General features: G+C 39.6%; 5 protein-coding genes across 5 annotated transcripts in view; 2 read left to right on the top strand and 3 right to left on the bottom strand.

The window, feature by feature from the left end:
- The window catches only part of LOC141617745 (protein ALTERED PHOSPHATE STARVATION RESPONSE 1-like), a 6390-nt gene extending 110 nt beyond the window's left edge, over nt 1-6280 (top strand). Inside the window, exons 1-6 of the mRNA XM_074434906.1 lie at nt 1-542; nt 1744-2623; nt 3524-3699; nt 4056-4279; nt 5120-5450; nt 5651-6280. The exon at nt 1-542 is cut by the window's left edge and continues 110 nt beyond it. Coding sequence (XP_074291007.1) covers nt 1855-2623; nt 3524-3699; nt 4056-4279; nt 5120-5450; nt 5651-6097 — 1947 coding nt within the window. The 5' untranslated portion in view covers nt 1-542; nt 1744-1854 and the 3' untranslated portion in view covers nt 6098-6280. The remainder of the gene's footprint in view (nt 543-1743; nt 2624-3523; nt 3700-4055; nt 4280-5119; nt 5451-5650) is intronic.
- A 25277-nt stretch (nt 6281-31557) lies between these two features.
- On the top strand, nt 31558-38776 carry LOC141617731 (uncharacterized). The gene is made up of 3 exons (XM_074434894.1): nt 31558-32196; nt 35350-36317; nt 37440-38776. Exons 1-3 carry the CDS (start codon nt 31964-31966, stop codon nt 38429-38431), a joined length of 2193 nt encoding a protein of 730 aa, XP_074290995.1. The 5' UTR covers nt 31558-31963; the 3' UTR covers nt 38432-38776.
- Nucleotides 38777-42514: 3738 nt separating this feature from the next.
- On the bottom strand, nt 42515-43726 carry LOC141621987 (uncharacterized). The gene is made up of 3 exons (XM_074438082.1): nt 43515-43726; nt 43181-43386; nt 42515-43021 (listed from the first exon to the last, which is right to left on the bottom strand). Exons 1-3 carry the CDS (start codon nt 43608-43610, stop codon nt 42745-42747), a joined length of 579 nt encoding a protein of 192 aa, XP_074294183.1. The 5' UTR covers nt 43611-43726; the 3' UTR covers nt 42515-42744.
- Nucleotides 43727-48843: 5117 nt separating this feature from the next.
- Nucleotides 48844-50038, bottom strand: LOC141621988 (uncharacterized). Its single transcript, XM_074438083.1, has 3 exons — nt 49740-50038; nt 49386-49591; nt 48844-49281 (listed from the first exon to the last, which is right to left on the bottom strand). The coding sequence occupies exons 1-3, from the start codon at nt 49833-49835 to the stop codon at nt 49002-49004; spliced, it is 582 nt and encodes a 193-aa protein (XP_074294184.1). The 5' UTR covers nt 49836-50038; the 3' UTR covers nt 48844-49001.
- A 1084-nt stretch (nt 50039-51122) lies between these two features.
- LOC141617733 (uncharacterized) lies at nt 51123-52474 on the bottom strand. Its single transcript, XM_074434895.1, has 4 exons — nt 52454-52474; nt 52092-52196; nt 51676-51881; nt 51123-51580 (listed from the first exon to the last, which is right to left on the bottom strand). Exons 1-4 carry the CDS (start codon nt 52457-52459, stop codon nt 51304-51306), a joined length of 594 nt encoding a protein of 197 aa, XP_074290996.1. The 5' UTR covers nt 52460-52474; the 3' UTR covers nt 51123-51303.
- Between the last annotated feature and the right edge of the window lie 19615 nt (nt 52475-72089).

Below are 72089 nucleotides of genomic sequence, written 5' to 3' on the forward strand. Positions count from 1 at the left end.
CACACAAAGCAAACCACATTCCCAATGTGCACATAGATGTTCTACCAAATAAACAAACTCTTAACCATGAAGAATTAGACTAAGCAAAACTTTTTGGGTTGTTATCAAGTCTTAAAAAGACAACTTAAAAGCAACATAAAAAAGAGAAAGAAACATGAACACGTAAACGAGTTAGGATCGTCTCCATTACCTCAAAAGAAAATCATAGTCCATTATCTCTAATAAATTCATTTTTATATATTATTCTCCTATACATTATCATCCATTACTTAATTGGAATAATATCCTAGAAAAAATAAAGTGGATCCAAATTGCAAATACACAAGGTTGAAGTATAAAGTTATCAATAATCTGGACAAAAAAAAGGCAGTCTCTTTACAAAAAGAGGTAAAGTTAACAGTACAAGTTAAAAGTTGGTCCAACCCCAAGATTATAAAAATGTAATAAATTCATATAGTACTCCGTATAATGTAATTACATGCACCCCAACAGTTGGAATTCAAAGCTTTCCCTTCCTTTTCAAAACCCCAAGAAAATCTCTGGTATGCCTTCTTGTCTCAAACTTATGTAATGTTGTTTTACTAAATCTGTTGTTGGGCATTGGAAAAAGTTTATGTATTTTTCGCTGTAACTGCAAATCCTGGCTCCCTCACTACTTATGAATTGGGTGCTTCATATGTTTTTCTTTAGTTCTAAGCTGGTCTGTCCCTAATTTATGGCTTCTATTATCTGACATTCTCTGGAAAACTTCCTTGTTTTTTTTCTCTTTTTATTTTTTTGGTTGTTTTTTTAGTGTGTTTGTTAATATTTGTTTAATGATATTGGAGATACAACATTCTTGGCAGGGGTGTCAAATCTGTCAATGTCAGTGTTATTGTCTTTTACAAGGACTGAAGATTCATTTTAAATTCAAATACTAAGGAAAGTTTAGAATATTCATCATTTAATTCCCCTAATATATTCAATCCTGATTATTTTCCTACTTAATTCTTTTTTTTTTTTTTTTGTTCTTTAGGCTAATTAAAAGAAAGATCTTTGTTGGTATTTTAAGATAAAAACTCAGGAGAATTAGTAGGAAAAAAAAAATAAAAAATCATCAAGTAGCTTGTTTAAACATGAGATATAAAAAACAAAGAAATGGTCTTTGTTGGTATTCCTGCACCAGGTGATATTTGAGGTATTCTACAGTTCTGGCTTTTGTTTTGGTTTGTACTGAAATTGGGCATCATTTGGGTTCTCCTTCCTACACTTCCGTAGTTCATTTCGTGTTAGACGGCCCCAATTCTTTTGGGATTAAGGCTGTGTTGTATGGCAGGGTGGGGATTGTTAAATTATGAGTTTGAAGTTGATAACATATAAGTACTTATTTACCTTTACTGCATGATGAAAAACGACTACAGAGTCCGCCGATTTATGTCCCTAAGAATGCTGTTCATTCTTGATGGTTAAAAGTCGAAAAAGAAGTTTAAGCTGTAAGTTGGGAAGGTTGAGATTTTGTGATAATCATTTTTTAGGTCGAGTATATCGGGGAAATTGTGTTAAAACTCCCCATTTTGAACAAGTTAACACTTTTTGCATCCAAATATTTAACCTTGGCATTTTTTTTCTATACTTTTTAATCTTTTATTTACTGTAGCTATAATTAAAGTGTGATTGGTGAAAGTTTGTCAATTGAGTTGTTGTCTTGCAGCTTGCCTGTCACTTCATCATTCCCGTCATCTCTCATTGTACTTTCCTTTGCAGTAATATGCGTGACTGGCCATTCACTTCTTGGGTCGGAGTGGCATACAGAATAATCAAGACATAATGAACTGAAATCCTTATAACATTCACCCGACTTTGGGATTTCGCAAAATGGGTTGTGTGGTGTCAAGAGTAGACAGGGAAGAGAGGGTGGTCATATGTAAGGAAAGAAAAAGGGTAATGAAACAGCTTTTGGGATTAAGAGCAGAATTTGCCAATGCCATATTATCGTACTTAAGGGCGCTAAAAAACACTGGTGGGACCCTTAAACAGTTTACTGAATCTGAGTTACTAGAGCTTGACAGTATATTGCCTCCTTCCCCACCACTTCCTCTCCCACCTTCACCTCCACTGCCACCTCCAATCGACAGTCCTGATCTCCGGAAGATTAAAGGTAAACAACACGTCAGGGAAGCCGAGGAAGATATAATCGAGGTTAATGAGGAAAATTGTTGTACGCCACCACCGCCGCCACTGGAAACGGCATGGGATCTTTGCGATTTGCTGGATACATCTTCAATTCAGCATGAATTGGATGGTATCATGGTTGAAGATGGGGACGAAGAAAATTGGGCTGAGACGAAATCTCAGTTTGAGGAAGAAGCCCAAGAGCATACAATACCTGATAATGCTCGGGAAACAAAGTCGTTGAATGTGGATACTGTGGAAAATGATTTGGCAATGAGGGGTAGTGGGCAGACCAAAGAGACGGTAAATACAGCTATGGTGGTGTGGAGGAGAAAGAAGACATTGCCAAGCATAGTTAAGGAGCTTGATGATTACTTCTTGAAAGCTTCCACAGGCGCCAAGGAAATTGCTGTTTTGGTTGATTTGGGATCAAGGAATGCTTCCCTGCATCGGGACATTCGAGAAACCAGGGGTAATATAGTTATCATTTCTGCACTAATATGTGTTTCATGTTTTGCTTCTTTTTGTGAATGAACTTTGATCCCTTTATTAATTATCTGATACAGAATATCTTTCTTCTGTTAAAACTCCCTATCCTTTGGTTCTAGATTTTGATGGAAAAAGCATTATCACCCACTAAACCGTCTATGCTTCTATAGATTATGAAGTAGCAGTCTTTTGATGCAATTTATGGCATAATTTTTTATTTTGGGTCATCCGGAAACAACCTCACACATGCTTAAGGTTGTGTACATCTAAACTCCTATATCTTTACCATTTGTGGGAGACTTTGACGCATCGTTGTTGTCATTGTCGTTCAGAATTTCCTTGACGAGTGTATGCGCATTTCAAATTAGCTTTGTTTACCTCGCCAAACTTCAGTGCTTATCAGCGGTTCATGCACGACGTAGTATAATGTCTTTGTTTCAAGAGACTTTCTTGCTTCGGCTGTGGACTTTGTTCTCAACCACTACTGTACCATGTCGTATTGTTGACATTGCTGCAGATGATTTATATGAAAGAAGCTACTCCCGCTGTGGGGGTTTTTTCACATAAAAAAATTAAAAAATTCATCAAGTAATCAATTGATTGTCCTCAGCCAAGCCTACTGGTTACATCTTTTTAATTTTTAGTTGCTGGTTTTACTTTTTCATGCAAACTTCACTCCATGGCTTTCTCAACTAAAACATGATATACCCATTAATCTAGCTGTTTGAGATAATGTTATGTCTATTTATCTGTCTAACTGAGAATATTGTCTGTTCTTTAAGGGAGACAAAAGCAGTATATTATGATAAACCCTTGTTCTTGTGATTTGTTGGAGTACTCCTGCATCCTTACAATTCATTAATATTTTCCCAACTTCATTCAGGGAAGGGGAACAACTCTACAAGGTCATTAAATTCATTGTCGTGGAACTGGTCATCCAAAACGCCACATTTGACACAGGATGAGCAAGCCCTTATTGAACCTTGCAAAGCTGGAGCGCACTGCATCACTCTTGAAAAGCTATATGCTGAAGAACAGATACTGTATAAGGCTGTAAGGGTAATGCTCTATATATACAGTTTCACATCTTATGTCTGTGGTTGCTTGAGATATATTATGTTTTACTTTGAAATTTCTTTGTCATGAATCTGAAGATTACTTATAAGCAAGCTGAGACTAGCCAGTCTTAACAGCTTTGCGTGCAATTCTGTGTGAATTGAACTGATTATATTTTATCATTGACATACAAGGATAAATAAAAATAATAGCCGCAGCACTTTCTGATATTTACCTACACTTTCCGTTAGTACTTAGTAATTGTAAATTAAGCTTTCTAGACTACTGAGTTGGTTAAATTGTGGTTAAAATCCTGAAAAACGCCACTTACATGATTGTTACTGCAACATCATCGACAGGATGAGGAGGTGGCGAAATTGGATCACAGAAGGAAATCATTGTCATTGCAAAAGTACGAAAATGAGAATGCAGATTTGAACAAGATTGACAAAACTCAATCTGCAGTTGAAAGTTTACAGTCTGATATCGTACGGTTGCAAGAGCTCGAAAGAAGGACTTGTTCTTCTATTTTGACACTCAGAGACGAGCAGCTTCACCCTCAGCTCGTTTCTTTGCTCTCGGGGTAAGTATCATTTGATTTACGATAAGAAACTCCCTTATCAATTATCATGCAGCTTTTCAGTTATATCAAAAATATATTTTTGGTTGTATAATATATTCTTTTGGCTTGCTGGCCAGATTATTCGGTTTATTTAACTTGAAGAAATATAATTCAATTTAAAAAGAAAAGATCTGAATTGTGAAAACATATCAGGTTTTGGGCCTGAAGTGGAATTATATATTGTTATGTCGTAGTGTAGACATGCAGCCAAACTGCCAAAGTGAAGTCAAAATTTCATCTATATGAATGTGAAAAACCCTGAGTTTGTTTTCTGTACTCTGTAGTCGCTTCCCACAATTCCCGTAATTCATCCTTTGTACGTTGTGCTTTTGTACTCCCTCCATAAACCTGTTTTCTTCCCATTTCAATAAAATACTCCTCACATATATTAAGAGAAATGGGAAGAAAACAGGTTTCTGGAAGGAGTACCTAAAAGTGTGATAATGTGCAACAAGTTTCGACTATGTCTTGGGTCACCAAAATGCAAAATTTCTCAACAGTGTGGAATTTGCAATACCTCGGACAACAAAGTGAAAAATTTCTTCCAGTAATGCATTAATTCTGTCATCGTTACTTCCACTGACGAGTTCATATCCATTTGAGATTGACAAACATTCAAAAGTTACAATGACAGCATTTGACTATTTGAGGATGTTTTTCTGTTTATTTGCATTTGTTAAGAAAATAATTGAATGATTTACACATTAATTTCCACAAAAGGTAAATACTGAACAGCCTGTCGCGTCGCACCTGCTTATGTTGATTTTTGATTGACGAAGTAGGTTATACGATTTACTGCAGGGTGATTCACATGTGGAGGACAATGTTTGAGTGCCATCAAGTTCAAAGTCACATCTGCCAGCAAATTCAGCATCTAAGCAGTAACCAGAGCATGGAACCAACTACTGAATATCATCGTGAAGCCACAGTGCAGCTTGAAAGTGAGGTCAAGTTCTGGTTCAATAGTTTCTGCAGACTTGCCAAATCCCAGCGAGATTACGTGAACGCCCTCTTCAGGTGGGTTCAGCTTACAGACTGCCTTGTGGATGACAATAGTCGGAATCGTCATTCATCTATGGTCCGTGATCTCTGCCAGAGGTGGCTAACTGCTCTAGATAGACTTCCAGAAAAGGTACTGTACTAGTGTACTTCGAGTGCCATACCCGTGTCCAATTGTCAAGTGTTAGACACGTGTTTGTAAAGTACTAAATACTCCAGGTGAAGTAACATAAGAGGGTCTTACGTCAGCTTTTGCCTTTAAAGCGTACATGATTTATCGTGTTAATTTATCTGATCTTGAATCCTTATAGTTCGCCTCCAAATGAATAACAGGTAGTATCAGACGCCATCAAAAGCTTTCTTTCAGTCATACGCTCAATAATCCTACAGCAAGAAGAAGAATGCATCATGAAGAAAAAATCCGACAGGCTGGAGAAGAGATTGCACAAGGAGATAAACTCTCTACTCGAAATGGAAAAGAAACATGAAGAAAGTGTCGGCTTGGGAGATGCGGACTCTAGTCTATACCCAAAGCATCCGTTGTATATCAAACGAGCAAAAACTGAAGCCTTGAGAAACCGATACGAGAATGAGAAGGGCAAGTATGTAGGCTCCATTCAGGTAAGCCGGGCCATGACCTTGAAGAACCTGCAAACATGCCTTCCTCACGTATTCAAGGCGCTAATGGTGTTTTCTAGTGCTTGTACTGAAGCATTTGAGACTGCTCTTAACCCAGTTCAGCAAATCTCTAATGTTGAACAATCAAATGGTGAATGCTGAAATTTTGTAGAGAAGGTTTGCCACTTTAATTTAGGTGTAGATACTTGTGAATTAATCATGTTCTAAAAATTTGTTCCGGTGAATGGATTACCGCGATTCTTGGGAATTATCTTGTACGCTGTGAACTTGTGTTAACGAAACAACGATAATTTAAAAAGTAAGAAGAAACGGAGCCTTAATCAATTTGCTTTTCCGGTTTGAATTCTTTGAATCGAATGATTCTAAGTTAACAAAATAACAATAATTAAACGTTAGCATTGATTCGAAAAAAAGGTTATTGACGCTAATAAGCGATATGCTAATCAAACAATTGTGAATTGTAGATCGAAAAGGTGATGAGTTGAGGTTTCTCCAAGTGTACGCTCGGGTAGCCATGTTCCAGAGGTGAAGGGATTTAAATTTTGTTGCCCAGTTTAGGTTAGAATTCGAGCACTGTCAACTGGAGCATCGAGGGCGCTCATCGTCATATGAATGGAGTAATAGGTCTCGTATAAACTAAGCGCTTGTTTTTCAGGCTTTTTTTTCACCACTTGATTCAAATTTCATTATTATTCGATCTGGGGTTTTGATTATTCGATTGATTCGAGTTCGATTCAATTTGACTCGGCTCCATTCATTTCATTTCACTCACTTCATTAAAGCTCCACTAAATTCAGCCAATTTCAATTTTGCGAATCTTAAACTTAATAGTTTTTATTAATATTATATTAATATTAATATTAATATTAATATTATTATTATTATTTTATTATTATTATTTTATTATTTTTATTTATTTATTTATTTATTTGTTGTTGTTATTATTATTATTATTATTATTATTATTATTATTATTATTATTATTATTATTATTATTATTATTATCATCATCATCATCATTAATTTATTATTAATTAATCATCCTCATTATTGTTATTATTATGAATATTATGGTTATTAAAAATATTCATATTAATATAATTAATACTATTACTATTATTATTATTATTATTAATATGAATATGAATATTAATTAATAATAATATTATTAATAACATTGTTAATTTTAATATTACTATTATTAATACCTAATTATTTTTTCATATACAAACTTTACTCTTTCACACGCACTTTTTCATAACGTTCTATTTTGTACCCTTTTCACCTCAAACTGAACCAAGTGAACTCTTAAATCAATATTTTTCCCTAAAACTTAATTTAATTGCTCAAATGACTTAAAACTTACAAGATGAATTCTAATTTTTAAAATAATTAATTAATTTACTTGTTATCAATTATTAATATTATTTGTTGAGTTTTAATTAATCAACCAAATTTTATTTATTTGTTAAAGAAAAAATTAGGGTCTGTCGATTTTTATTTATCTAATTAATTAAATTAGGATTGTTGGTGCTTTGTGGTGGTTACCTAATCTGTCAAATTAGGATGATAAACGGCTAGACTTTGAACATCAATCTAGCAAATTGGTGCTCCATTATTTCACCTAATTAGATTGATGGCGAACCGTGGTTCATGGTGGCTACCTAGTTAATCACTCAAATCAGTTTAATTACTACTACTACTACTCAAATTAGTTTAATTACTACTACTACTATTATTACTACTACTACTACTACTATTATTATTATTATTAATGTTAATCTTCTTCTTCTTCTTCTTCTTCTTCTTCTAATAATAATAATAATTATTATTATAATAATAATAATAATAATAATAATAATAATTATTATTATTATTATTATTATTATTATTATTATTATAGGTATAATAATAATAATAATATTACTATTATAATTATAATTATAATTATTATAATTATTACTATTATAATAATAATTATTATTATTATTTATTATATTTAGTATTAATATTAATATTAATATTAATATTATTTCAGTTCAATTCAGCTCTAATCAGCTTAGTTTAGTTCAAATTTCACTCGGCTCCATTCGATTCAAATTTCGGCTCCATTCGATTCGATTCGATTCGATTCGATTCAGCTCGGCTCCATTCGATTCGATTGATTGATTGGCTCCATTCATTCGATTGGATTGATTCGGCTCTAAAAAGCCAGAAAGAACAGGGCCTAAGTATGACTTCTCTTCTTTTTCAATGTGTGACTTGGGTTGCTACTTGCTACCGCAACAAGTGGTATCAGAGCCTTTGGTTCGACTGGGTCCAGTGTATGGTGGAAACCGAGGTAATAAACTGCCTTAGCCAATGTGGATGAGCGCCCTCTATGTAACCTCACGATTGGAGATATGTGTAAGAGTGATTGGTGTAAATGTGTGTAAGATTGGATGTGAATGCATAACCATGACAGATTTTGGTATGGACATGATTTTGGACGTGTGATTTGTCTCGGTGAGGTTGTACTTTGGTTGCTTCGTTTGATCAAAATTTAGAATTTAAAGAGTGATTAAAGTTCATTATACAATGAGCATTTACATTAATGGGTAAGGAATTGTTCTAATTTAATACTCCTAAAAGGCTTCATGTTCGATTCATGGAATGTAGCAATGTTAAATCTCATGAGCGAGAGATTTACCGTTGTAATGATCCTATATTCCTACGCGGCTTAAATCCAGACTAAATCGGATGGTCAACACGAAAACAAAAGTTCATTGTTATATTTCTCATTATCAATCAATACTATATATTAAATCCAGAAACCAAGGGACTTCAATGTAATTAAATAAAGTTATACAAATTAATTATACTATATAGTTTTAAATCAATAGCACCGTGTGATGGACCGAATTAAGGGACCTCAATGCAAATATTATATAGTTTGGGCTAAAATTAAATTATATAAAAGCTTGGTAATTTTCCTAAACATTTGTAAGAGAATAAACCATGGTCAATTTCTTTAAAATAAAATAATTAAATCAATAACGTACTGCGATGAGTCAAATGTCATCATATCAATACTATATATTAAATCCAGAAACCAAGGGACTTCAATGTAATTAAATAAAGTTATACAAATTAATTATACTATATAGTTTTAAATCAATAGTACCGTGTGATAGACCCGATTAAGGGATCTCAATGCAAATATTATATAGTTTTGGTTAAAATTAAATTATATAGAAGCTTGGTAATTTTCCTAAACATTTGTAAGAGACTAAACCATGGTCAATTTCTTTAAAATAAAATAATTAATTAAGATGGTCAATTTCCTTAAAATAAAATAATTAATTAAGATAGTCATTTTCAAAGAGACTAAAAGAAAGAAGATGCTTGGTAATTTTCCTAAATATTTATAGAAGACTAGAAGATGGTCAATTTTCTTAAAATAAAATAATTAATTAGTATAAACATGCACACTTATGGTATTAATTATTATCATCATAAAATTATATATTAAATTTAAAATCTATGCAATTTTATTAAACTTTATAGTTTATTAGATGTATAGAGATGTTAATTATTTAATATATAAAAATATAATAAGTAGGTTATAAATAATTCAAGTTAGATTCCATAATATATAATATTGCATAAGTCTTTCGATTTGATTTAATGCATACATGTAATATATTTATATAAATATATAATCCTCTTAAAATTGCATGCCTAAGTAGTAAAAGTAATTTCGTCAGAGTAGTAAAAGAATTTCGTCATAGTGAAAGTAACAATAATTACGGACAGGTAGTGAAATGTCATTACTGTTGTTTCATTAATAAGAGTAAAATATTAATAGCGAAAGTAGTGAATTAGTCTCAAAATTTATTTCATCGTAATTTTAGAATATGTTATATAAAAATATATTAATGATAAATTTATGGGTTATGCAATTTTAAATAATTTAATTTAATAAAAAAAAATTTAATGGTAAGTAGAAGTAGCTCGGGCGAAGCTAAGGTGAATGGTGTGGGTTGTTTTATGGTGGAATCAACTTGTTTAAGTGGTTAGATGGGCGGGCATATGTGCTCCTTTTTTCGCGGTATGTAAAGGTTGTACAGAACCAACTGAAAATGCAAATGAATAGCGACTATGCTAGTTTCAGCCTTCAGGCTCACTTTGATAGCGACTACAATCTATATCTATCTATCTATATTATTAAAGGAAGTTTTTTTTGAGCGATTATAGAGACTCCAACCTATGATAAAAACTTTCGACCAATAAAAAATAAATAAAATAATGCAGAGGAGATAAAAATATAAATCGCGTAAAACTCTACCCCAAATAAACCATACACAATCCTATTTGCATAGCAAAATTACGTTTTTTGTTTGTACTCCCTAGATTTAATGCCTGGGCAATTCCCGAGCCAACCTGTAATAATCTATGATTATGATGTATTAATACTCTAAGGCTCCCTTCTTTTGCACTTACTGAACTGAACATATAGAAGTTGGGTTGAATTTATAAGAGCTTACTTTCTCTGAATCGAACTTATAGAGGCTGGATTGAACTTATAGCTTAACTTATAGAAAAATGAGTATAAATTGAGCTAACGTTTTTAAACTGAATTTATAGGAGTTGAACTAAACTTCTAGGAGCTTAACTTTTCTGAACCGAGTTTATAGGAGCTTAACTTTTCTCAACTTAACTGAACTTATTATAATGTAATAATACTCCTAATTAGGCCGTGTGACTGAACTTTTCTCAATTTTTACATCTTCATAATCATCTATGACGTTTTAACCAAGTGGATAAGATGAAGCACAAAAACTTAAGAAAAACAGTATCCACAAAAGAGTGTTTTTATAAGAAAATAAATATTTTTAGTTTAGGTCAATTGGTTCAGTTCTTGTCTGTTTGAATACATTCAGGTTATGGTATCACTAGATTTTGATTGAATTCAGTGCAATAATTTGATTCGTATTGAGTCGTGTTTTGGGTGCTATTCAGATCACTATAGGGTGTTCTATCAAGGAAAAATTGATGGGAATAATCCCACCTTTTAGTCATCTTTCGGGAATAATCTCACCTTTCAATAATCCGAAAACAGTCTCATCTTTTAACCCCATCTTCTTTAAACAACCCCTCCACATTATACAAATTAATTATACTATATAGTTTTAAATCAATAGCACCGTGTGATGGACCGATTAAGGGATCTCAATGCAAATATTATATAGTTTGGGTTAAAATTAAATTATATAGAAGCTTGGTAATTTTCCTAAATATGGTCAATTTCCTTAAAATAAAATAATTAATTAAGATGGTCAATTTCCTTAAAATAAAATAATTAATTAAGATGGTCAATTTCAAGGAGACTAAAAGAAAGAAGATGCCTGGTAATTTTATTAAATATTTATAGAAGACTAGAAGATGGTCAATTTCCTTAAAATAAAATAATTAATTAGTATAAACATGCACACTTATGGTATTAATTATTATCATCATAAAATTATATATTAAATTCAAAATCTATGCAATTTTATTAAACTTTATAGTTTATTAGATGTATAGAGATGTTATTTAACATACAAAAATATAATAAGTAGGTTATAAATAATTCAAGTTAGATTCCCTAATATATATTGCATAATTCTTTCGATTTGATTTAATGCATATATGTTATATATTTATATAAATATATAGTCCTCTTAAAATTGCATGCCTAAGTAGTAAAAGTAATTTCGTCAGTAAAGAAAAGAATTGTAGTAACATTGGATATAGTTATATGATACTCCGTAGTAATCACTCATTTGAATAGTAAAAGTAACAATATTATCAACGAGATTAGTGAGAGTGGTAGAAACAACGACGGGAGTAGTGAAATAATCAATATTAATGCGGCAATAGTGAAAGTAACAATAATTCCGGCGCGAGTAGTGAAATTATCAATATTAATGTGGCAGTAGTGACGGTAACAATAATTACGGCGGGAATAGTGAAAGTAACAATGATTACGGGCAAGTAGTGAAATGTTATTACTATTGTTTCATTAATGACGGTAAAATATTAATAGCGGGAGTAGTAAATTTGTCTCAAAATTTATTTCATCGTAATTTTAGGATATATTATAAAAAATATATTAATGATAAATTTATGGGTTATGCAATTTTAAGTAATTTTATTTAATGAAAAAAAAATAATGGTAAGTAGAGGTAGCCCGGGCGAAATCGGACACCAATACTAGTAATATCCCTAAACTAAGAGATCATATATTGACATCCAATTTGAGTCGTTGGAGGCAAAATATTATGGGTTCGATTTTGGGCTTAACTTTTGGGTTAATTCGTGGAAAGGGAAGTAAATAGGGGGTTTTACTAATCTAAAATCACATGAATTGTAAGTTATGAGAAGTATTAAAGTAGTGTTATGGTTGGCAAAAAAACTTTTTTTTTGGCAATTGGTTGGTTAAAAAACATTAAACATAGAAATTCCCGAGGATTGTAGTTCCTCTAAAATAGAGGAGGTTGCTTAGCTATCAGTGTAATTCAGTATCACTCCCCGAAATTCTATTTCTTAGAAGGTGAAATTTCAGCATATTCAAGTCTTTTAGCATGTTTGACTCAACAATCTACTAAATTACGTGTTTGGTAAATGACATATTGAAACAGTAGATTGAGCTCCAATCTACTGTTTTCCTTATTCACTTTAGTAAATTGTAAAAATGAATCTGTCTATAATTTACACATGTATACAACAATCTATTAACCTAAACCCGCTAATTATCAAACGCGTCTACTAAATCTGCTAATTGTAATAATTTACTAGTCAAACATGTCAATCAAATCTGTCATTTGAAATATGTTTGATCAATCTGCTTCTGCTAATTATAATCTGCTGAGTACCAAACGCAAACAGGGCCTTGATTTTTTTAAGGTCATGTTCTTTTGAACTTAACTTTTCTGAAATAAACTTACAGGATCTTAACTTTCCGAACTGAACTTATATGATCTAAACATTTTTAAACTGAACTTATAAGACTTGAATTTATAGGAAAGTGGGTATAAATTGAACTGAACTTATATAAGCTAAACAGAACTCATAGGATCGACTTTTCTAATATGAATTGAACTTAATGGCTGACTTTAAATTTAAAAGAACATGACCTAATTCATGTGAAATGCAAATTCATGAATAAAGTTACTTCCGAGGCATTAGAAATTCATATGACAAACCAAACAACTTTTATGTAGTCTTGATTCAAATTCTCAAATGGCCTATTATTCTTGATTGGTTAAACTCATTTGTATAATTTTCGTCATTAAACCTTTGGTAGAATTAAACTTGCTAACTAAATTTTAGAGAACATTATGAGGTGTTACACTACAAGCAACCAAGGTTATACATTAGGATGTTAATATGTTATTTGTGTTGGGAAACAAGCTTAATGAAAAGTTCATTCATTACATAGTGAAATGAGAGGGGGCGTATTAAGGTAGAACTTTTAATTAAGTCGATGAGAATGAAGAAAGGGCTCTCAGGATTTGATGAAGGACATCATAATATAATCATCATCAATTCATCATCAAGATGAGTAAAAGCTTATAATTGGACGTTTGGAGTCCAATCAATGAACTTGTGTCCTAATAGTTTGTCTAAAGATTGATATCATCTAGCCAAAAAGGCTATGTTGTAACCTATCTATTGTTTGTTGTCAAAAAAAAAAAGAGTGATATAAAAGCCATTGATCATAAAGTATGCAAAGAACATTGTGAGGTTGCTATCAAGCTAATGAGGTTAAAATGTCTACTATTTTATTAACAAACTAGTTGGAATGCCCATGCTTCGCACGGGGCAGATTGTAATTTTTTTTTTCTCTAATTCCTCATCTATACTTATTATGTTTTCCACGGCACATTTAACGTTCATTGTTTTCTCTCTTAGTCATATTATACCTGCTACCAACATTCCACTTTAGAGATGAGGAGTGGTGAGATTTGAACTTGTGACTTTTTTTGTCACACTGGCTAGACTACGAAATTAAGAAACCATTTCAACCAAAAACTTAAACTAATGGTTTGAGTCCTAAGATTGGTTTTATACTCTAGCAACATGTAAATGAAACAGGAGGCATCCCCATATTATACCTGCTACCAACTTTCTCTTCGAGCTGGGCTAATGCTCAAATGTCTTTGGTCCCGCCTGATCCCAACACTAAAAAAAATACCTGCTACTTAGTAGGCTAGGCTCGGGGTGAAAGAAGTTATTCATGTCCCAAGTTCGGGCTGTGTTAGGCTTGCAACCTCTCAACTTGGCCCGCATCCAACCCGGCCCACTGAACAACCCTAATAGGTCCCTAACTTTTCAACGGGCTTAAACAAATAAATCGAGATGCCTTCATTTCAAAGTCAATGTGATAACCTATGTTAACTTCTTCATATGAAAAATAGTATATACACAGTCACAAATTTTCATTTAAGACGGAAATTCCATCTCAAGCTTAAAACAGAAATAAAGGCATAATGCATAGAAAATTCCTCAATATGTGAAATGAATAAGACAAAGGCATAATGCATAGGTAAAAACAGAATATTTGTTTCATCCACACAAATAGTGTATTATTTAACTCGTTTTATTTTTCAGATGGATATATTGGTCTTAAGATAAATCTTTTTTATCTACACAATAATTAATTAAAATATCTACATCTCAAGTAGTTATTTTTATCTGATTTTAAATTGTTGATGTATGGTAATGATCTCAATTTGTTAATGTATGTCACGTGTACTCCTATGTTGGTGTATTTCTTTATTGTTTGTTGTTAATCATCTCAATTCGAGTGTAGCCCGTCTTCTGGCCTTAATTTGTTATTCTCTCCAACACATTTGTGTTTTGCTATCCTCGTTTCCTTTTTATTCGAGTCGGCGGTGCCACGCTAATGCACATACTTATTTGGTTCAAAATAAACAGGGAGGGTATGTTATTAGCTTAGGTTAAAGCGAAAAACGGGCTATCGTGACGTTATGTCATTTTTTTTTTGTTAGATACAATATTTAATCAAATGGCTCAATCAAAATACTTTGTTTAATGATTTTGTCATCATTAATATAAAGGGATATCATAGTTCAAGTGAAATGGTGTGACTCTAACAATTTAGTTAATATTTAATATTTTAAAGATGAACTCTTGGATAGAAATTCAGTAGCTTAATAAAATATTGTAGGTAGTTTAAAAAAGTCGGACTCTCTCATTGTTATATACGATATTTAATCAAATGGCTCAATCAGAATACTTTGTTTAATGATTTTGTCATCATTAATATAAAGGGATATCATAGTTCAAGTGAAATGGTGTGACTCTAACAATTTAGTTAATATTTAATATTTTAAAGATCAACTCTTGGATAGAAATTCAGTAGCTTAATAAATTATTATAGGTAGTTTAAAAAAATCGGGCTCTCTCACATCACTCGAAATCCCAACTTTTAATGTGAGAGCTTGAAAGTCATTGATAGTTGGTGGAGTCTCTGTAATAGCTCGAATACTTCCTGTTTTAATTATATATAATGACTTTTTCGCCTTTTACTAAGATATCTGGATTCCTTATTCAAATTATGAATTACCTTGGATATATATATAATGTTATTACTCGTAATTTGATGTCTTTTATTTTTTTGCTTCTTTTGATGTTGCTCAAATTTTATGGAGTAAAGATTATTTGTACAAAATTCTAACCTTTATAATTACCGTGTAACGACTCCAAAACTTGAACAACCTCACCAAAACCAGTGACAAATACAAACACTTTAGTTGAGGATCTAATAAACAATAATAAGAAATGAATAAGATAAGATGCACATTCTCTACTTTACCCGAGAATAATTTACTCATCATACTCCCTTAATCGTAAAATAAATAGATACATCTAATTATCTAAAATCTAAAACACACCTAAAAGTGATATGCTCCTTGTGTAAATACTAAATAATACTTTATCTATTTCATTTAATTCTATATATTTTCTTTATACACGTATATCAATGTTCGTTTTCTTTTATTCATATCTTTAGTTATATATTAATAAAAAATATAAAGAATTGATATTCACAATATATTCGGTAAAGAAAATTTAAACAAATCTCACATAAGTAACTTTTATGCAATTATTAGAAATTGTATCCACTTATTGTAAGATCATCTCATACAAAAATTGATATTCACAATGGAGGAAGTAGCAGATACTAGGGCTTGCTTGAATTGAGGGTAAAAAGGAGGGGAATGAATATGAAAGTAATAGGTAAAGTCCATTTTCCATGTTTGGCATGAGAGTAATTATTCACCTCTTGAATCTATTACCCTCATGAAAAGGTAATACATTACCCACCCTACCCCCCGGGGTAATGATTAAGGGAGTAAAACATCTGAATTTTTTTTTCCAAAATAGGGTTCAAAGACAAAGAAATTAACGAAATAGGTCGACTTTGAAAGATATTACCCAAAATGGGTCCACGTAGGATAGATATACACGAAGCTGTCCCACGGAATAAGTCGCTTAGCGACCGAGCGACTTGGGGTCAAAACGCTCTCCCACTCAGCGACCAGTCGCTCACGTGCTGAGCGACTATAATAGTTTTCCAAAAAAAAAAAAAAAAAAAACTGATGTAGGTGGGGAGAATCGAACACACGATCTCACGCATTAATCAATGCATACTCTAACCACCAGGCGTAGTTAACTCTTGTTAATTAAACCTACAATTAATAAATAATAGTCAATAAAAACCGTGCAGCGTGTATTAGATAAGGTTTAATTAACGTATGCATTTCTTATATCTTATACTATAAAAAGAGAATAGGGGGTTTTGCTATTTTGCCACAACCTATACCCTTTGACTCCATTCATATTTACAGACAAGCCACTGCTTGCCTTCCTCTCTGATTTTTTGTGCCTGTTTTGTTTATCTCTTCCCTCCAATGTCAATGGAAGCGGTGATCTTTATCGCATCTTCGCCTACCTCATCTTCCAGATTGACACACACACATAATCTATTCTTTGCGGTAATTTGACCTGAGTCAAATTCTTATTAATTCTCAATTATTGCTGCCTTTTTATTCCTCGAATTCTTTTTTTTTTTTTTTGCGGTTAATTGTCTTCTTTGCTCTATTTATTCTTTAGAGTAACCAAGACCTTGCCTTTGATTGTCTTATTTCTCTAACTCAGTACCACCGATGTCGACATCGTGCACTAATTATGCTCATCGATTAATTTCATTACAAGTCCATAGTTGTTGCGTTGTGTGACCTTCGGTGATGGAAGACTGTCATGTTTTATGTGTATTTGTCGGTGGACATCACATATACGAGGTAACCCATTTGCGTTTTTCTTATTTACATTCCAAGCTGCAGTTCAAACACGATATAGTTGTAGTTTAGCATGCTGCCCTAAATATAGTACTTTTAGTTATAGTCATACCAAGTGTTTGCTGAAATGTCCCAAAGAAATGTGTTTATTATTACTTTCAAATTGTTGTAATTTGTTTCCTTCAGTATATTGTGGGAAATGTTGGATGATAGCTCTTACATTTGAACTTCCTAATTACACGACTACCTTTGTGTATAAGTTATGTGTTGTCTTACATCAAGCCTTGCCATTCTGCTTTCCTCTTTTAAACATCTTTCTTTACTCGCCATTATACCTTCATCCACTTCGATCTATATGCACCTCCTATTTGCTGCCTCTCGTGGCTTAGATCATCGCAAGGACCGCTTTATTATCTTTGTTACATGTATATCCAATATCCCTATCAACCCGATTATCTGATTCTCGAATTTCGTTTTCTTCGACTACATTTTGTTTTGTAATAGTACTATAATTTAAGTTTATTGAACATAGCTCAATATTTAGGCATAATGAATAGGGTGATTAGTTTATTCAATCAAGTTGAGTTTTTTGCCTTCTGGCTTTGATATTTGCGATTGTTTGTAATTTGATTAAGTGTAGGCAATATAAGTTTTGATGGGTTTGGGAAATATGTAAAAGATATTTTATGAGCGGAAATTGATTTGCGCTGAATTTGCAAATGTCGTTTACTTCAGTGAAATCATGTATTGTGGTTAGTTGCTACTCTGCTTCTCTTTGACAAAAGTCATGTTGTTCTGTGAACCAAGTTTTATTTTTCTTTTGTAATGATCTACGTTTATAACTGGAGAATTACTTTGAGAATGATGCAATTTATATTTTTGAGGATAGCTAACGAGAGGTATACTAACCATTAATCATGAAAAAGCTTTAAATTAATAACCTCTAATTACCATCTAATTTCCTACAGTCATATAAGTGTTGTCACCACCTCTTGAACATAAATTTATTTATCTTACTTATTTAAGGGTTCTTTGGTTTCATGATTTGGAGGGAAAGGAAGAAACGGAGAAAAAACGGATACATAATCCTTTACTTGGACATGGAATAGGTATTCTCAAAGGGGGTGATATCTATAATTTTTAGCGTCATAGCGTGTATCTATTTTTGCTTATCCGTCTTTTCTTTTTACTTTGACTTTTCTTTTTACTTTGATGCTTATGATTGAGGACATTATATCTACTCCGTAAAATTTATACAATAGTACGTTTGGGTGTTTATTAGCAGTATTATTCTCTGAAGTTTAGATTTGGGTTAAAGTTTTGGCGTAGTATTATTCTCTTTCCGATGAATGTTTGTCGGTGGTTGAAGGTAAGGCGATAAGCGACCAACGATAGAAAAATGCTCCCATTACATTATGCAACGGTTTTACTGTTATTCCTTTACACAACCAAGGGTACTTTTCTGGAACATGTATAATGGCTGTTTTTCGTTGCGCACACATGTACAAAAACTTGAATCGGCAAAATTTGTATGTATTGGTGAAAAGACCAATCATAGGAAGGAGAAGATAGAGTATATACTGATGGGGCATATTCTGCACCCGCTGACCAAGTCAACACATTGAGCAAGGTCAAAGATATCCACAGCAAGTCAATGGCTTAGACAGCCTAACCGACGAGGCATGTCGGCCTGTCAGATGGGTCCCGGCCGGGGCAACCAGCCAGCCGGGGCATACATCCGCGAACTCATATCCAAGACCCCTTGGCGGTGAGTCAACAGGGCCCGCCGGCCTGCCATAGGTTCCTCGGCCGAGGGGTAGATCAGTCTTTCCACCTGCTAGCCACTTGGCCACTACGTGACAAAAGGTGAAAGTCTATAAATACTCCTCAACTATCATTGAGGAAAGGATCCAGAATTTAACCTAAGAATCACTATTCATCTGGTAATATCTTCCTTATCTCTCTACAATACGTACTTTGCCAAGTAACAACCACTTACCTCTCTAAGTTACTGACTTGAGCGTCGGAGTGAGTTCGCTCGGTCCAAAGCCGAGCCCTCAGTTTGTTCATCGTTTCAGGAGACCGCAAGGAGGATTCAACTAAAGACGTCATTCTACAAGCACGGGTGGTAACATATAACTGCTCTGGAATTACACTCGGAATAATTGGCGCCGTCTGTGGGGAAGATACTAGAAGCTAGTCACATTCATTCCCAAAAAAAAAAAAAAAAAAAAAAAAAAAAAAAAAAACCCCACCCAAAAAGCTAAGAAGATGTTGAAACAACCAGAGAAGGTGTTGGTGGAAAACAAATTCTACCAAGACGACACATTCCACAACTCAGAAATCGGGCGGTCCCACCGGCCGTATCACCGATACGACGAACGGACGCCAAAGGAACAAGATATGCCGCTGCCCGCCGACCAAGTCACCGTCCTGGGACATGTGGTTGATGCAGCAAAGCTAAAGCTACTCCTGGACATAATTGCTAGTACGCCGGCTCACACTGTCACACCGACAAGAGCGGCGGAACCTGTCCAGGAGACCAGGGCCCAAAATGTGACTCCAAGAGACTTGAATGGAGCACTGGAAGAGGCCGGCCCTGTCAAGACGCCGGGGAGCCCAAAGCGCTAGTGGTAGACCTTAGTCCTTCCCGCACTCACGGGAGGATGGCGTCGCCAGCCGGCCGACGAGGCACCCCCGGAGGAGTGAAGAAGTCCGACTCACCGAGTCGGAGAAGAAGCCCGACTCACCGTAGTCGGAGAAGAAGCCCCTCCCTCCACCGGGAGAGGAGCCGGACTAGGGATGCGAGGAGCCGATCGCCGCGTGGCATTCGACACGTGGGTCGCCCCTCGGCGCCACGTCCTAGATACCCGGTGCCGACTAAGTCAAGTTTCCACCTATAGCATACAAAGGAGAAGGCGACCCAACTGACCACGTCGAGGCTTACGAGTCTCACATGTCAGTATGGGAGCAACCCGATGAAGTTTGGTGCCGAATCTTCCCAACGACACTGCATGGGATGGCACAAAGTTGGTACAAGGGGCTACCCGACGGGTCGGTATCTTTGTTACGCCGACCGAAGGACACGTTCCTAGCCCAAGTATTCCTGCAACAAGAGGAGGGCCGTGGAGACCTCGGACCTCCTGACTATCAGACAGGAAGGAGGCGAATCTCTCCGAAGTTATGTGAAGAGGTTCGACGCCAAGGTTCAGCAGATTCGTGAGCTGAACAGCGAACTGGCAGCCTTCGCGCTGATGAAAGGCCTCCCGAGAGGAGACCTATAGAATGAGCTCATCAAGTGCGGCGGCCAAAGATTAGACTCACGCCGGGAAAATGGCCGATCAAGCCATTAAGGTGGAGGACTACCACAAAACACGGGCGGGCCCGGCCGAGGCCGAGCACTCGAAAGAAAAAGCCGCGGGAGGACAACCCGGATGAAAGACGCCGTGACAATAATAGGTCACGGTCGACAGTCCACCAGGGAGAACTCGGCGGACGGCGGGGAGTTCGGAACGAACCGCCGAGGCGGTACAATGATCACCCCCCCGGCCGTGTCCGCGCCGAGGTTTTCGCCCGAGCAAGAGCGAGGGTCGGAAGTGGGAGAGGCCTCCCAAGCCGAGGAGTGACGGTGACACGAGTCGATCGTGAGTACCACGGCACACCGGTCACCTTATCGACAAGCGTCGGCATCGAAGAATGCCATTGAAGAGCCGATCCGGAAAGGAGCCTCGGCAAATATGTTGCCAAAGGCCAAAAGGCGATGCGACGGTTCGGATAAGAAATCCGTCTTCGAACGGATAGGAGTAATCCATGTCGTCATCGGGGGCAACGAGAGCGGTGGGTCCGCTCATGGGCACAAACGGCACCTGAACGAGCTGTATCAGGCCATCAACTTTGTGCCCAACACAGCGACTCCCGCTTCCAACATCCCCGATATAACTATTGGGAAGAAGGATTACGAGGGAGTCATCGCCCCTCACAGCGACCCACTCGTAGTCCACTTGGACATAGCCAACCACCTGGTGAAGAGGTGCCTGATTGACACAGGCGCCTACACAAACGTTATGTACAGCGAATGCTTTCTCAACCTCGGTCTGAAAGTTGAAGACTTGAGCCCCTGCACCAACCCGTTGTACAGCTTTTATGGAGCTACCGGTACCCCTTGGGTCAATCAGGCTGTCGGTGAGATTCGGCGAGGGAAGTGCGGCCAAAAACGTTATGTCTGAGTTCGTGGTCATTGACGGCTCGTCCGCCTACAACGTTCTGATAGGCCGAGTCACCCTGAGCGAGGTCGATGCAGTAATGTCCATCCGGGCTCTGACATTGATGTATGTCTCGGACATGGGGGAAGCGCATAAGCTCGTTTCAAAGAACGAAAAGGACGAAGTGGTCAATATCCAAGTGTCCGCCCGAGGGTGCAACATGCAATCCTTCAAAGTGGCGAAGAAGTCAGAAAGGGGGAAGAGCCCGTCCTTGCGACAGGAGGGCGAGCGCATGGATACCACCGTCGGCATGGTCGAAGGAGCGGAGACCGAAGAGGTAGAGATTGACCCAGGCCGCACCGTAACTATCGGTGTTAACACGGGAGCCAAAATTGAGCCGCACTCCTAGATCTGCTGAGAAAGAACAAAGACGTCTTCGCCTACTCAGCGGCCGAGATGCCAGGCGTGAGCCGGGAGGTAATTGTTCACAAGCTGAACGTACTCCCCACCGCTCGCCCTGTCAAGCAAAGGATGAGGAACTCCTCAGCCGAGAAGGATGAGGCCATCAAAGCCGAGGTAGATAAATTCTTTGGCGGCGGGTTTCATCATGCCTTGTACCTATCCCGAGTGGTTAGCTAATGTTGTAATGGTGAGGAAATCATCGGGGGCATGGAGGATGTGCGTAGATTTTACCAATCTTAATAAAGCATGCCCCAAAGATTGCTATCCCTTGCCTCGAATAGATAGTTTAATCGACGCGACGGCGGGCTACACTATCTTTGAGCCTGCGGACGCCTTCTCGGGTACCATCGGTGTTCATGGCCGAGGAAGACATGCCCAAATGCGCATTCATCATCTTTGTTAACGGCACATACATGTACAAAATGATGCCGTTTGGTTTAAAGAACGCCGGTGCAACTTACACAAGACTGGTGGACAAAGTGTTCCAAAATCAAAAAGGGCGAAACATTGAGGCTTACGTCGACGATGCTATTGTAAAAAGCAAGTCCGACAAATGAGCACTTAGCCGATTTGCACGAGACATTTTGTTCACTAAGGAAGTACAAGATGAAGCTCAACCCAATGAAATGCAACCGGTGTCCGAAGCGGGTAAGTTCCTCGGCGTACTTGTCGGCGCCGGGGAATTGACGCCAATCCGGACAAAGTCCAGGCGATCCTAGACCTGCCGGAGCCGAGGAATCGAAAAGAGGTCATGATGTTTGACCAGGGAGGATGGCGGCTCTAGCCCGTTTCATCTCTCGGTCGGCCGACAAGAGCACCCCATTCTTCAAGGTGTTGAAGGGGAATAAAGACTTCGGGCTGGGGGAGGAGCAGAGCGCATCTTTCAAACAATCGAAAGCTCATCTTCGACTCTCCCAACCCTGTCCGGGCCGATCGGGGGAAACACTATATCGTACATAGCGATTACCTCGGCCACGGTCAGTGCCGTGATCGTCGAGAGAAGAGGACAAGCAACAAAGACACCAATCTACTTTGTCACCATACATTGTTGCCCGCCGAGAGAAATTACCCGCCTGATTGAAAAAGCGCCTTTCTTTGTCGTCGTCGCCGCAAGGAAATCGAAACCCTACTTCGACGCACATCCCGTGACGGTCCTAACCGACCAGCCGTTGGAGAAAGCATTGGAAAAATTTGAGCAATCCGGAGCTCATCAAATGGGCAAGTAGAGCTATCCGGCCGGCATTCGGTACAAGCCGAGGCCCTCGATAAAAGGACAGCACGCGGCAGATTTCTGGCCGAATGCACATACCAAGAAGAGCAAAACCCCGGAGTATGGGAGGTATACACCGACGGGTCCTCCACGACGAACGCTCGGGAGCCAAGCATACTTATCATCACCCCAAACGGGGACGAGTTCGAGTACGCCTTGAAATTTACCTTCTCGGCCTCAAACAACGAATCCGAATACGAGGCGGTGGTAACCGGAGTCGAGCTAGCTAGGGCCGCAGGGGCGGAGCACATCATTTTGAAAAGGACTCACTTTTGGTGGCTAATCAAATCGAGGAGAGTACGAGACTCGAGACGACGGAATGGTAAGATACCCGGAAAGGGTAAAAGGCGACACCTCAAAGTTAAAATCTTTTCGGATACAATGCATTCCAGTGCGAGAACAACCGAGCCGATGCTCTCTCAAAACTCGTCAGCTCAACCATCAAGAATGTCACCGAACCGTCTTTGGTGGACATCGGGAATGCCAAGAGCATTGCGAGGCCGTCGGCATGGTGGGTAACATAGAGACCGAGACAACGTGGATGACTCCGATAATGAAATACAAATTGACAAGTGAACTACCGGAGGACCGCAGTCTCTCGCAAAAAATAAAGAGGATCGCAGCAAGGTACTTGGTGTTTGAAGGGAATTGTACGGGAGGTCCGTGACGAGGCCACTCTTAAAATGCGTCGGTCAGGCCGACGCGAGCTATCGACGAGAGATCCACGAAGGCATCTGCGGCCATCACATGGGGGCAAGAACACTAGCCCACAAAGCTTTCCGAGCCGGCTACTACGGCCCACCATGCTTGCGGATTCCGAGCCAAGACCAAAAAATGCAACAACTGTCAAATGCATGCTCCGGTGATACATGCGCCTTCCCGAGACCTGCAACCGGTACTTAATCCCCTTCCTTTCGCAAAGTGGGGGATGGATCTACTAGGGCCATTTCCAACGGCATCCGGCGGAAGAAAGTTCTTGATTGTCGCCGTTGACTACTTCACCAAATGGGTTGAAGCGTGAGCAAGACTCGCAAAGACGACGGCACGGTAGTAAGAAAGGTAATGGGAAAATGTCATAACTCGTTTTGGGCTACCCCAAGTCATGGTATTCGACCACGGCCGAGAGTTTTGGAGTGACACAATAATAATGAGCCGTGGAAGAACTCGGTATCAAATTTGCATACTCCTCCGTCTGTCACCCACGAGCAACGACGGACGGGCGGAGAGGCGCCAATAAAACAATCCTCAATGGTTTGAAGAAGACAGTTGAAGATCTAAAGGGAAGATGGGCCGATGAACTACCCGGCGTCCTATGGTCCCTGCGAACCACGGAGAAGGAAGCAACGGGGTACAGTCCGTTCCACTTAGTCTACGGGTCCGGCGATCCGCCGATTGAAGCAACGGTCGACATTCGAACGGCCACCTTTAACCCGGTTGAAAATGAGGAAGGCTTAAGAACCTCCCTAGACCTAGTTGAAGAAAGCCGAGATACAGCACGCCTCAACTTGGCGGTATACCAAAACCGAATGAGAAGAGCTTACAACCGAAGAGTCCACAAAAGGGACTTGAAAGTAGGGGATCTAGTCCTAAGAAAGTCGGCCGCCACCAACAAGGGAAACGTTCATGGTAAACTAACGGCCAACTGGGAGGGACCCTACAAAGTGGTTGAAGAGATGAGGCCGGATACATACCGGCTGACCGATATGGAGGGTATGCCTCTGATGAGCCATTGGAACACTGACAATCTCAGGAAATACTTTGTGTAGCGGCAGCGGTGTCCAAAACAATTGTTGGCACCCCAACGCATGTTTACATCTAATGAAGAATCACCCAATCTTTCCATCAAAGTGTCTACCCCCCCCCCCTGCGGTCATATCGAGGTAGACGCCCCGGCCCAAGCCGGGCAATCACCCCAAGAATGCTGTCGCGTCGTAACCCCTAGTCACCTCGGTCCGCCGAAGGCCTGGCAGGGGACACAACGATCGATACGCCAACTTACGCTGTCGCGTCGTAACCCCTAGTCGCCTCGGTCCGCCGAAGGCCTGGCAGGGGACACAACGATCGATACGCCAACTTACGCTGTCGCGTCGTAACCCCTAGTCGCCTCGGTCCGCCGAAGGCCTGGCAGGGGACACAACGATCGATACGCCGGAAACTACTATTTGTCGCGTCGTAACCCCTAGTCACCTCGGTCCGCCGAAGGCCTGGCAGGGGACACAACGATCGATACGCTAACATGTTCACAACGGCGGTTGGGAAGCACAAATCCGACGCCTCGGTCAGACCGAGAGTGAAAGAGGAAGCGGCCAACGCGCTAACATGTTCAAAGAAAAAGACGTTAAACGCAGTTGAGATACGCATTCTAGCCGCCTCGGCCAGTGAAGGTAAAAATGAAAAAGCGCTCAATTAATAACGCAAAAAGACAAGAAAAGACCTCGGCCAAGCCAGAGGCAAAACAAGCAAACTTTCATTAATGACAACGGATTACAAACGAGAAGAATGACGACGGTAGTCCCCATAGGGATAAGCCAAAACGCAACCTACCAAAGTCTTACATAAACAAGGAAAAGAAAAGCAAAAGATTACAGACATGATATTTGAAGCGCCAAAAGATGGCAGGGAGGAAAGGCTCAGTAGTTGGCCCCCGAACAGCTAAAGCTATCCGAGATGTCGGGTGAGTCCGTGACGACCGCCCGTCTCCCTACGCTTGATGTCGCCCACCATCGGCGCAGCTAGCGTCAACCGGTGGCCTGCCCGGAGGAAAGCTTGCCATCTCCACATGCCTTGACCTTTCGGCCTCCTCTTCGGTCTCCTTCACCTTTGCATCATAGGCCGCCTTGGCCTCGGCTATCTGAGCCGCCTTCGCCGCCTCCTCTTTTTCCGCAACCGCCTTTTCCGCGAGATCGCCATCTCGTCCGTAAGTCGTTCAAATTTCTCCCACGGAAAGGAGTCTTCGGGAATGAGCCTCTTGATTGCCTCCCTGGTCGCTTCCTCGGCCCGATCCCGGAATTGAGCGCACGGGTCGGGGAGGATCTTATCTTGAAGCACCTCAATGTCCTTCTCCCTTTGGGCAAGAATGACCCTAGTGTCCGCGAGAGCCTCCGACCGAGCCTCATACATCCCCCTCCATTCTTCCCTTTTGGCAACAACGGCGTCGTAGCCACCCTTATACTTGTCCCGCTCCTCCAAAGAATCGGGCAGAGGTGGCATCAGCGGCCTCAACTTTGGCCTTCTCGGCCGATGGCGCTTCTCAACTTCCTCCGCACGCTCCGAGCAGCGGGGAGGTCAAGCTTAGCCTTCCGCTTCTCCTTTGCAGCGGAGAGATCAAGCTTGAGCCGTTGGATCGTGGCCCACTGGGCCATGGCCATTCTTGCTCCATAATGTAGGAGCGGCCGATTGAGTCCACTTCGCCAGCCTCTTGGATATTTTTGTACCCTCCGCCATAAGCTCGGCGGGGGAACCTTCTCGAGTGCGGAGTCAACGGTGACATTCCTATCACCCGCCTTCTCGTTTCGCTTCTCTAATTGCCGCTCGGTAAGAAGAACGGGTCCGACGACGGCGGATCTACAAAAAATTTACACAGCGATCCATGTCAACATTCATCGACACATCGAGAGTCTGTCATCGGGAATGCATAATGAACCACTAAGTGTGAACCACGGAGTTAGGTCCGTACTAGTCTGGACCCTCTTAGTTGGAGGACCGGGTGAATCGTCTTTTACCCTAAGCAGCGGCAGGCGGCAATGGCTCTTTTCTCTTCTTGGGAGAAGGAGGGCCCTTCGCAACGGTCACCATCTCCTCGGAGACATCGATGACCTCCACATGCTCCTTCTGGACCGTTGGGGTTGAAGAGGAGCCAGGATCGACAACGTCGCAGACACGGACCTTGCCTTTGATGTTCTCTTCAAGCACACCCCGAGAACCCGTGCTTGAGCCGCCGCTCGATCCGGCGCCTTGTTTGCTTGTCCATAAGTTCGTTGGGAGCCAATCTACGATCACGCGTGTCACCGAGGGTCCGCTCAACGACGTTCCCGTCCTTATCAAGCCCCAACCTCTTCAAGGTCTCCTCGCACAGATCCTGGCCAAACCGGTGCGAGAAACCAGGCAAGAGTTACATAAAAGAAGTAAAATAAAGCTCTAAAAACAGGAGCGTAATAGGCAAAGATGGGCCTCACACCGACCCTACTCACCCTGGTTGAGGGCCGTATGAGGCCGACGCGCAGCGGCTCATCCCGAAGAATAATCCGAGTCGGGGCACCCATCCCTTTCTCAAAGCATCAAACATTGCATCGCCCGCTCCTCGTCGCACTAAGAGCAACCCCGCGGCATCCATCTTGTGCTTACTCGGGAGACCCATTTTTCACGCTCCCTTTTACTCTCGCACCGTAAGTTGACTTGGTCTTTGGAAGGACCAGGGGCAACGGATAGTCATCCCAAGACTTTGACATACAACCACCGCCCCTTCCGGTCCTTGCAAGAAGAAAGCTTATCAACGGAGAGGACGCCCGGCTCCATCTCGCACGCCGTACCACCCCACCCACGGGGGTCGATGCCCGAAGATGATGAAGCGGCGGAATAAATTAACCGTAGGTACCCCCCCTTGAAAAGACAGAGCCACACGAAGCCAACTATCGTCCTAATGTACCCAACGGATGCGGTGAGCCACGCAACGTTCATAGCTTTGACGATGGCCGCGACGTATTTATTCAAAGGAAACCGGAGGCCATACTCCGGATGCCCGATATATACGCCGATATGCCCGGAGGGGGCAACATACCGCGACCCTTCCTGGGGATAACAATTTTGTACCCCTCACCGAAGTAGAAATGACCCTCGAATAGAGTTCCACCGAACAATCGGGCGAATTTATTGGTCCAGGCACGGTCGGGACCGCCGCGCACGCCTCGCCGTGGTCCAGGATATGCGGCCTCTCCTCACCAGAAGGAATCCCTTCCTCACAGCCATCATCAACATCATCATCCTCCCCACCCTCCGGAGCTTTTGGATCGACTTCAGGAGACGGAGACCTAGGGCCCTCAAACCTTATCGGGATGGCGTTTAGTATCTCCTCCTCATCAAGACGCGACGGGGAACCCCCCGGCGCAGGCTTACTAGGTCCAGCACCAGCAGAAGACATGTTACAACAAAACTTACGAGTTAAAGAGAGAATTTATTTGTTTACCTTGAAGAAAACTGCCAAGCCGGAGTAAGGATTCTGAAAGCTAGAAAGAGGTTTCGTCACAAGGGCTAGAAAGAAGAAAATTTTTGAGAAAATGAAATTGGTGGCCAATTTGGGGACTAAGTACCCTATTTATAGAGGAAAGCCCATGAAGAGGGACCAATCAGGGCACGGCCCATGAAACGTCGCCCAATCAACAAACAGACACGTGTCGAACATGCAACCACGGAATGTCAATCGTTGCAACGGTTGAATGTCATCAATGCAAAGTGACCAAGCGTCTTCAACACGCCCCTTCATGTCTCTCTGCTGTTCATCTTCCTCAACAAATTCCTAAGTACCCGTTTCTCCGCCGGCCACATGATCAACCAAGCCGTAAAGCACCGGCCGGGGGGCAATCGAAACAACCAAGACTCTCAACCCCGGGTCTCGGCCAGCGTCATTGCCTTTTCCACATCGGATGTCCATTGCACAACCATGTGGAGGGGGGATATGGTACGGCCTAAGCAGAGCCACGCCGAGATAGAAGAAGCGGGGCGAAAAATTTTCACTTGCGCGAGAATATACGCTCAAAGATACATCGGAGCCCATACCACGGCATAGACTACTACGCTGGGGCAAATTGATGGGGCATATTCTCGCACCGCCGACCAAGTCAACACATTGAGCAAGGTCAAAGATATCCACATCAAGTCAACGGCTTAGACAACCTAAAGCGACGAGGCTGTCGGCTGTCGGATGGGTCCCGGCCAGGGCAACCCGACCACCGGGCATACATCCGCGAACTCATATCCAAGACCCCTCGGCGGTGAGTCAACAGGGCCCGCCGACCTGCCATAGGTTCCTCGACCGAGGGGTAGATCAGTCTTTCCACCTGCTAGCCACTTGGCCACTTGGCCACTACGTGACAAAAGGTGAAAGTCTATAAATACTCCTCAACTATCATTGAGGAAAGGATCCAGAATTTAACCTAAGAATCACTATTCATCTGGTAATATCTTCCTTATCTCTCTACAATACGTACTTTGCCAAGTAACAACCACTTACCTCTCTAAGTTACTGACTTGAGCGTCGGAGTGAGTTCGCTCGGTCCAAAGCCGAGCCCTCAGTTTGTTCATCGTTTCAGGAGACCGCAAGGAGGATTCAACTAAAGACGTCATTCTACAAGCACGGGTGGTAACATATAACTGCTCTGGAATTACACCCGGAACATATACATTGGAAATCAACTCAAATTTTAGATCCTAGGAAAACGATGATTAATCAGATCTTTGCTACTGTATATTTGTATGTGTATGGGTAGACTTTTTTTGGTTTACGGACTTACGGATGAAGATAGAGGACAAACTTGGCTAGAGGATAAATAAATGGGATCCTTTGTCCCATTTGGTGTCCCAATGTGTGTGTCACTCCAATCACCTCCTAACACATCATCAAATTAATATAATTATTGCAATATTTTATTTTACAACAAATGATGTGTCAAGAGGTGAGTAGAGTGGCACACATAATGGTACACAAAAGTGGGACAGAGGATCCTTACTGTAAATAAAGAGTTCATTTTCCCTACTTAAATACAGAGTATTTTGCAAGAGTCTGTATTTCCTCTACTTTTTTGGTGTTTTTATTCTTGATATTTTCTTAGGTGTAAACATTAAAAAGAAAAGAGATGTGTTAGGAAAAGAAGAAGTTGTGTTAGCAGGAAAAGAAAAGATATTGTCGCCATTACTTTGTAAAACCATTTTATCTAATTTTTTGTCAAAAAACAAAAGAAAAAATAATTAAAGTTGGTGCATATTTTGAAATAGCAGCTTGACTCCTGCCTGACAAACATTTTTTTTCCTTTTCCTTTTCTTTGTGCTTCAAGGACTCATTATCCATCCGATAAAAAATATTTTGCTCTAATAATCTAATGCAATTCCTTGCATCCATCATCGTCATACTCTACACAGTCAATTAACTCCAGCGATCATTGGTACATTCACGACTCAACAACTTAATAATTCGTAATCGATAATTTACTTCACTCTTACCCTTTTCTTGACTAGAATCAAACAAGGACTTAATAGTTTCAAGCATCAACTAGAATTCGATAGTGTAACACGACAATAATTTGGTTGAGTTGTGTACATAACACCTACCTAATATATTTTAAAATAAACTTTATCATCATTAGTTTTTGTTAATGAGGTATACAAGTTACGGAGTATTTAGGTAAATAATTTAATGGACTAACAGTTTAAAAATAAATGGTTTAAACAAGTTAGATTTATGACTAAAATAAATAACGAGTTAGGATTGGGATGAGAGAATATTTACCCTTTAAATGTCCAGAGGAAAACAAATTTGACACGGCCCGGTTCATTTGAAGATGGTGAACTATTTCGAGCGATGGCGTTAATGAACTTAATCGATAGAATACATTACACACAAAAAACGTTGGGTAAATAGAGACATGTATAATATATAATGTGCAACACATGTTACTTTGTATAGTATATCTTTATAAAGCATGCGTTTATTGTATATGACGTATTTAAATGATTTTCTCATTGCGCAAAAATATCAAAAGGTGAATGCCACGTGCGAAGCCGCGGCCTTCTAACTAGTATAATAGACATAGAAATGCGGTATCTTTTGGTGGTTAGAGTAAAAGGTTTACTAAATAACAACGCGGGTTCGATTCCCCTTTAATGTTTTTTTTTTTTTTTAAAAAAAAAAAAATCTGGTCGCTGACCCTCTAAGCGACTCTGTCCCAAGTCGCTCGCCCCCTAAGCGACTTGATTCAAAATCGCATAGCCTTAATATCAACTCTATTATACTTGTCACCCAGGATATGGTCGTTTAGGGGGAGAGCGACTTGAATTCGAGCCTAGCTTCGGTGGTGACGTGGACCCATTTTAGGTAATAAGTTTGAAACTAACCCCATTTTGTTAATTTGTTTCGTTTTGAGCCTCATTTTAAGAAAAAATTCAAAACATCTACTAAGTACCTATCATCAATGAACTCATTACACAAGTAATTAACTTTCCCGGTAATTATCACCCAATTAAAAAATTTACCCCCGAATTATTCATGGATTCCAGACAAGTCCTATGAATAATAAATGCACAAGATACACCGAATAATCAAATTAATACACCGACCCACCTTATTGTAAGATCGTCTCATACGAAAATAAACAGGTTTTACAATGAGTTATAGAAAGGGAAAGAAATTAAGCCCCTATTGAATGGAAACCCTAATTTTATTAATTCCAATCGGATACTCAACATCATTGTTCAATGTCGTCTCTTTGATCTCTCTCGCATCATTCCGCTTCTCACTTCTCTTCGCCGGCGGTTGATCGCCTTCTTCTTCTTCAACTAAACTAACCCCCATTTTTTTTCCTTCTTCTTTTTACACGGAGCAGTAAATAAAAAAAATTACTCCGCCATTTTCAACATATAGAAATTTTACCTTGAGCGCGGTTAAAATCACCTTCTGTAGAGCTGCAAAACAGTGATTTTTGGCAGGGTTTGAGTGAGTAGGGAAGAGAGAGGGGAGATGGAGGTGGTGAGCTCGGCGGAGAGTGGAGGAGTAGGCGGCGGAGGAGGAGGAGGCGAAGGAGGAACGGGGGTGGTGGATAGCGGGGCGGGATCGATAGTGTGGGTACGAAGACGAAACGGGTCGTGGTGGCCTGGTAGAATACTTGGACCTCAAGACCTTTCTGCTTCTCATCTTATGTCTCCTCGATCTGGTACTCCTGTTAAACTTCTCGGCCGCGAAGACGCCAGTGTGTATGTTCTTTTTCCGTCTTTTTCTTCTTCGTTGTCCTTCTTTTTATTATTTTTTTATGTTGTTGTTTAGTTTGTGAAATGTGATGAGTTAAGTCTTAAGATGGTACATTGGCCCCTATTTTCGAACTATAGCATTGTGTGAATAATGTCTGGAGTAATAGAATGGGTTACTTATTAGGGTCGGAATGGAATGGATTGAAATCCGATATCAGGGAGGTATGGTTTTGGAACCTCGTAACTGTTTGTACTTATTTTTAGGTTGATATCACTCCCACACTAGGCAGAATGGAGTTGGAAACTTATTATAGAGGGTTGGAGTAGATTATATTCATCAAGGATATGACTTTGTTTATTAGAATGGACCAAATCCGTTCCAAAACACTCAATCAAACACCGCTTAAGGTTTTGAGATCAACGTCCCATATGATAGGGGAAAGGCTGCATATTGATCCCAATCCTACTTTAGTCTTTAGATTGTGTGCATGTGGATATTGGATGGGAACCTCATGATGACAAAAATGTTGTTGCTGAATGTTTGGGGAGTGTGTGGTTTTAGCCAACTTGGCTGCCTAGTTCGAACTATAGCATTGTATGAATTTAGAACCCCACAACCATTAGTACTTTTTGGGTTGATAATTTCTCCCACCCTAAATGGAATGGAGTTGGAAACTTATTATAGGGGGTTGGAAAGGATTTAATCGATCAAGGATTTGACTCCATCCCATATTAGCCCACCGAACATTAGAATGAATCAGATTCGTTCTAAAACACCCAAATCAAACACCCCTGAAGTCTTGAGAACACACTCCCTTATGACAGGGGCAAGGCTGCATGCATATGACCCCAATACCTCCATACTGTGCATGCATATTGGATGGGAGATTGGGAGCTTAATGATGAAATAGAATATTAGATTAGAAAATGTTGTTGCTGAATGTATGGATAGGCGATTTGTCATTTGTGTATTGTCTGAATGTGATGACTGAAACCTTATTGGGTATGTTTGAATTTGGGGAGGGAGGGTGTGTTGGCTGAGTTTAGTTTTGGCGATTACTTGTGTAATTTGTGCTGGGAGTTATACTCTCTAGCAGACACATTGATGAACATTGATAGCTCTCTAAACTGGCGGCATCCCTTATTTAAGGTTGAATTAGCACAACTTCATTACATTTGCATTCAAGGTCTACAACCGTTGTTACATGTGTATGAGATGCCTTCATAAAAGCAACTCCCCTATCCCTGCTAGGCAGTGCGGGCTCATCAGTAGACATGGCGTAGGAGTCAGACGTGTAAGATACTGGTTATGTTTGTTCGATTAGGCGATGGGGTCCCAAGGGGATGAGGCGCAAGGCGCGCGCCTTTTGCACACGAGGCGCACTGATTTTTCAGAAGAACATCCATATTTTACAATCAAATTTTGTGCGAGAATAATCCTTTTTTTGTTTTAAAGAGGGCGCACATGTGGATAGAGCATGATATGAGATTTATGGGGCTTGAGGAGAGTATGGGGACGAAGAGGGCACAATGGAGGGAAAACATACATGTGGATTTTTAGTATTTGATGTTTTTTGACATATTTAGTGTTTTTATTTAATTTTTAAAAAAAAATTATTCGTTCTTCTCTCCTTTATTACACCTTTATTACCAACCACGTTTCTTATATATTTTACTTGGTTTACTTTTAAGGCATTCCAGATCCTTAATTCTATTTCGGTTTTCAAAATCGTTTTAATCTTTTCTTTCGATTTAAATTTTAAGTTTTTTATAAAAGAAATCCGTAATTCGATTTTAGAACCTGTAAGTTTACCTTGACTTTGTATTACATTTTCGCTCTCCCTTTTGTTTTTCATTTTTCCCTTTTCTATTCGCTTTTTGAGGTGTGCGTTCACCCAGGGACGGTTCTAAAGGATGATTCATGTCAGCCGACCCCAAATCATTTTGGGATTAAGGCTCTGATGTTGTTGGTGTTGTTGTAAAGAGGGCGCACATGTACTTTAAAAGTGATATTTAAGGATAAAGGGGAGAAAACAAGGCTAAAAAAAAGAATTTGGAAAAAAAATATGGAATTGCACACCAATGTGCCTCATGTGCGCTTCACTAGTTGCGCCTTGCGTGCCTTGGGTGTGCCTCATGCCCCTTACATGCGCCTTTTGTATCCCATGCGCGTCACAGTGTCTGTCTGATGCGACCTGGCTGGCGCCTCACTGTGCTTTATGCCAAGGCGCGGTTTTTTAAACTAAGATTTCAGGTGTGTTTGCACTCAAGTCGAGTCATTTCGGGGTTAAGGGTCAGCATCAGCATTCAGGTTGATTCTGGTCAATTCGGGTAGGTTACCGGTCAGGACATTTGGGTAAATTATTCTTGTTAGGTCCAAGAATCAGCTATCATAGCAATGAATGCAGTTGGACTTTCCCTTAGTAGCAAAGACTAGTAAACAAAGTATGCTAGTTTCAGGAGTGCATTTATTCTGGCAATTACGGCATTACGTGCTAGAAAACTAAATTGCTAGTAAGTGGTTCCAGGGGTGTTAGAAAAGATATCTATTCATAGACACTTAGACATATATCTTGTCATGGATCATACTGCCAATCAACTGTTTTTCGGACCAATATGATCTGTTACATGAATATAAATCTACCTTTCCGAGCTTTCGCCTAATATGTACAGCAGTACAGTACATGAAGTGCTGGTGCAATTATGAGGATGTTTCACATCTATTTTTGCATTGTGGGTTGTTTGTCTTTATGGGATCAATTCGTAAAGGTGAGACCACTTACAAACTTATTATGTTGGCTTGGTTGGAATAAGGAGAGGAAAATGACTTTTGGTGCTTTTATGGCGAGTTCCTGGGTTCTTTGGTTGGAGAGGAACACTTGCGTCTTCTGCTACAATTTTTTTTAAAGTGTCATTTAATTTAAGAGGGTTCTGCTAGAGAAATTTCGTTGCAATTAAATTAGATAGTTTGTAGTTAACTCTTTTATGAGGGTACCTTGTCTTCATTTTTTTTACACTTCTTGACTCAATGACACATATTTTTCCTATTTTAACAAAATCAAGCAATTTTGAGACTGAGGATAACTTGTTTGGTGCGGCACTCTTGTTCTGCATTTCTACTTGGTTTTGACTTTGAAAACTCTATGTATGTGCTCTTAGGGATTGGTACAATCTTGAAAAATCCAAGCGTGTGAAAGCATTTAGATGTGGCGAGTTTGATGATTGCATTGAGAGAGCCTCGGCCTCTCAAGGACTTCCAACAAAAAAACGTGAGAAATATGCACGCCGAGAAGATGCGATTCTTCATGCGCTCGAACTCGAAAAGCAATTTCATGAAAAAAAGTATGGGAAATTGGTTAAGCCATTGAGAGAAAACTCAGCAGATTCAGAAAGGAAAATAACTGTGGCACCATTAAGAGCAAGCAACGATGACTTGTGTCAACCAGGCAGAAAATTGGGTAAATCAAATCTGATGGAGAAAAACCATGCTCCACTTCTTGCGCAGAAAGCTAAAGATGCAATTCATCCTGGTTTCGAAGATCACACCATCACTCCGAGCTCTCGGCTAAGGGGTTTACATGAGTTGAGATATAATACAATGCCGATGAATAGAATGCTCAATTCCACCACTTCTGAAGATTCAAACCGAACTGCAATTGATGGTAGTGCATATGCTGTTTCAGGCAGTGGACCTTGCTTGAAGAATTCTAGTGACTCTGATTCAAGTAACTCGATTGGCAAGGGGAAGAGATTGCTGGATAGCTTTGCTGAGGAGCCTATTCGTAAAAGACATCATGGGCTTCGCCCTTTTGTTAATGTAAAGCAAAATAGTGCAGAGTTGCATAATCAATCTTTACAGCCTGACATCTCTCTTAAGGGGATTTCTGGAGATGGAATGCATTTTACTGTGTACACACCAGCTGAATCATCCAAATTATTAAGCACTAACCAAGGCCCACAGGGGCAAATGGAAACACCCTTTTCCCGGCTTGAGGTGGATACACGTTTACCTCAACAGGTTGCTTTTGTTGAAGAGGCTTTTTCTGGATCATCTGAGGAAACTGAATCTGACTCATCAGAGACTCATTCTGTAGAGCCACGAGTGGAAGCGGGGATGTTGCTTTCAGGTATGTTGAAGTACTCTAATTTGCATTGATAGATAATGAACCTCGACGGGAGGCTCGCTAAAAGAGACCTCTCTGTTCTGCTATATTTGGTTTTAGAATTCTGCCTGGTAGCAATTTTTCGTGTCTGCAAGGGTTTAGAGAAACTCCTGGATTTTGCGGTAGAGTGTTGACAATATTGAGTCAATTTGCTCATTTATTCATACTCAGAACTTGAGCTGATTGGTCGGAGGCCTTATCATGGTTTTAATTTTGTACTAGGTTGAAACTGACAATGGTTAAAGCTTTGGGATCTGATCTGGTTTCCTTTGTATGAGTAGCTTTTAGGAATTAGGAGAACATACTTTGTGGGATAAAAATCAGTATGTTCTTATGTTGTATCTCACATTAGCTCTCTTCGTAAACTTAGATGATCTTAAAGGTTGAATTTGATACTTTGGTACCTGATTCATGACTGTTAAGGCCTCAAGAAGAAAAACCCATAACTACATAACCGAGCTTTATGGCTTTTCATGCTGCGTTTAGTTTCTCTGGACTTATGATATCATTCCTTTATTTATTCCCATTTGTATAAAGCATCAAGGGGCTAGTTTTCATCTTGGTAGCATTCAGCTTTTATGCTGTTAAGAGGATAAAATTTAGGTACCTCAAGTTTGAGTACTATTTCAATTTTTTGATACCCAAGTTTTGATTATTTTCACTCTGGGTGCCTAAGTTTTGATTAGTTGTCGACTTGTCGTCTTGACCCAAAATGAAGGTTTTCAAAATGGGATCAGTGTGTCAGTGGCATATCAAATATACACATTATGTAATTCAAGCTCATGGACACAATATATAGCTGCAATCAATATTGGTTTTAAATGTACTGTTATCATTATTTGCATTGTTTGTACTGTTAATCTCTTTTTGAGTTACTGATGGTGCTTGTGATTTTTGAGTTGATTTCTATTTTCTTCTAAATTCTGTCCCAGTACTGGTATTTACGTGTTTCCTGAAATACTAGTGTATATGCCTTCAAAAAGCTAATTACTCGGACTGGTTGATCGCGGATAGTAGTTTGCGTAATATGATTTGTTTGTATTAGCTGAAAATACTTGTTTACCTGTTGGTTATCTGTCTTCTCAGATGCTGACACTAGCATGCGAGCACAGTCAAGATTACGTGATAGATTGACTATGCAGGCAGGCCAAGAAAGTATAAGCAATGACGAATCTGATGAACCGTCTATTGACAATAGGTCTCAGTTTCATTATCTTGATCAAAATGCTAGCGGTGCGGAGGTTTCTAAATGGCAGTTGAAAGGGAAAAGAAATGTCCGTAATCTGGGCAAGAGACCTACAAGTGGGAGGCCACTGAATCAGAGTCTGAGTTACTATAATGACAATGATGCTGATTTGAGTGAGGATGATCTTGACCTCCATCCACATGGATACTTGCTGAATGAAGCTGCAGCCAGAAGGCAAAGTTATTTGGGTCCAAATAGGAATAGGATTGATTGGGAATTAGCATGGGGAAGACCTTTACGAAGATACTGGGAAGAAAGAGGGGGTTGCTTTAGTCCAATGTTTAATGGGCGGGATATGTTGATAGATGTAGAACTCACAGTACAAGGAAAGCGTGAAGGTGAGCATGTACCTTGGGTTTCTCTAATGAGCAAGTTAAACGGGAAGGCCATTATAGGTCACCCTATCCAGATTGAGACCCTTAAAGATGGGTCTACAGAAATTCTTATGTCAACAAGCGACGAGTCTGATAGAGGCAAAGTTCCGCCAGTATGGAGAACTGCCAGGAGGACACCACGTCCTGGTCATTCACCCCAGATGGATGTTGACGAGACTCTGCATCTTCATCAATCTGGGAAAGTACGTAATTCTGTCTCTAAAGGAAAGAAGACGGCTCCGAGGAAAGGAGGGCACCTACCTTCAAACCAGAAAACTAAGCATCTGTCTTCACTTGGTTTAGATCAGAAGATTAAACCTATCGACTCAAGCCCCCAGACGGTAGCCTGTATTCCTGTGAAACTTGCGTTTAGTAGATTACTTGAGGCGGTTGGTCGGCCGCCATCTGGACCTGCTAAGCATCAAGGAGACAAATCCCTCTTGTGTGCTTCTCTGTAAATTGTTATGTGGGATCAATAATGGTATACCATTTTATAGGTCCATATCTTGGTTATTCTTTGTCATACAAGATTACATCAGTATACATTGGCCACCAGCAGTGAATACAAGACTGCATTGTCTTTATAATAATGAGAGAGCTGGTGACGGGTATATCTGCCGTATATGCTTCAGTACAGGCTATACAAAGTAGTAAACAACTGCTCTTGTTTGATAGGAGATGATACTAACGCTCGGTGATCAGGATTCAATTAGCAAAATTAGATGTCAAGAAAATGTAAATTTAAAATGTACTTTTAACTTCTAGTTCTAATGGTTTTAATACATATGGTATCCTTTGGCTTTTGGGAATGGCGAGATAGAAAAAATGACTCATTAAATTGGTTGCTGATCTTGTACTTTGAGTTTGTCAAGGCGAAAGACATCCCAAACGTAATCCAAATAAGTTTATAGTGAGACAGTCTTGTCAAAACGTACTTTTCATAGTACACAAATTCTTGTACAAGACGGAAATATTCATTTTATAGTTAAAACGGGTCAAGTATTACCCACTTGCGTAGATGAAACAAAAGAATAATGAGGGAATAACAAAAGTTCGCCGCATCTATCTAAATAATGTAATATTTGATCTGTTTTAGCTAGAAGACGGATACCTTCATCTATCTAAATAGTGTGATATTATCATGTATTTATTCTTTTGGTTGATATCGATTGGTAAAAATTTACGCAAAAAACAAGACGAAAATACAGTTACTCTCATAACAGATAGATAGCTCATAGTAACCTAATTCAACAACATTTTCCAGCCATATTAACCACCCAAAAAAAGCAACACAAATTCGAAGAAAGACACCATTGATTTTCCCAGACTCCAAACCCATATCCATCAAACTTGTTATTTAGGCAATTGGTGTTGTCCCATGGCCATACCATTGTTATTAGCTAGCTGACGAGCGCCTTTGTTGCGGCTGCCCATCAAGACAAAGTAAGAAATGAAGCTGAGGGCGACGCTGAAAAGGCAGAACACTGCAGCCCCTGCGTAGAAGCCTGGCATTAGGACTGGGCAAGGATTGCTGTCGGTACTGTAATTTTTGACCAGGTAGTTGGAATTGTTGAGTACCGCCGCAGTAATCAGCATTGAGAAAGCAACAACAAAGAACAACCTTCAAGTTTGATCAAAACATCATCAGATATGTGACTCGAGTATTTATTTACTCAAGTTTGCAAAAGAAGAGGAAAATAGAGATAGATAGATAGATAGATAGGTACCAAGAGAAAACAAAGCAAATAATGGAACAAATCCCGGGGCAGTCTGATGGACAAGGATGCCGGGAGCAGCAGAAGCAGCCTGCTCCAACGCTTATCACTATGTGGTGTATCAGCAAGAGGATTGCAGCAACTATTCCCAGTGCCTTTGCTGGGGTTTCCGGGTAATAGCAATATCCACCGTCCGCTGAATACTTAACCTGGTCTGCCTGCAGTGCATACACCGCCCATCATTACAAACAAATATAGTCAGTAAATTTTAAGAAATAATAATACTGAATGGCAGAAACATTGCTTGCTACTAGATGTATCATCATTAGTAGCAGTCGTACCTTAATCCCGGTGGCTTCCCCAACAAAGCCCAGCAAAATTGCGACTAGACCCAATACTCCCGCTACTACTACGACTGCTATAACCTTTCTTTCCATTCTCAATATACTAGTTTATATGCTTTATAGCCATATTTATAGCCAAAATTGATTATTTGATTGAATCAGCAGGTTAGATATTTTATTACCCAAATACAAGTTCCTTAATGATTTAGAGTTTACTTTGATTTAATCCACATGAACGAACACTGGCCAGTAGGGAGTTTATGTGCACACAGTCTACAAATGTATACTATATTAATCATGATATATACTCCCAAGTTAACCAGCAAGCCAACAACCATAATACTTTGTTATATACTCCAAGTTAACCAACAAGTTGCTACTCTATTTACTAAAATACTACAGAGCACTACTATATATGTTACTCCGACACTTCACTTTAAACCATAAACTAGAAAAATTTGCACAAAGCAGCCATATCCAACACTCTAACACGTATCGGTGGACATAATTACCCACCTTGTTTGTTAGTAATACCTTAAGTTAGTGGGCATACACACACTGGTGGAGCGAGGGGGGAGGGAGGCTAGTAGGGGCGCTCGCTCTCGCTGGCGTTGGAAAATTTCGAATTTTTTCAAAACCTCTTTATAAAATTACCTTTCGCCCCGCTAGCTTAAAATCCTTGCTCCGCCACTGCATGCACAATAGGTTGTAGAGTGACTCTCGCTACCTGCTTTAAACACTCAATCACCTAGAAAATAAGGATGTTTCGTTTCGCTCACATTCCATCAAGATCCATTTGATGGGATAATTAGTCTTCAGATTATTCATATATGATAATTAAAACACAAGCAACATATCTAGTCTAATAAGCCACGCTATTACCATTTAGATTATTTAAAAAGAAAAAGAAAAAGTTAATTATATTTGTAGCATTAAATACAAATTAGAACATAATAAACATTAAAATTTGGATTTTAATTTTAAAGTAGATTATACATCATCAAAATAAAAATTGTTGGATTAATCTCCCAAAATCTCCAACAATTAAATGTTGAAATAATGTGTAGGATGTTTCAAATGGAAATACGTAAATGGATTACGTTTTTGGAAGAGGAAACATATAATGCACAAGAGTTATGTAATTGTTTAATTAAAACAATTAATAACTTATTAGAAGTTTTGATATTATCTTAGTATAAAAAGCTATTGGTGCTAATAGTTTTATACACACAAAAAGAAGAGAAGCAAATTAATATAATTTGGTGAGAATACTTATTGTTCTTAAGGAGAGAAAATAGAGTGTTCACCACAATTTCTCACGTGGAAACCCTTCTCAACTAAGGGAAAACCATGGCTTTCTCGACAAATTAATTTACTAATAAGATATTACAAAGTTCGTAAAGTACAATCACACACACTAGTATTGCCACTTTCTCTCAAACTTTGTCTCACTCTTATTATATCTAATGGATGTTGAACACTCTATTTTCTCTCCTTAAGAACAATAAGTATTCTCACCAAATTATATTAATTTGCTTCTCTTCTTTTTGTGTGTATAAAACTATTAGCACCAATTGCTTTTTATACTACACATTCTCAAAACTTATAATAACTTATTAATTGTTCTCATTAAAACAATTCAATAACCTCTAATGCATTATATGTTCCATCTTGCAAAACGTACATACTTTACGCATATGCATTTGGAAACATCAATACATTTTATTTCACCATTTAATTGTTGGAGTTTTTGGGAGATTAATCCAACAATATAAAAATTAAATTTCTTGGGTTTTATTGTCAAAATCAGTTATACGACAAATAAAAATCATATTACATCAATCTATATTTTACGTTGTTTATAAATGTAATCCCCTCTTTTGTTGTATACCTCCTTAATTTTAATTAATTGGATGCATAAAGGAGAATTTGAAAATTAATGTCTTACATAATTTTTGATATTACGTGTCCTAAAATATTATAATAACGTAATAAAATTAATATATCGTACTATAAGAACAATATAAAATACGCCATATAACCTTTCGAAAGTGTCTTATGCAGTTATGCAACAATTTAAATAAAATGCATTGCGACGAGAACAAAACAAAGCCAAATTTTCAGTGAAGGTTTGTTTAAAGGAGGCAAGCTGGCAAGGGAGAACGAAACAGGTTATAGAGTTAGATTTAAGATTCTGAGTAACATTAAAGGCTATTCTACGCTGACTCGGTTACAAGAGTTTGACCTGGTTATTTTTTTGCGAAATTTTCAGTATTTTGATTTAAAATGAAGTGTTGAGGTCACGTCAGATACTTAAGCATTGGACACACGACACGTCATTGAAAGAAAGTGTCGCTGAGTAACATAGTTGTTAAGACTTAGTAAGACTTTTCCTATTTCTCTTGTGTACAAATGATTCTATATATGAGATTAGGAGAATACTGTTTTTTGGGGCAGTTCCTCAGCTCTTGAGTCATTAAAATTATCAAAAAAAATATGGAATGTTGCATGCTCTTGGCTTATCAAATTGTCATACATTTTTTCTTTTGCTTGACATGGGTAAAAATTCACGCAAAAAACAACTAGAAAATACAATTACTCTCGTAGCAGATAGATAGCACAGAGTAACCTAATTCAACTACATCAGGGAAAAGCAATCACAAATAAGAAAAAAGACACCCATTGATCTTCCTAGACTCGAAAACCATATCATCAGACTTGTTCTTTAGGCAATTGGGGTTGTCCCATGGCAACACCACGGTCATTAGATAGCTGGCGAGCGCCTTTGTTGCGGCTGCACATCAAGAGAAAGTAAGAAATGAAGCTGAGGGCAACGCTGAAGAAGCAGATCACCCCAGCACCTGCAAAGTAGCCTGGCTTGGGAACTGGGCATAGGTTGCTCTCGGTACTGTAGTTTTTAACCAGGTAGTTCATATTGTTGAGTAGGGCCGCACTAATCAGCATTGAGAACGCACCAATACATTTCAACCTTCAAGTTTGTCAAAACATCAGACATGTGACCAAAATATTTAGTTAAAAAGTTTTATAAAGAAACACTCAAGAAGAGGAGGAAAACAGAGACAGATAGATAGATAGATAGATAGATAGATAGATAGATAGATAGATAGATAGATAGATAGATAGATACCAAGAGAAAACAAAGCAAATAATGGAACATATCCCGGGACAGTCTGATGGACAAGGATGCCGTGAGCAGCAGAAGCAGCCTGCTCCAACACTTATCACGATTTGCTGCATCAGCAAGAGGATTGCAGCAACTATCCCGAGTGCCATTGCTGGGGTTTCCGGGTAATAGCAATACCCATCCTCTGTTGAATACACAACCTGGTCTGCCTGCATGCGCAGTACACCGTCATATCATAACAAACAAATAAATTTTATGAAATACTGAATACAAAAAACATCAAGCTAGACTGCTAGAGTGTTGATAGAGTACATGTATTACAGAATTGCACTCGTACCTTAATCCTGGTGGCTTCCCCAACAAAGCTCAGCACAATTGCGACTAGACCAAGAAGTCCCGCTACTACTACGACTGCTATCACCTTCCCTTCCATTCTGAAAATTCTATCTGATATAGTAGAATATACTTTAATAGCGATATTTATAGCCAAAATTGATTGAATAAGTAGGTTATAGGAGTATATATTTTAAGGCTGAAATACAAGTTCCTGAATGATTTAGAGTTTACTTTGACTTTAAACCACATGGACAGTAGGGATAAAAATTGTGGGGTTTATGTGCATCAAAGTATACAAATGTATACTATATTCCAATACATTGTCATGAATCATGATATTAGTTAAGTCTTGGCTATATGAGCATTGCCTATTGCAGACTATGTTACATGTAATTGCGTTAATAACGCCTGTATGATGATTGATAACGTTTACTCTCGTCATCCTATTTATATCGACCAGCACGCTAACACCTATATCAGTTTTCTGTTTATTTCGTCATTATTTCTTAAATCTGAGTTTTTAGTTAAAACTCGAAAGGAACTGAATAAGTAAATGAAGCGAATAATTAAGATTTATAAACGACTCGAGCACATTTAATATCTGGGAAACATAACATACAAGACACTGGATGGTAAGCAACAAGTTGGTAGTTAATTTAATTTACCAAAATGAGAAACAAATCAGGCCATGTGATAATGTAGATTGAACAACCAACTTTAACTTGGCAAATCATAAGAAGGATACTCTTAAGTAAAAAGTCTACTCCCAAGTAGAAGACCCGTTGCTCCTGGGTCAATGTGTACACATTAACTTACTACTACTATCTTCATACAATCATACTCACCTATCATCATCATTATCCAAATTATTGCCACAATCATGCCATTTTCACTAGACCTGTTGAAACTGACCCGATTCGAATCCCGACTTGAATAACTCGACACGTATCAGGATGGACCCTCCCCGGGCCACCAAATGTTTATGCTTGCAAATTTATCATTATCTCTAAACAACTTATAATAAAAAACCCTGAAATACCCTGACCCGGCCGATTTGGCCCGAATTCTTACAAACCCAAAAAATGGCTCATCCCGAACCGATTAACCTATTTAATTTTCAGGACAGCTTCTTTATAAAGATTCAAGAGTAAGGTTGTTGGCCTAGTCAAACCAACATCTGTCATTCTGAACCCCCAATAACCTCGGAGAATAACCTATATTTATAATCTACTCCCTTCTATTCTAAATAACTGTCTCATTTGCCATTTTCGTCTATTCACATAATTGTCCCATTTGTCATATTTGGACATGGTTTTTTTACCTTCCTACCCTTAGCTCTTTTCTTTATTTACCATCTCAACCACCCATAACCTAGGTAGCACGGACACTCCTCTTAACTAGCCGTCCTGTGTCGGACACCGTGTCAGACACCCGACACTCGTCGGACACACGCCTAATCATGTTATAGTTTACACGAGGAATAAATTCTCAAAAGAGATTGATTAGAAGATTGGTTTGAGTGCGAAATTAGAATTAGTTATAGTTAAGGTTGAATTTACCTTCACTTATCTAAATTTAGTATCAAATACATTAAATTTAGAATCAAATACATTACAAAAATAAAATCATACGTTATTTATAACCATAAATATGTTTTTTTTATTAAATTTAAATAGCGTGTCCCGTGTCCTAAATTTCATGGGATGCCGTATCACGTGTCCGTGTCCGTGTCCGTTTTGGTGCTACCTAGCCCATAACCCATCATATTCAATACTTTTCATATTTAACTCATATATTTACCCATATACAATAATTTTCATTATTTTAACTATATTCCTTAATTTACGTGTCATTGTCCAAATAGGACACTTATTCATAATAGGAGGGAGTATATGACTACTCCCTCCATTCAACTCCACTTTGCAACTTTCTATTTTGCGCACTATTCACAAGCGGACATTCAACTTCAATTTTCTCTCGATATATAAGTGAAAATATATTCATGTGGGTCTTATTTGATTCGTGTTTAAGAGTACATTAAAAATATCTAACTTTTATAATTTTTGCAAATACGCAGCTAATGATATTTATCGTGTAAAAACTGCGTTGGCAAACGTGATAAAAGAAACTTATAAAGTGGAGTTGAATGGAGGGAGTATATGCGTTAGCAGCAACTCCAACAATAACATTACGTAGTCACCAAAAAAGAACATGGCCCATGACTCCATAAGGCTATGATGGATTGATGGACACCGTCATCACATACATTTTGGACGCGCTTAATAAGGCACTAATAATAAATGAACCTCTAAGAGGTTTATTCTCATGCTACATAAGCTAATATATAAACCCATTTACCTACGGAAAGCGATATGGCGACACCGGGTGTTACCGAATCTCGGTAACACCCTAATAAAAAATTGCTAAAATTAAAAAGTAAAACATCTTTTTTCACATTTGCGCCAAAAATTCAGAGGGTAAAAGTGTAATTTGACACTAACTAAGTTTGAGGTAAATCTAACAAAACAGAAACAAATTGATGAATCATGATTATTTTGCAGCATAAAAATTGTGAACAAGAAAGAAAATGATGGATGCTACTTGTATAACAAAATCAAATTCACCGCATAATGTTTTTATTGCTATGTGGAGTATCATTCGTGAGGATAATTCACAATCGCTTAGTTCAATTTTGCTCATAATAAATTTAGGTTAAAATATTTAGCAATCGAATTTGATCTTCGCTAATTCATCCGCTTCTTCGAAGTTAAATTGATTGTCCTTTATGATTTAAAGGTGAATAAGTTTTAATAACTACTCGGCCGTATAATTAATTTACTTAGTCTGGAACAATTTTGACTATTACTATGATCAACATGTAGTGTAATTTGTTAATGATACTTTCATATAAATCAAAGATTTAAATCAAGACTTGAAAAAAGTTAGAACAATTCATGCTGGAGAACCATGGCCATGAGTTGAAGATCTTCACCCTATTAAAATGGCGTTGATAAGTAACTGAATATCTATTTGATTATTGTAATCAATTAAAACATGAAGTTCCTAACTTACCCTTTCTTATTAATTAAGTTGAATTTCAAGAGTTAAGGGAGGGAAATTAAAATACTTAAGTAATTTACAAATATGTCCCGGGTGTTACTCAAATTGAGTAACACCCGGTGTCGCCATATCATTTTCCTTTACCTACAAACCTGGATACTAATTTATAACCCCTCTCATCCATCACAAAATCTCATTGAAGACGACGATATCCGTCACAAGCTTGTGACGGATACCATTTCCACAAAATACCCATTGAGAGGTGAGTGAGAAGCAAATGGGGGAAGCCCCACCTTGTCCCCCCTCCCTTTTTGTGAGAGGTCTTCAGCTTGTGACGGGATTAGCCCGTCACAAGCAAGACGCTTTGCTCATCCATGAACCTCAACACTCATCACCAACAATAGAAGGTTTGTAAACAAACATCTCGTTTCTATTATCTCTATTCTTTTTTATTAAATCTACTGAAAGACGGTATTTTAACAAGTTTAATGAGAGACCGACGTATTACAATTTGAATTACAAATGGTACAAAAAGAATTAGAACTTGGAGTATTATGCTCAAGACACGCGAACTATATGTTGGACATCACTCGTCAGTTCATCAGGTTGCATATGGGCCACTTAAAGAGAGCAAAATTTATTTTCAAACTCTTCTGTTCTTTGTATTTGGTTCAAAGGGGGTCCATTCTCTTTGTAGGCTAACTTATTGGCGCCTCTATCAACTTGCGTCTTCTATTTTATGTCGATCAACTTCTTACCGACCTCAATTTCGTACCTTTTTTTTGTTTGTTTCTTGGCTACTTAGTTTCCATATTTTGTTGTTATTAATATTGCGTGGATTAGATCTATATGGTACGATCATTGTATTCTAGGACTTATGCTGCATTGTGGGTCTAGAACAACTAGTTTAATATCCGTGGGATGTGGAAGATATCTTGGGAATTTTCTTCCTTAATTGCTAATGTTATGGTCGAACCTTCTTCTTTCACGGAAGTGAAAGTTTTTCATTGTTTTCAGGAGGCCAATAAAGTAACTGACTTTATGGCCAATTTGGTGCATTCATGATGTCAGTTAAGTCTAAGTCGGAGGAGCATTCGATCAGTTTCTCCAACTCACTGTCTTTGATTTAATTGCATTCATAGGTATCACAATTCACACCTCCATGATAAATTGATAATCGATAATAATAATACTTCCTCCATCCCTATTTTTATCGATCAAAAAGCTAACAACCACAGTACTTTTATGTTTGTCTCGTCATTATTTCTTTAATCATATTTGTGTGACTTTACTGGATTAAATTATTATAGTTGTTAGTCGAATCTAATTGTGATGTATCATCTTAATTATTCACTAGAATCATACCATTACTTAGATATATGTGAGTAGTATTTTATTCAAATGGTATGATTCCAGTGAATGAGAGGAGGTACGGAGTACCATTGTATAGGCCCATATATCTTGCTTATTCTACAAGATTCCATCAATATACATTGGCCACCAGCAGTGAATACAAGGCTGGTGACTGTTATATCTGTGTATGCTTGAGTATAGGCTATATACAACGTAGTAAACAACGAAGAAAGTTCCTCTCCATTATCCGCCTCAGCTCTCTCCCTCACCTTCTTGTTTGATAGGAGATTATACTAATGCTCGGTGATCAGGATTTAAGTAACAAAATTAGTTGTCAAGAAAATGTAAATTTAGAATGTACTTCAACTTCAATTTCTAATGGTTTTTATACATATCATCGTATTGGCTTTTGGGTATGGCAAGATAGAAAATGACTCCTTAAATTAGGTGTACTTCGCATACTCGACAATTTATATATCAAGGTAGAACACTTCCTTCAGTAGTCTTTCTCTACTTAGGTCTCATCGAAGCCTTAGATCTTAGTTAGGTTGCGTTCCAACTTTTAAGACTCAGCTCGGTGTTTATCAATCTTGTTAAAGTAAACTTACAAAGAGTATCAAATGTTATCAAAATAAATTTAACGTGAGACGGTCTTTGGAAGACGTACTTCTCCGAGTATTGTGAATTTGTGATCAGTGATGACATGAGCATTGGGTCTGATAGAAAATGGGTACTGGATTTTTCGAGGTTGCATATCACATTTCAGTGGATGATATGTTAGATGAATGTACGACTAAATTGGAAGTCTAAATATAGTAATTTAAACTGTAAGTAATAGTCGGAATCAGTGAATGTTTATGTAATGGTAAGGCATACCGAAGAAGAAGGAGTTAGATTGGACTCGTTTAGCAATTTATCATACATTTTTTTTAACTGTAATCTGTAAGAATTCATGCAAAAAACAACTAGAAAAACAATCAGTCTCGTCACAAATGGTTTAGCAGATTCACCTAATTCAACTACAATAGCTAGCCATATATCAAGCCATTACTAAAAAGAAAGACGACACCATTGATCAAACTTGCTGATGTTTAGGCAATTGGGGCTGTCCAAAGGCAATACCATGGTCATTAGACAGCCCGCGAGCACCTTTGTTTCGGCTGCACATCAAGACAAAGTAAGAAATGAAGCTGAGGGTGACGCTGAAAAGACAGTACACCGCTGCCCCTGCATAGTAGCCTGGCTTGGCAACTGGGCATGGATTGCTCTTGGTACTGTAGTTTTTTACCATGTAGTTCATATTGTTGACTGCCGCCGCACTAATCAGCACCATGAAAGCACCAATACAGGACAACCTTCATGTTTCATGAAAACAGCTATTAGTTAAGTTGTAAACAGAAACACTCGAGTTTGCAAAAGGACATCAATAGTGAGGAAAAAGAGAGAGATGGATGGATACCAAGAGAAAACGAAGCAAACAATGGAACATATCCCGCCACAGCCTGATGGACAAGGATGCCGTGAGCAGCAGAAACAGCCTGCCCCGACGCTTATCACTATTTGTTGTATCAGTAATAGGATTGCGGCAACTATCCCCAATGCCATTGCTGGGGTTTTCGGGTAATAGCAATACCCATCTTCTCTTGAATACACAACCTCGTCTGCCTGCAGTGCACCCCCATCATTACAAACAAATAAATTATAAATTGTACTCTGTATGAAATAAATTAAGCATTGACTGAGACGGAGGAAATATTAATTAAGCATCAAGTTAGAGTGTTTATATAGTAGATGGGAGTACATCATTGTATACCTTAATTTTGGTGGCCTCCCCAACAAAGCCCAGCACAACCGCGACTAGACCAAGAAGTCCCGCTATTACTACTACTGCTATCACTTTCCCTTCCATTCTCAATATTCTGTGTCATACACTAGTTTATGGTCGTATTTATAGCCAAAATTGCTCAAATCCGTTTACGTTGACTAATATCCACATGGACAGTAGGGATTTTTTTGAGGTTTGAAGTCCACAAAATGTATACAATATTCCAACACCTTGCCATGATATCAAGAAACCATCTCAACCAGAAGCTTAGGCCGATGGTTGGAGTCCCGAGATCAGTTTTATACTCTAACACATGTGAGCGTTGCCTATTATGCACAGCGGTTTAAGAGCAGTCAATTTCTACACCTCGCTGTGTTACCTTTAATTGTGCTAACAACACATGGATGATGATTGACCAACAAGCCAACCACCATGGCACTTTTCTGTTTATTTCGTCATTATTTCTTAAATCTACGAGGAACTAACCGCACAAGTGACAATTTACAAACGACTCGACTTCATTTATTAATCTTTACAAAGTTTATATATATTCAATGTCTAGCAACAAGTTGCTACTTGCTTCAATGTAGTTGAATGACAAACAAATCAGGCCATGTGATTATACTATGATTGCACAACCAACGTTAGCAACTCATCAGAAGGATACTCTTCTTAAGTAAAAAGTCAACTCCCTAATAGAAGACCCGCTGCTCCCGGGTCAATGTCTACACATTAGCTTACTACTATCTAAACTGTGCCATTTTCAAGACATTTTTTGATATGGAGTAGTAATCAAGAGTCAACTCAACACGTTTCATTGTAAACCCAATAGTCTAGAAGAATAACCCATATGGCCATATGGTCTAGCAGCAACGACAAGAACAAGTTCTAAGATGGTCGATCATCTCACACATTTTGGACGTGCTTAATAATATTACCTACTCCCTCCGTCCCAGTACGTCATTTTCTGTATGGTCCTCTCAACTAGGGTTTAAGTTATATTCACAAATTAAAAATAGTTTACGAAATTCTTTTTCAAGGTCTTCTCTTCTTTGGAGTTGTGGTTCAAAATGACCGATTTCAGCAGGACGTAATGCAGCCATATGTATGCTGGTTTAATTTTTTTGAATGTTACTGGTAAGCTACTAGCCTACCACACAACACCAGCAAGTGAGTTGATTTCTACAGATAAGCTATTAGGAATTGCATGTTCCAAATAGACTTCAAATTTATTTATCCTTTCTTGGGTTCGGCAAGTGCTTCCTAGGCGGCTAGACCCTCCCCAAATCCGCCTCTAGATGGAATGTTGCTTGTTTTTGTCTCATCATGTTATCATACATTTTTTTTTTTGTTGATTATTACTGGTATAAATTCATGCTCAAAACAACTTGAAAATACAATAAGTTTCATCACAAATGGTTGCACATTGACCTAATTCAACTAGTTTCCAGCCACATAAAATTAATGAGAACACCAATATTGATCACCAAAAAAAGCAATAACATATGGGAAATAAAACCCATTGACATTCCTAAACTCAAAAACCATATGATCAAACTCCTTCTTTAGGCAATTGGGGTTGTCCCATGGCGACACCCTGGTCATTAGATAGCTGGCCGACACCTTTGTTCCGACTACACATCACGAGAAAGTAAGAAAGGAAGCCCAGGGCAACAGTGAAAAGGCAGAGCACACCGGCCACTGCAAAGAGACCGGGATTGGCAACTGGGCACAGGTCGTCGTCATTACTGTAGTGGTCCATCAGGAAGTTCATGTTGTTGAGTACAGCCGCTCTTATCAGATTTGTGAAAGCGGAAATAAAGAACAACCTGCAAGTTTCACAAATAACACTCTAAGTTATGTTTAGGAACCAAATTTGAAACGTAATAACTGAAAGAGGAGGAAAATAGAGATAGATAGATACCAAGAGAAAACAAAGCTAATAATGGAACATATCCCGCCGCACTCCTTTGGACAAGGTCTCCTTGAGCAGCAGAAGCAGCCTACTCCGACGCTTATCACTATTTGGTATATCAGCAGTAGGATTGCAGAAGCTATCCCTAGTGCCGGTGCTGAGGTTATCGGGTAATAGCAATACCCATTGTCTGCTGAATACGTCACCTCATCTGTCTGCACCCATCATTACAAACAATGTGAATGAAATATGAATGGTGGAAACGTCACTGCCTAAAACAATTCAATGTCATAACTAATCCCTCCGTCTCAGTCAGTTGTTTAGCTTTGTTTATAATCTCCCTCACGGAAAAACCAAAGTTAAACAACTGAGTGGGCCGAAGGGGAATGTATTGTATAAGTAGAATCATTTGAAATAATGAATACCTTAATCCGTTTGGCCTCCCCAACAAAGCCCAGCACAATCGCGATAAAACCAAATACTCCGGCTGCTACTACTACTGCTATCACTCGTCCTTCCATCCTCAATACCTGTTTCATAAACTAGTTTAGAGCCATATTTATAGCCAAAATTTATTGAATTAGTTGGTTAGATATTTCGTAGCCGAAACTTAATGTTAATTTTGACTTTCATAGACATTGACAGTAGGGATGATTGTGGGGCTTATGAGCATCAAGTCCACAAATGTAAACTATTGGACAGTTTCTTGTCATGAGGCCAGTTAAAGATGAGCATTCAGATTCTTCATCTCACTTTCTCTGATTTAATTGCATTTATATGTTCACACCTTCATAAATACATGATGATCTACATTATACTTTCTCCATCCTATTTTTATCATCTTGTCATTATTTCTTTGTAAAGTTTTTAATTAAAAGAAACGGTAGTTTAAGGAAATAGAAATGCAATAAGCAAAATGTTAGGAAACAATCCCCTATAGACTAAAAGAATAACACATCTGTGTTATTCCCGCTCATCTTTCCCCCATGTGGAATATTCCCTTTTAGAATATTTTCTTCTAATATATTTTCCTTCTAATATATTGTAGTCAAAATATTTTAGTCAACCCATATATGAAATATTTCTACTACAATATTCTACACAATTAATAATAATATTCGTCAATCACTTATCCTATATATGGAATATTTCTTATAGTTACGTTTTATATGTAAAAGTACATTTACATTAAATTAAATTCATATTCTATTTATTAAAATAATATTAATACACTCAATCTCTAGAATTAGCCTTTATAAAATTACCGTGCTGTAGCGCGGGTTGCTATACTAGTTTTTTTAACATTTATTTAAGAGTAAATTATAAATTAATTTCTAAACTTACTCCCTTATATGTTTCTTTTTTTAAATTACTCCCTTAAGTTGACCTTAGGCCAAAAGTTACTACCATTTTTCAACTCCGGTGAGTATTTCCGTCTCTTTTTAAAATTTTCCTCCATTTTTCTAAATACATGATGAAAATACCCCCGAGATTCCTTCATCTTATGTTAAAGTCACCTATCTTCTTCTTTATCTCCCCAACTACCCACCACCCGCCACCCCCTCCTTCCTCTCCAACACTCCACCACCCGCCGTTTTGATCTCCTTCCTCACGAGAACCCCGCCATCCGCCCTTATCTCTCTTTTCTCGCCCCATTTGCGTTTTTTTGGCAATAATGACCACCTTCGGTGAGTGACGTTGCCGGCGGCTCAACCATGGAAAATGTCGGCGAAACCAGTTTCGGGCTCTAAATTTGCCGACAACGTCGCCGCCGATATTAGTTTTTTGAATTTGCCGGTGTGTTAGGAGGGAAAGGGAGCGAGGTGTTGCTTGTTGTCGACAAATTCAGATGAGGATGTGGTGGGGCATTGTCGTACATCAGGTGATGGGAGGGAGGTCGTTGGTGTGACTGTGGTGCGGAGGCCGGTGGCAAAAAGGTGGATCTAGGAAATGAGGAAGAAGAGATGAAGAGGGTAATTTTTTCGAAGGGTAATTTCGTCCATTTACTTATTTTTTTCACCTGAGAACTAGCTTGGTAGCAACTTTTGACCTGAGGTCAACTTAAGGAGTAATTTAAGAAAAAGAAACATATAAGGGAATAAGTTTAGAAAAGTGCAATTTAAAAGAAAATAATTTATAATTTATTCTTTATTTAAAGTTGACAAGGATGATATATAGTAATAACACAAATTCATGATGGGTATAAGAAAACAGTACCTACGGAATACCCACGTCTGTTAGGATGGAAGGGACAAATCAAATATCACTCTTCTATGAGACGTGACTCGTGAGGCGCATGGAAGGGAGGAATATTAGAGTCCTCTGATATATTAAAGGAAAAATTTTGATTTTTCGTTTAGCTCAACCTCTGTAAATAATGTTTTTTTTTTTTTTTTTTTTTTTTTTTTTTTTTTGTTTACAGTTGTAAAAGACACCAATTCCACCACAGATTCCTAGAAGAGTTTACATAATACGAGAACTTGGCAAAAACCAATTTTAATCTATCTCAAACCGGTCACTTTATAGGTAGATAATTAGATTTCTAATTATTATTGCTTATCCGGGTGGCCTTAGTCAATTAGGTTAGTATAATTGTTCGTCCAATCTAATTCTTCAACTCATAAGGGTAAGGATACTTCGAAAGTGCAAGTGTACTCCCAAGTCCCAAGTAGAAGACCCACTGCTCCCACGTCAATGTGTACACATTAGCTTACTACGGAATACTATTCAATTATTGTTATCAATTATTCAATTATTGCCAACTTATACCATTTTCAAAAAGACAGCTTCTTTGATGAATAATCTGATCACAAATTCTCATTATAGACGGACACCATCCGTCTATACGTATAGACGGATACCATTTCCCCTCACAAAATACCCATTTGTCATAAAGTGGGAAGCACATGGGGGGTGCCCCACCTTGTCCCTTCTATCCATTTTATTAGAGGTCTTTACCCGTCTGTTCGCCCCACCCGTCTATACCAAGACCTATTGTAATCTGATAAGATTAGGCAAGATTATAGCTAATCCTTGCCTAGTTTGTGATTATTCTGTTTTATCTTATTGTTGTATTCTTCTACAAATTAGCTATTGTAATCTTTTGTAATCTTCATAGTCTAGGGTTTTAGCTTGTATCCTTTGTATATATACTGCTCTCCTTATATAAATATAATTAAGCTTTTACAAAACTCATTTACTATAACTCTTACATGGTATCAGCCTTTTCGATCCTACCCTCCTAATGGCCTCCTCGACAATCCCCAACAAAGACGACCCATCCAACCCCTTTCTTGTTCTCAATGTTCATTCCGTTGAGAAAATTGATGGTACCAACTATCAACAATGGAGGACTCAATTAACCTCTCTCCTTGTAGGCTATGGTCTCTTTGGCTATGTTGATGGTTCTATTACCACTTCTCCAAAGGTTATGGTCTGTCTCGGACAACGGCGGCAAATTTCAGAAACTCGCTCTCTTTCTCCGTAAGCATGATGTGTCTCATCTTACCTCTCCTCCGCACACTTCGGAGCACAATAGTTATGCTGAACGTCGGCATCGCCATATTGTTGACACCGGGCTTGCTCTCATGACCCACGCCTCAATGCCCGTCTCGTACTGGCCTCACGCCTTTCAAACAGCCTCATATCTCATAAATCATCTACCCACTCCCACTCTTGATAATGAATTTCCTTATTTTCGTCTCTTTGGTCATCATCCTAAATATCACTTATTTCGTAACTTCGGTTGTCTATGTTACCCTAGGCTCCGGCCATATACGTCTCACAAACTTGACCCCCGCTCCATTGCTTGTGTCTTCGTCGGTTACTCTCCTAGTCAACATGCGTACCTCTGCCTAGACCCCGCCACCAACCGTGTTTATTCATCTCGCCATGTACGTTTTGTTGACCATGTTTACCCATTTCATCACCTTAACTTTGCCCCTACTCCGCCCCCTCTTCTCAAGTGTGGTGCGATCTCTCCCTCACTGTTCGTCCCACCCCACCTGTACAACAACCGCAACGCACACCTCCTGATTCCTCTACTTCACCCATTCACGTTGCCTCTCCCTCGCCCACGTCCTCTGCCACTTCTTCTCCCATTTTCTCTGCCACTTCCTCTCCCATATCCTCTGCCGCATCCACTCCCGCTGTAATACACGGTCATTGTGGGACCCGTACTTGGACCTTGGGACGCGTGAGAGGACCTTTAGACCCGATAAGAGATCACTCTGGAGGGAAGGATAGCCTTACACTAGACCTAGACTAGACCAAGTGGAGCTGCGGCGGACCGAGTGGGTCCACTCGGTCGAGTGAAGAGTATACTCGATCGAGTGAGTCCACTCGTCCGAGTGGACTCGGCACTCGGTCGAGTGACGCTGTTCAGAATGCGGGATTTAAACCCTTTCTTCCCTAACCCTAAAATCATTTCTATCTTTCTCCTTATCTCTCCCTTCTCTCTAAACCCTCACAAACACCTACTACTTGGGATTCAGGCTTGGATTAGAGGACTTCCCACCTTCCTTTTCATCTCCTTCATCTAGTAAGTAAAGATCTACCCTTTTTTAGTCTTAAACCCTAACTTTTGGGGGGAATTCGTTATGGGTAATTAATTAGTAATTAGTATGTGTAAGAGAGGTAATTAAGGGGCAGTAATAAGGGATTTTGTATTATAAATTAGTGTAGGATGTATTGTGATAGTTACTATGTGATTTGTATAGGATGAGACGGTTCCTTGAGACGATTTCGGTCCGGATCCGAGTAGCTTGAGGAGATTGCTAAAAGGTAGGTTAATCCTACTCGGTTTCAAAAATGTGGTGTTGTTCATGTTTGTTGAACCATATAGTTTATATGTTTATTTTTTGATGATGTCAAGGTGTTTTACATTCTATATACTTGTTGCGTGTAATCGTTTGTTAAGTATTTTAGAACTAATCTATTACGAGCAACAAAGAAGATTGTGGCAATTGCGTGAGAAGTTCAAGCCTTCGTTCAAGATCAAACAATTCAAGATTCATTCAAGAACTATGTGAAGACGAAGCTCGTCTAAAGATTAATCAAGCTTGGATGATGACGTAGCCTATACTCGAAAATCTCCTTGAAGATTAGAATAGTATAGGTGATTATCTCGTAATGGTAATCAAGAATGAGTTTCCTGAATTAGTAAAGTTATAGCTTTACAGCTATAACATTACTAGTAAAAGAGCTCAATGTTATAGCTCAACTACTATAACATTGAAATGCTAAGTTTTTGTACACGACTTATAATTGTTTCGAAAATTGTTTTTTAATTGTTTAAAGTTTGTTTTAAATGTTTTATTGAAAGTTTTTATATGGTAAAGCCCGGTTTAGTGAGAAGTGCGGTTTTCTAGTAAACGTTAATTGGTAGTCATGATGGATCAACTTATGAGTTGGACTTTGCTACTAATTAGGGTTTCTAGATAGCCTCTCTTAAAACCTAAATTCTAATCATATGTTAAGACTAGGGTTTGCACGATTCACGAAGCTTATGGGCCGTGGTATCTCATGTTGCCTAGGGTATATTAGGTAAAGATTTTATTCTATAATAATATCTTTACATATCTTATATATCTTACTTAATATATTTTTTTATGATTAAAGATATTCTTGTTTTAGGAAATCTTATCATGATCTTAGAATTTATAGTAAAGATAATAATTGGAAATTATATTCTATCTCTTTGAATATTCTTTATTATCTTTTGAGGGCTTTTAGGAAAGAGATAATAAGAAGATATGATTTGTTTCTATATCTTATTATTTTGGCTATTAGGGTTTGACAAAACCGTGTAGTCTACTCTTTCTCTTCCTATAAATACTTTGCTATTTACAACATCTAAAAGAGAGACCTTAAGCATAAAAATTGATTTTAATTTTTACAAAGCAAACCGTGTGTTTTAAGCAGAAAAACCGATTTGCTATTTTGAAAGGTCGTGTGTCATAAAACTCGCATACTCGTTCTTCATTTATCGTTATAAGATAATAGTGCTTAGTTGATTTCTTAACTTGTTAATTAACGTGAACCTTTGTTAGAATCATTAGTGCTTTCTTATTAGCGTAAGTTAGTCACTCGAGTATTTAACGGTACTCATTGAGTTACGGCTAGAGTTAGTTGTACGAGTTGGGTTAGTAAATTTGTAATCCGTAGAAAGGTACTAAATTTATTAATCGAGAATAGTGGACGTAGGTTTCGACTTGTGAAACTGAACCACTTCAAAAACCGTGTGTCTCTTCGTTCTTTCGTTTGTTTCGTTTATTCCGTTTACTTTCATTAGTTGATTAGTTAAAGTTTAATCAATAAACTTTAAATAATCAATTACATACCCATAATCGATAAAGCTTTAAAAAGTTTTAAATCCTCAATTCTCCCCCCCTCTTGAGTATTTTGGATCAATAGACTCTTCAATTGGTATCAGAGCCTCGTGCTCTTGATTGCCTAACCGCAAAGAGGCTGATCTATCTTGTTTTTCATTTATCTTATCGTTTTATATTCCGCTGCCTATCACGTGATAAATGGATTCCAAATATCTCAAGTGTCCCGTCTTTGATGGGAAGAATTACGGATTGTGGAAAAACATGATGACTCACTATGTGAAAGGACACGATTGGGAGTGCTGGAGGATTATTCAAAACGGACCGCACAAAATTCTTGTGGCATCCGAGGAAGGCACTACCTATGAAAAGAAAGAAGAGGACTATGTCGAGGCCGACTACAAGAAGGCCGAAAAGAACTCCAAAGCAATAAGTCTTCTGCAAAACGGAATGACTTCAACCGAGTTTGATCGGTTTTCTTCTTGTTCCACGGCCAAGGAGATATGGGATGGGCTCGAATTAGCTTATGAGGGTACTTCCATTGTTAGGAAGCACCGAATAGATTTGCTTATGCAAAAATATGAGCTATTCATTATGGAGCCCAAAGAGTCCTTAGATAGCATGTCTGCAAGGTTTTCAAGCATCATAAACGAACTGAAAAACCTAGGTAGGAAATTCAGTACTGAGGACATTGCTAGAAAGGTTCTTAGGAGTCTTACTAAGAAGTGACGTGCTAAGGTCACTGCAATGGAGGAATCACGAGATCTTGAAACCCTTTCCTATCAAGAACTCATAGGTGCTCTCATGGCCCATGAAATTACTCTTAACAAGGATGACGCTGAACCAAGTCGCAATAAGAGTATGGCCTTAAAGAGTGAAGAAGTTGACTCTGAACTAGAGGATGAAACTGTCTCGTTTGCACGACGCTTTAAAAATAAGATATTTCGAAATAAACAAACAAAATCATCCTATAACAACAATAACAACAAGTCATTCAACAAAAAGGTTAATGACTCAAAATCGTCTTTTGCAAATAGAGGTTGCTTCAAGTGTGGAGAATCTGGTCATATGATCAAAGATTGTCCAACATGGGAGAAGATAAAGGACAAGACGAAACGTGAGAAGACAAAGAGAGAATTCAAGCAAGTTATGATGGCTTCGTGTTGGGGAGACCTTGACGCAGAAGATGACGAGGAATCTGAAGACGACGAAGTAGCAAACTTGTGTCTCAGCAGTGTTAGTCTTGACCTAATCTCCGACAGTGATGATGAAAGCACAACTTCAAACTATTGCTTTCTCGGAGAATCAGACGAAGACGACGATGAAGAGGTAAGTTATCTTGAGCTTAAAAAACGTGTTAGGAAATTGTCTAAAAGTGCCTTAATTGAATTCTTTGAACAATCTCTTGATAAGTGTCACGAACAGGATTTGTGATGTGACCATAATTAGCGCATATTTAGCCCCCGAATTAGCCTTGTTCCCATGCTTTTTAGCATATTTGGGTCATTTTTTGTCTTTAGTTCTTTGTTTTGCATATTCTTTGAGATTTTGATCCCTTGGTAGGAAAGGAGTGCAAATCTTGCATTTTCATGGCAAAAAAAGACTAAATTGATTGAATTCAATGACCAAGCATCAAGGAGAGACAAGATTAGAAGGCCTTTGTACATATGATATGAAAGTGATTAATAGGTTAATTATATGTGAATGATGGTCATAAGCAATGAAAAGGCATGAATGAGGCGAAATTAAGCGGATTAATTACGTGAATAAAATTGATTAACAATTAATAAACTAATTAAAAGGTTTAAAAGCAGTTACTAATAATGAATATGTGATGGATGAAAACAAATACAAATATATCAGCGACGAATTCGGAGAGTTCAATATGGGTAAATCGACACCTCTAAAACCGAATTTGATTTTAATGGCGAAAACAGCAAATATTAGATTATAAGGGATTTAAAGTCGGATTTATGAACTAAACATGTGAATGAATGGCCGAATTATGTGATACTGATATACATGTGAATTATCGGTGACGATTATATCGAAAGGATTAACGGACAAACAAATAACAAAATAAAAAAGAAGCGAGTGGAAGGGACGAGGAAGAAGAAAAGAAGCAGAGTGCAGCGGCCTCACGAAGAGGCGCGGCGGGAGCTGCAAGCTCCTTGAGCGCGGCGGATGCTAATCTTTCTCGGCCCCGTCTCTGATCTCTTTGGAAATCATGGAGTTTTAAACACGGTTTTGAAGCTCCCGGTTTTAATGGTGTTTTGACACTAAACCTTACAATTGATGATGATACAATAATAAAATACAATAAATAAAGAAGTTACCCCTCCGGACTTACGTATTGATGAAGCGAGAAGGACTAAGATGTCTCGATTAAGTGTTTTCCAGCCGAATGCAAAAGTGCCCTAAGTAAGAGAAAACGATTAATTAATTAAATCGATTATTGTGTAGTTAGTCAAATTAATTGGTCACGGAGAAGGCGAGTACGGGGAAAGATCGGAAACTACGTGTGAAAGTTCACGTGAAGGCATGATAGTAAGAACAATTCTAGAATGCAAAGAGGAAGAGAAAGGCGGACACTCGTGAAAATATGAGAAGCGAAACCTATTATACTAATCACACGAGGAGAATTAGGGTTTGGAGACTCTTTGGAAGTGAATCTCGGAAAGATATGAAGATCGTAAGGCGATAAAGGGCCTGGGAAAAAGCGCAGCAGCCGCCGCGTCTCGTTGGAAGAGGCGCAGCACCTGCTGCGTCTATTCCCAGGAGGGTTTCCTCCTAGCGAAGAAAATATTCAGCGTTTGAGTTATGGTAGGGCGGAAATAATTCGATTATCCTATGAATACGGGATATTATTTGCCAAAAGATAAAATTTGTGTGAAATATGGAATAGAAACATCAGGAACATTCAGAATATTCGAGCTTGGAGTTTACTTGATTATGAAGAAAATGGAGGCGGTTTTTGACCGGACTCGAATGATACTCTAATTACTGCCAAACGACCGTATCAGGCGTAGATACATCTAAGAGGTAGACATTTTAATATTTGAGCAATCACTTGGCGATAATCTTGCTAAGCCCATTTGTCACAAATCGTTCAGCGTATCAAACATGCGGCCCAATCATCACTGGGTGGTTTGCGGGGAGAGTGCAGAAATAGAGTATCTGAGCCCCACTTTGTTGAGGCTTGGATAGGCGAGAAAGTCAAGTATAACTCATCAGTGTCAATCAGAATTACAACTGGACCTGATGGCGGCGAAGGGCGGTTCAAAGTGCGAGCCAAGGACTGTCGTGGGAACATTTTAGAAGTCAAAGTCGACTTCTCGGGAGGAGTCACGTTTAAAAGTCCATTAGACTACGTAAAAGGGAAGCTCGACCATAAGAAGAGGCAGACTTCTTCTCAGAGATCTACACGTAGGAGGTGAAAGGTTGACATCGAGCTAAGGTAAGACCTTTGGTATAAAGATAACTGGTGTGGGGCCCCTAAAGGAAAGCATTGGCAGGAAGGAGGATAACAATGAGTCAAGAAAGCTTCTTTCGAGATGCTTACAGGAGAATGACATCTTTGCTCGAACTCTAAGTGAAAAATATAATCAGCAATGAGACGTCGGTAAAAGCTGGGGAGCATCCCATTGTCAGTCTCAAGCGAACTCTTACGAGACTTAGGGGTTGAATGCATTCGTTGGTCTCAAGCGAACTCTTGTTTAGGGAAATATATTGCGATTAGGAACATCTTGATCGCCATGGAAGAAATCTTGAGTGAGCAAGCCAATCACTTGGCTGAGGACAAATGTTCGTGCTAGGAACATCTTGATCGTATGGAAAGAAATCTTAGTGCAATCTTTGCCAAATCTCTTTCTGGCTCGAGGAGAAAATGAATAATATATGTGATCCATTTCTGCTGGTGATGAAATCGGGCAGGAAGAAAATCGTCGAATGGGCCAAAAGAAAGCAAAATAGCATGAAGAGAGCGCGCGAAGATGGGCCCACAAATAACGAACTTATAACGAATTTTTGAAAATCCATGGAACAGAAGGAAGAGCGCGGCAAAGACTGCGTCTCTTGGAAAAGCCGGATTGGCCCTGCTGGATCTTTCCCCCAAATTTGGCTTTCTGCGTAAGCGAAATCGGAGGGTTTGTGTTCATTATTTGAAACATAATTCACTCATTTTCTCTCTCAAATCTTCACCATTTCCGCCAAGGTTTGATTTAAAAAGCACTTTAAATATGACTAATCGAGGTATGTGTCTTAATCTTGCATTAATCTTTACGTTTTACGAATTTTGTATGAAAATTAGGGTTTTCGACCCTTTTGATCGAAAATTTGGGGCTTTTTCCCCAAATGGATTTGCCTTGTCAAATTGATGCTAGAAATGGATAACCGGTGATGTTAGGAACACAACCATGCATTTAACCGAATTTTCATCAAGTTTTGAGCCTTTGAATGAATTTTGAGGCAGTTTCACAATTTGAACCGTAATTTGCTTCGAAAATAGCCTTAGGATTGCCCATTGGCGATGGGGGTGATATTGGGATCCTTGAATGATGGGTAAACTTCCTACCGTTTGAATTTTGGTTTGTGATAACTTTTTCAGGACACCTTTCTAGGGCATAATCACCGCTATAACGAAATGCTGTCAGATTTTCGACTTGAACCAGGAACTAGGCTTTGAGTTGGACTTGACTTGACCCAATTTATCACATGAGTGATCGGGTTGGTGGGGATGTGGCCAAGGATGGCACGGAAAGGATGTTTCCAGGGCTTTGAAGGCTTGAAAACCCATAACGAGCATGCATCGTCGTGTCACGTGGCTGAATTTACTTTAACGTTGCAGGTGATGAGGCTTCTATACGGGAGGACTCCCGTGGAGATAGGCGCTCGCTATCTGTTGAGGAGGCTTTAGAGCGAGGCTTTCAGGCTGCGGTGATAGCCCCTTGGAGACGAGGCTCGAGGAGGAGGCCGTCGAGGAGGAGAGCCGAGGCGGGCCCAACGTCGGGCGAGGAGGTCGTCGGATTCGAGAGGAGCTCTGCGTAGGTGAGACACAGGAGAGTGGACACCTCGTGTGAAGGCTGCAGAGAGGGTCACACAGTCAGTACGAGACGGTGAAGAGCTTGGTAAATAAGAATTCACTACTCATTATTCATCCTCTTTCATTTTTTGTCCAAATTTCTTTCAAATTTCATTCAAAACTAAAGATAGCTTTGTTTCAAATCATAATAGGAGGCCAGGGAACATCGAGTCGTTCTCGGGTTACAGACGACGATAGAGCACTACGAGCGGTTGTCGGCGGAGGGGAGAGAGGCCATGATCGAGCGTGGAGCGTTCGGTCCTCTGGTTCAGTCCGGAGGGATATCGTGAAGAGGAAGTTGCGGGCTAACCTTAGCACTGGTCACGCTTTCTTGGATCGATTCAGGATACGACTTCGCGTTTCACCTATCTTTTGGTGAGATGGGTGTCACTACGGAGGATTACGGCATGATTTGCAGTACCGTAAGAGTGAGACGAGGAGATGGTGTGGCAGGAGGCTAGCTATGAGAGCGGACTCGGCGAGGCGAGAGATTGATCGAGTCGGAACTTATCGCCGAAAGTTGTTAGCAGATGCCTGGGTTTGGTACCGGTACTTACGTTCGAGACTACTTGCGGGGAAGACCCGCGGCCGGTGACGATCGATGGGAGGAAACGACTCCTCACTCCTGATACGCAAGCGGAGAGGGCTCGACTGCAGTAGCTTTGGTGGTTCTGTCTTCGATTTACCTGGGAGACAAGGGCGAGAGTCTATCGACAAGCTTCTTCCCTTCCTTCGACTTGAGTTCCCTAGGGCGTTGGGGCTGGGTCATCTGCTTGGTTTGCGGTCCTCGTCAAGCTTCATGAGGGACCATGGTTCAGTCGGGCCAGATGGAGAAGGGACTTCTCCGAGTCTTTATCCGGACACAGGCTACTGTTGGAGGTATGGACCTTCCTTTAGACCAAAGTAAATTCCTTTCTTTATCAAATCACGAAAGATCGTCATTGATTATTACATTTTCACGGGCGTGGGTGTACTCCTACTTTCGGGTCTAGCGCCCAAGAGGACGGAGCCGTTGGAAGAGCTCTATCCGTGGTGAGGATTGGGTCATGTGCCGGACGAAAAACGAGCGTTCTTCTCACAATGTCTACCGGCAGGGCGTGAGCGCTCTTGGTTGAGCGGCGTGAGTATCCCATTTGTATTCATTTACTCTTCTTATACTTTGCTTTTAATTGATCGTAAGAATGATTTTTGCCTTTATATTGTCGCGGTGGGTGCCCGGACCTTGGCGGAGTCGCAGCGAGGCGCCTCCTTTTGTCGCGAGAGTCCTTGACCTACGAGCCGAGCAGTGCTGCTTGTGGGCGTCGATGGGTCTGTGTGGTACTTGGGTGGCGGTTGGCTCGTCGATCACTCTCGGGACAGCGTTGGCGGTTCCGTCGATCCTCCCAGGGCTGATGTTTAGGGAGCCTTCCGAGGCTGAGAGGGAGGCGGACTTGGCTGGTGCCAGTGGCGACGACCTTCTCACGCTGGAGAGGACTACTCGGCGTTCGCTTCACGGGAGGTTGAGCGTCTTGGCGGTAGTGGTGAGTATCTTTTTACTTTTGCTTGACTTGATTTCGAGAATTGCGACGAAAGATCATCGATTAATGAGAGCTATTTGTCTTTGCGGGAGAGTCGAGGCGGCGGGCGTCGAGCCCCGAGTACCAGAGACCCTTGAGTACAGCGGCCGGCCGGGAGGGCAACGATCTCCGAGATTGCGTGACTTTAGCCGTATGTTGTGACGGATCTTAGGCTTAGATGTTGCGGCGACATCCGATTCGGAAGGTAAGCCTCCAACTTGTATGACTTTTGTGTAAGAACACATTTGATTGAGTTTGCTCGATTTCTTGAGAATTTCTTTTGCTAGTGCAGGTTGCGCAGTCTCGGTTCGTGGCACTATGGAGGGTGACCAACCAGTTGCGAGCTCACGCCATCGAAGCACTCGTCGGTGGTCGAGGTCAGTCGAGTATGAACCTTATTTGATTGATTTTTTCTTTGATTTTTACGGTTTTTTGATTTTCGATCTTGCTTGGATTGATTGACATGCCGATTTGTTCTTGTTTACGGGGTGACCGCAGGCTGGAGCGAAGTTGACCCGATCTCGGGAGGAGAGCGGCTCGCTTTGTCGAGAGCTCGAGGTTCGGAGACGCCGAGATCGCCGTTCCGGTGGCGAGTGGCCAGAGTTGGAGGCGCCAACGATAGTTTTGTGTAGTTTTGTAGACTTGTACATTTTGGACATTTGATTTAGAAACATTTTGGACTCGTTTGGCGCATAGCCTCGATTTATGGACTTTTGGACTTTGTTCGAGGCACTAAGCCCCGGTTGCTTGTACATTTACTCTGTTTGGTGTATATATGGTGGCACGAGTGCCTTTCTTTGCTGAGTTGTGTTGCTTGTACCTGCGGAGTTAGTTCTTGAACGGGTTTGGTAGACAACGGTTTATGTCGTCATCTTCTTAGAAATTACATGAAATTACGCAAAACATACATTTTATATATATAAGGCCTTTAATGGTGCAAAATGAGACTCGAAAAGAACATGAGGAAAAATTTGCAGGAAATGACCAGGACGGTAGGGAGGGTTACCCCACAAAAAAAGAAAAAAGAAATCTATAAGTTAGAAATGTGGAAATTAAATTAAAGAAATAAAAAAATAGTGATAAAAATAAAAAAAGTAAATGAATTATAATGGAAATTATGTCCTAAGATGAGGAATTGGAATTATATATATATTTTTGAAAAATAGAAAATGAAATGTATTTCCTAAAGTGAAAATGTGCACATGTGGTAAAATGGCGAATTGTCGATGTCGTCTCGAAATGCGTGCCCATGAAAATAGAAACTTGAAACATGGTAAGCGCTCGTATTTACCAAAATAAAATCCCGTAGGAATAGGAAATTATTCGTTATAGAATTTAGGAAAGATCTAGCGGAAATCACGAGTGAGCACAGGGAAGAGGCGCGGCATAGTCTGCGTCCTACGAAGAGCGCGGCAAGTCTTTGCGCCCTGTTCCAAAGCTTGTCCGTTGGCGGATTTTTGGAAAGCGACAATTAGTATAAATAGAGGCGTGAGCGTAATTCATAAATCTTGATCTCTTCTTCGTCACATTCACATAAAACTCTCAAAATAAATCTTCAAGAGAAAGGTATCGTGCGAATACTTTGGAAGATCCGGCGAAGGAATGGACCGCGAGTTTTCGAATATGAAGCCTGACGTAGGTGCTATAACCTTGAGTGCTGGCCGAGTTTGAAACTTCGTTAAAGGTGGTAAACCGTTCTTGGATACTTGCCACCTTGACTATTGGGACCAGTGCTCGTTTCAGCGTTCCGGGGTGATATTTGCCGTTTTCTGAAGAAATTGCTGCACTATTGGTGGGTAGGACCCGAACATTTACTGTCATTCCTTCCACTTCACAGGAGTATAAGAAGCGAGTCGAGAGACTTGCTTGGTGACTAGACTTGAGGTGGATCGGCAGATTTACCCCGCGGCGGCGTGAGGATGTTGGATTTTATGACGTTCATCCATGGGGCCGACTTCTGGCTCCCATGTTGCGAGGAGGAGGGCATTTGAAGCTGTTTTGCTTTGCCGCATGTATGTCTTCGAGACCACGTTGATGAAGATTTGAGAGGTGATCCCACGAGTCTTTTGGGTCTTATTGAGCAAATGGAAGTGCCGAGCCAGCTTGTTTATGCTTAGGGAGATTATCTTGGGATTTGGATATTAGGAAATCCCAACGCGTCTGCTGGATTCTTGGGAGTCCCGTCATTTCGGGTAAAAGACATCATTTTTCTTTCTTTTTTTTTTTTTTTTCGTTTGTTTTTTTTTTTTTTAGTTTTTTTTTCTTTTCGTTTTTTCTTTTTTTTTTTTTTTTTTCGTTTTTTTTTTTTCGTTTTTTGATGTCTAATACCCGCTTTTGGTAGGTTTGGCTTGTCGACGACTCCGTTGATCGGCCCTGATTAAATACACTATCATTCATTCGGGTATGATTGCGAGGAAGAGCGATTTGTACATGGTGGACTTCACGATCTGTGACTATTGGAAGAACAAGTTGAAGAATGATGATGGTCGTGATTAGGTGGAGTCGTACCATGGTGGCACCTCAAGTGCGTCCTTTGGAGTATCTTCTTTGGATCGGCCCCCAGAGTCAAGTAAATTAGGGATTGGGTTTGTCAAAGTATGTATCTTCCGGAAAGATTGATGAAGGCAAGTTGGGTTGTGGAGGCGATCCCTGAAGCGTCGATAGTCATGAGGCGCTGTAAGGCGCTTACTATAGGGCGAAGAAGAGAGTGAGCCATTAAAATAGGCCCAAAGGAACATGTGGTTCTTGAGCTTCTCATGATACTTTGTGGGTGTCGGACTCTTATGGTGGAGAAGAGATTTGCAACCCAGGAGAGCCTTGAGAGAGGCGAGAAAACGAGCACATTGATTACAAGTGCTTGGGTAGAGAAAGAGAAGGAGAAGCATCGGGGGAGGAGAAAAGAAGAGGGTTGGAGTCATTCATCCTTCAAAAGAAATCAAAGACTATCTCGTCGCGGAAATGGTGGTTAGCAAGAATGGAAGAGTCGGGCCTCGACCGTTGGTGATTAGGTCTGAAGTGGTGCAAGCGTTGAGCTCGAAGGAGTAAATGGCAGGGAAATATGTGTAAAGAATGACAAGGGCAAGGGGAAGATGGAGGAATAGCGAGTCTTTATTTATTATTTGATTATTATTATTATTATTTGTCGTAATAAAAGGAGAGGATTTTTAGAATCCTAGCCTATTCTATTTTATTATATGCGTACTACTATTATTAGAAAGTGAATGAAATAAAAGGTTAAATGGTTATGAAACCGTTGAGATTTTCCACTTATTATTCTTGTCGAATTTCAAATGCAATGCAAATGTCCTTCTATTTACATTTTTGATATAATGGGTTGAGATCCCGTGAAGGATTGCCCTCGTATTCACTTAAAAGCGAAATCAAACCCTTGCGTAGTTGAGTGAATGTAAAAGAATAATTGTTGAAGCAAGAGCTTGTAATGAACATAGAAAATAAGCATGAGCTTTTGCTTACTCTGGAGGTGCGAATTTAGTTTATTTGATGATATGAGGATGACAAACTTGTCAAAATGCAAAAGCACAGTGACATTTAGCTTATTTCAGCTTGGCCAGGGGCCGTTTATTTAGTGCCACAAAAGCGACACATGGGTTTATACGGCGCGTTTTTGTCCTATTCTAGGCATAGTACCATTTCAATTGGTCGAGGTTTGTGGGGTTTGAAAACTCCCATTCCATCTAGGTGTGATTCTAACCGCACCCACAGAATATGGATTTGACTAGAAATGGTCCCGGCCCGATTAGGTTTGAATTTTCCCCTTGGGTGCGGTAAAAGGGCTCTGCCGATTTGAGTACTAAGTCTCCTTCTTTGATGTTTCTTGGCCTAACCCTTTTTTTGAAAGCTCGTTTGTACGGAGCTTGATATGTTTGGACATTATGTAAAGCGCGTAGCCTACGTTCATCCAGGAGGATGAGTTCTTCATACCTATCCTTCTTCCAATCGGCCTCAGGGATTTGACTTTCTAGTAGAATACGCAAGGATGGTATCTCTAGCTCGGCTTTGGTTATCGGCTTCCATGCGGGTAGGTCAAATAGAAAGGTAGCCCGATGGGCGTCATACGTCTTGCAGTACCCCCATAAAGGCGAAAGGTATCTTGCTTGGCCAATCTCTGTAGTTGTCCAATCATTTTCTTGAGAATTGTGACAACATTCTTGTTTTAGCCTCTGCGGGTTAGACGCTGGTCGCAGGGCGAAGAAGTGATGATGCTTAATCTTGTATTTGGCTAGCAATTGCTCGGTTTCGGCTTGGAAGTGTGACCCATTATCGCTAATGATCTCATGTGGGCAACCATATCGAAAGATGATGTTGTTTTGTATGAATTTTGCCACATTTTTAGCCGTAAGACCCGGTGTAGGAAATAGCTTCTACCCATTTGGTGAAATAGTCGATCGCCACTAGAATGGAAGCAGGTGACCTCTGTTAGGTTGAGGTTATTTTCCCGATTATGTCGATTCCCATGCGGAGAATGGCCAGGAGATGTCATCGTGTATATGACGAAGGAGGGACATGTTGTACATTCGAAGATTTGACAATTGTGGCAATGTCTCGCGTATTTGATCAATCGGATTCATTGTGGTCGATAATATCCCAGCGTGTGATTTTCTTTGCCATCATGGGCCCACTCGTGAGGGGCATTCTCCGTCGTGGACTTCTTCCATCACCTTCGTGCTGTGAATGATCAAGGCATGTGGGACTACAAGAAGGTATTGGGAAGCTAGTAGGTGTATAAGCGTGTTGTCCCCTCTTGTCCGTATACGGTGGATAGAGTACCATTAAGCAGAAATTGAGTTGCTTGGAACCGGGGTTCTGTGCGATTTCCTCTTAAATCGGTGATTTGATGGAGCGTGGCGGCTCGGCCCGAGTCGTTCGATGCACAAAGGCATTTCCACCATGTGATGCGGCGTATTTATTAGAGATGCAGGAGTTTCGCGAGAAGCGTGCAAAGGTGATTTTTCTCGGTAGGTGTAGGTATGTTACATGATCAAAGAATTTGAGCGACTTGGTCTATCCCCCCTTTGATAAGTGCGAGGCTTAAACCGGTTTTCAGGATCCACGTAACTTGGTTGATGATCGGTGATGAGTCCCCATTGTACTCGGAGGTTTTGATGCCTAAACTTCTGCTGGCAGCTTGTAGTCAATGAGACAAGCTTCGTGATTGGCGACATTGTTTGTCACCTCAGTCGAGTTTGTGACAATCGGTGTATGCTCACCTTCGGGAGAAATGAGCAACACTCCTATCCCAAACCCTCTTAAGTTTGATGCTCGTCCAGTATAGGTCCCAGGAGTCGTGCGTTTGTAGTATATCTCGTCGGGAAATGACCAAGTATCTATGGTTTGTGCGTCTTTGATGGGATTTTGCGAAGGAATTCGGCGGCGGCGCGACCTTTTATAACTTTGGTGGCACATATTTAAGGTGGTAAGAGAGCATCAGTCCATCTCCGGACGTCAGGTGAGATGGGTTTCTCGAAGAGGTATTTGCTGGATCCATTTTGGGTATATCTTGACGGAGTAACTAATCATGTAGTGACGTAAGCTTCTTCGTTGCCCACACAAGAAGCGAGCATGTCTTTTCGAGTTTGCGGTATTTGCACTACATATTCAAAGAACTTCTTCCTTAGATAGTAAATAGCTCTTTCTTACTTCCCCTCACGGTTTGAGCCGGACATAGCACCCGGCAGCGGTTTCGATTCTTGTGATATATAAACCAAGAGGTTGATCTCGTTGCGGTGGCATGAAACGGTGGTTTGTGATATCTCCTTAATTCGGTCACGCCTTTTTGACAATCATCATCCCACATGGTGTGTGGGGTTTCTTGAGTTTCTTGAAGATAGGCTGCGCCGTCATCGTAAGTTTCGATATGAATGTCGACTTATGTATTATGCTTTTCCAGGAATCCTCACGACTTCTTTTTTGTTTGAGGTTTGGCATTTGATCCGAGCTTTGATTTTTGAAGGATCTGTTTCTATCTGGCGTTGGCTAACGACATATCCCGAGGAGTTTCCCGGATATTACCCCAAATGTGCATTTACGAGGGTTGAGTCTCATGTTGTACTTTGCTTTATTAGCCTTGCGAAGAACTTGCGAAAGGTTTGCAATATGTCCCTCTCTTTCCTTGGATTTGTGATCATGTCATCTACATATACCTCCTTCTTTGTGCATCATGTCATGTAGAGTGTAGTTGCGGTGCGTTGGTATGTAACTCACGTTGATAAATCGAATGGCATTACCGTTAACAATATGTTCCCCATTGGGTGACGAATGCGGTCTTGTGCATATCTTCCATGGCCATCTTGATTTGGTTATAACCCGCGTATCCATCCATGAAGGATAGTAATCGTGGTTTGCGTGTGTCAATATGTCAATGTGAGGTGAGAAGTCATCTTTTGGACTTGCTTTGTTCAAGTCCTAAAATCAACACAAACACGATTCTCCCATCCTTTTTGAGTGCGGTACTATGTTAGCTGGTCGAATACTCGGAAACTTTGATGGTAGAAGCTTTGAATTGCTTGTCAACTTCTTCCTTAATCTTTAGAGCCCATTACATGTTCTCATTAAGTGACCATTTCACGGAGTTTTGAAGCACAGCTTAATCGGAATCCTATGTTCGGCAATATCACTGTCGATCCACTGGCGTGTCTTTGAGGACCAGCGAAAACATCTTTGAATTCATTTAGGAGGTCTATTAAATCGGCCCTTTCGGTTGAGCTCAAGGTAGTCCCTATCCCCTAAGTTCTTTGAGGTTCTAGTTCGGTTCCTACATTGATGGAGTTCGGTGTCCTCTATTCTGAGTCCCCCTTCCCCTTTGTAGTATTTCTTTGGCTCTCGTAGGGAGGTATTCCGATCAAGTCGGGTCTTGGTCATCCTCGAGTATCATCGTATGATTACTTTCAAGATAACACTGTGAAAATGGCGAACTGGATTTATTCATATTAAGATTTGAGTAAAGTTAAGCAAAGCCAGAAGCGATCCATGGTCGGTGTGTGAAGGGCAGTGGTGGGGCATTTCGAACTACGTGACTACTCGGAGACTAAAGCTAGGAGAATGAAAGGGAGTGGGGATGACAACGAGGTAGACTCTCTAATGACTTCTCTAGACTCAGGCTCGACTCAGGCTCAGGCTCGACTCGTCGTCTTCTGGTTCTCCTTTGAACATCTCTCCTTCTCGAGTGGTGAGCTTGAAGAGTCTTCCTTGATTGTTGGTCCATTTGATTGATTTCTCCATCCTTCTGTTGCTGCGTTGGTTTACGTGATTAGCGGTGGGGTTGAAGCGTCGTCTGAAGTATCATAGTAATGATCTCATCTGACCACTAATGAATCGATCTTCTCGAACAATAGGCTATGACATTTCGTCAAGCAAAGTTATGGCGGGTTTTGGCGGTAAGGCGTTTAGATTGGAGGATGAAGTAGCAATAAGTGAAAGATCTAGGTGAAACAACCTTCC

Source organism: Silene latifolia, chromosome X (genome assembly GCF_048544455.1).
Source record: "Silene latifolia isolate original U9 population chromosome X, ASM4854445v1, whole genome shotgun sequence".
Lineage (NCBI taxonomy): Eukaryota > Viridiplantae > Streptophyta > Magnoliopsida > Caryophyllales > Caryophyllaceae > Silene > Silene latifolia.

Coding starts and splice junctions, on each gene's coding strand:
- LOC141621988 (XM_074438083.1), bottom strand. CDS start 49,835: ATGGAAGGGAAAGTGATAGCAGTAGTAGTAATAGCGGGACTTCTTGGT. Junction 49,592..49,739: donor GGGAGGCCACCAAAATTAAG/GTATACAATGAT, acceptor GGTGCACTGCAG/GCAGACGAGGTTGTGTATTC. Junction 49,282..49,385: donor GTTTGCTTCGTTTTCTCTTG/GTATCCATCCAT, acceptor TGAAACATGAAG/GTTGTCCTGTATTGGTGCTT.
- LOC141617731 (XM_074434894.1), top strand. CDS start 31,964: ATGGAGGTGGTGAGCTCGGCGGAGAGTGGAGGAGTAGGCGGCGGAGGA. Junction 32,197..35,349: donor GGCCGCGAAGACGCCAGTGT/GTATGTTCTTTT, acceptor ATGTGCTCTTAG/GGATTGGTACAATCTTGAAA. Junction 36,318..37,439: donor AGCGGGGATGTTGCTTTCAG/GTATGTTGAAGT, acceptor CTGTCTTCTCAG/ATGCTGACACTAGCATGCGA.
- LOC141617733 (XM_074434895.1), bottom strand. Junction 51,882..52,091: donor GGGAGGCCAAACGGATTAAG/GTATTCATTATT, acceptor TGATGGGTGCAG/ACAGATGAGGTGACGTATTC. Junction 51,581..51,675: donor ATTAGCTTTGTTTTCTCTTG/GTATCTATCTAT, acceptor TGAAACTTGCAG/GTTGTTCTTTATTTCCGCTT.
- LOC141621987 (XM_074438082.1), bottom strand. CDS start 43,610: ATGGAAGGGAAGGTGATAGCAGTCGTAGTAGTAGCGGGACTTCTTGGT. Junction 43,387..43,514: donor GGGAAGCCACCAGGATTAAG/GTACGAGTGCAA, acceptor CTGCGCATGCAG/GCAGACCAGGTTGTGTATTC. Junction 43,022..43,180: donor ATTTGCTTTGTTTTCTCTTG/GTATCTATCTAT, acceptor ACAAACTTGAAG/GTTGAAATGTATTGGTGCGT.